This window comes from Muscardinus avellanarius, assembly GCF_963383645.1.
Source record: "Muscardinus avellanarius genome assembly, chromosome: 7".
In the NCBI taxonomy this organism is placed as follows: domain Eukaryota; kingdom Metazoa; phylum Chordata; class Mammalia; order Rodentia; family Gliridae; genus Muscardinus; species Muscardinus avellanarius.
In genome coordinates, this window is record NC_137793.1 from 1,932,594 (window position 1) to 2,003,100 (window position 70,507).

The 70,507-nt window shown below is 51.9% G+C and overlaps 1 protein-coding gene across 3 annotated transcripts; it reads left to right on the forward strand.

Annotated features, from left to right (window-relative positions):
- Positions 1–23,816: 23,816 nt before the first annotated feature.
- VDAC1 (voltage dependent anion channel 1) lies at positions 23,817–35,754 on the forward strand (the record flags this gene model as incomplete). Of its 3 annotated transcripts, XM_080698254.1 has the most annotated exons (8): positions 23,817–23,883; positions 24,955–25,004; positions 26,247–26,399; positions 26,471–26,523; positions 29,932–30,159; positions 32,808–32,958; positions 33,579–33,636; positions 35,579–35,754. In XM_080698254.1, the coding sequence occupies 8 exons, from the start codon at positions 23,817–23,819 to the stop codon at positions 35,668–35,670; spliced, it is 852 nt and encodes a 283-aa protein (XP_080554380.1). In that variant the 3' UTR covers positions 35,671–35,754. The 3 variants fall into 3 exon arrangements, with proteins under 3 accessions (XP_080554380.1, XP_080554381.1, XP_080554382.1); XM_080698255.1 differs by lacking the exon at positions 32,808–32,958 and having other exon boundaries at positions 29,932–30,157; XM_080698256.1 differs by lacking the exon at positions 29,932–30,159.
- Positions 35,755–70,507: the final 34,753 nt, after the last annotated feature.

Here is a 70,507-nt window from a genome sequence, read left to right on the forward strand (position 1 = left end):
ACTTACTGAAGTTAAAGCTTGCATTCACTTTGAGCCTGAAGGAATCAATGTTACGGATGGAGACGGACAGCCCTTGCATGTACTGACTGTCACTGTTTGATGAACACCGTCTATTTAAAACCCAGAAAAAAGAAATAAAAGATCAAAAAGATATGGTTATATGGTTGGACCGCTACCCCTCCGCTTGGGCTGAAATAGCAGGCATAGGACTGGCCAAACATGTGGCCCCAATTGTGGTAGGGCTTAAAGCCAACACCCAACCAATTCGGGTCAGACAGTAGCCTATGCCCGAGGAAGCCCAACAGGGCATAGCACCCCACATCCACAGACTGCTAGCTGCAGGAATTCTTAGACCCTGCCATTCATCTTGGAACACTCCACTCCTCCCGGTCAAGAAGCCGGGCGGATCAGATTAGAGGCCATTACAGGACTTAAGCCAAGTCAATGAAAGGGTTGAGGACATACACCCGACTGTGCCTAACCCATATACACTTTTGAGCCACCTTTCCCCATTGGTTGTTTGGTACACAATCTTAGATTTGAAGGATGTATTTTTCAGTCTCTCATTGGCTGAAATTAGTCAGCCACTATTTGCTTTTGAGTGGCAAGAAGAAAAAGGGGGGAAGGTAGGCCAGCTAACCTGGACAAGGCTCCCCCAAGGGTTTAAAAACTCCCTGACCCTTTTCAACGAGGCCCTTAGCCAGGACCTGGAGCATTTTCGACAGACTCATCCCCAGGTGACCCTGCTACAGTATGTCGATGACTTACTGTTGGTGGCGGCTACTAGAAAGGAATGCCTGAAAGCCACAGGCCAAATATTGAAAGAACTAGGGGCACTGGGATATAGGGCCAGTGCCAGGAAGGCTCAGATTTGCCACCGAACTGTCACCTATCTGGGCTACAAGCTGCAAGATGGGGCAAAATGGCTAACTGACGAAATGAAAGAAACTATCCTTCGCATCCGACTCCTACCACAGCCCGGAAGGTAAGAGAATTCCTGGGTTCCGCGGGATTTTGCTGTCTATGAATACCTAATTATGCAGAGGTGGCCTGGCCCCTATATGAAGCCACCAAAGAGGCTAAAAATTGGCAGTGGACTAAAGAGCATCAACAGGCATTCGAACACCTTAAAAGGGCCCTCCTGCAGGCGCCTGCTCTAACTCTGCCTGACCCCTTAAAGTCTTTTGTCCTATATGTGGACGAAAAAAAGGGAATAGCAAAAGGAGTATTAACCCAGCAGCTGGGACCATGGAAAAGACCAGTGGCCTACTTGTCTAAGAGACTAGATGCGGTCGCGGCAGGGTGGCCCCCTTGCCTCCGCATAATAGCAGCCATAGTGGTCCTTGTCAAGGATGCGGATAAATTGACTTTTGGACAGAACTTGCAGATCACAGCCCCACATCCGGTTGAGGGGGTCCTGAAACAGCCCCCGGGAAAATGGATGACTCACTCACTTCCAGGGACTTTTACTAGACTCTCCTAGGATCACTTTCACAGATCCGGTAAATCTGAATCCAGCCACCTTGCTGCCCACACTGGACCTACAACAGCCTTTTCATGACTGCACAGAAATCCTGTCTGAGGTCTCCCAGGTGCAAGCTGATCTGCAGGACATCCCACTGCCTAACTGTGAGTTGAACTGGTACACGGATGGCAGCAGCTTCGTGCAAAATGGAGAACGGCGGGTGGGAGCAGCAGTGGTGAGTCAAGAAGGAGAGGTGATCTGGAGCAGTGCCCGACCCCCAGGGACATCCGCCCAAAAAGCTGAACTGGTGGTGCTAGCTGAGGCTCTTGAACGAGCCAGGGGAAAGCTCGTCAACGTGTATACCGATAGCAGATATGCGTTCGGAACTATACATGTACATGGCGCCATCTACCGGGAACGAGGGTTCCGCACATCAGAGGGCAGGGAACTCAAAAACTTGGCTGAAGTACAGCGGCTACTTGTGGCTGTGAGTAAGCCTAAAGCTGTGGCTGTGATGCACATCTCAGGACATCAATCAGCAAACACCTCCGAGGTGCTTGGCAATGGGCGGTGAGCGGACGCGGAGGACAGGAGGGTGGCAGCAGAAAAAGATGTGGCTGAAGTACAGCGACTACCCGCCACTGTGAGTAAGCCAGAGGACATCATACCCGTGGCCGCAGTGAGTCTACCCCTGCCGGAGCTGCCGGCTCTGCCCCCTCAACCAAATTACTCCTCAGAAGACTTAAACTGGATAAAAAAATCACTTACAAAAAAGTGATCCAGTAGATTCAAATATGTGGCAAAGAGACTCAGAAGGAAATCCAATTCTGCCACAGGAACTAGGAAGCTTCCTCCTCACCAATCTCCACCAGATGTCTCATTTGGGCTGGAAGAAGCTTTTAAGCCTGTTCACCTCAGCACAGATCTGGTTTCCTCATCAAAGCAGAATAGCCCAACAGATAGTGGCACAATGTATAGGCTGCACATAATGAGGCCAGCACAGAAGGGAGGTCTACATACAGGTACCCGGGTACGGGGAAGGGCTCCGGGAAGAAACTGGGAGATTGACTTTACTGAGGTAAGATCAGGCAAGTTTGGATATAAATATTTACTAGTGCTAGTGGATACCTTCTCAGGGTGGGTGGAAGCTTTTCCTACAAAAAAGGAAACAAGTCAGGTGTAGCTAAAGCCTTATTAGAAGAAATAATTCCCCGACATGGGATTCCAGAAATGATAGGATCAGATAACGATCCGGCTTTTGTTAGTAAAGTTCTGCAAGGACTAGCCCGAGCAATGGGGGTTGATTGGAAATTACATTGTGAGTATAACCCCCAAAGCTCTGGGCAGGTAGAGAGAATGAATCGGACCTTAAAGGAGACCTTAACTAAATTGATAACGGAGACTGGCGGTGACTGGGTGACACTCCTTCCTTTAGCCATCTTCCGGGTTCAAAATTCTCCATATATTCATGGCCTAACTCCTTTTGAAATTATGTTTGGAGCATGTCCCCCCATCATCCAGCGTGCTTTGGCACACCCAGGGGAGAATCTGGCCCCAAATTATCTGACTATGCTGCAGGTCCTGTCTACGGTCCAGCAAACAATTTGGCCTCTGATCCAGGCCTATGGAAAAGATAACCTTCTGAGCCCAGAACATGGAATAGTCCCTGGGGATATGGTATGGGTCAAGCGGTACCAATCAAGAACTCTAGAACCAAGGTGGAAAGGACCTTATGTTGTGTTGTTTGCCACTCCTACTGCCTTGAAGGTTGATGGTACTGGACCTTGGGTGCACTATTCCCACTTGTGAAAAGCCCAGACAATCGAATGAGGAAAAATAAAGGAGTGGAACATAAGACGATACACCCCACCAACCCACTAAGGCTGCACCTCACTCGAAAGTCCCACGATGACAGCCCACCAATATCTTCTCCTCTTCTGTGGAGCCCTGATGCGTATGACCAGCACCTCAGCCGACACCAACCCACACCAACCGGTAAAACTTACATGGTTGCTGAGGAGCGGAGAGACATTCGAGGAGTGGAACTCAACTTCCTCCATTGCCCCCTCGGGACTTGGTTTCCTGACATATATTTTAACTTGGAGAAAGCACTTGGGGGATTTGATAACTTGGCTCATTCCCACAAGCCGCGAGCTCGTCAGACTATGAGAAAACATGGATTCTACGTCTGCCCAGGGTATAAAACTGGGGCCTGGAGACAGAAGTGTGGAGGAGCAGAAAGTCTATACTGTGCAACATGGGAATGTGTTGTTACTAATGATGGAGAGTCTGGTGGCAGGTGACCCCAGAATTGATAGTCATGAGTTTCGTCCACCCGTACCACAGATAGAGAGTCTGGGATGACAGTAATTTGGTTAAAATCACCTTCACTGAAAAGGCCCGGTCTGAAACTCGGTGGGTACACGGGCTATCCTGGGGCTTGACGCTTTACCAAACACCACGGCACGGTGTTGTCTTTCAGATACTCCGTAGAATGGAGCCAATCCTTGAACTCTCCCCAGTCGGCCCAAACCCAGTCCTTAGGCCAGCCCCTAAATTTAAGGGCCAGTCGGTGCCATCCCTTGAGACAAAAATTCCCCCGGTTCCCATTATAAGCATCGCCCTACAACGGTGCCTCCTACAGCGAGACCAGTGGACCCATTACGGGGAATGGTCAAGGCTATGTTCAATGCCTTAAACAACTGCGCCCCACAACTTACTGAGACCTGTTGGTTGTGTTATATGCCCACACCGCCTTTTTATGAGGCCGTGGGCATAAAGAGTTCCTTCCTCATAAGCTCTACGGCCCCCACGGGATGGAAAGCTCGACCTGCCGGGTTAACTTTAACCCGGGTGGGAGGCCAGGGCACCTGTGTAGGGACGGTCCCAAGGGATAGAAAGAGACTCTGTGCCACCACCATCTCTTCCCCTGGCTGGAACAATAACGCTTGGATACCTCCCAAGGGAGATATGTGGTGGGCATGCTCCCTCACCGGACTGATCTCACATCTCTCCAGCGCAGTTTTTAATTCCTCCAAAGAATTTTGTGTTATGGTGATAATAGTGCCCCGCATTCTTCACCATCCCGGAGAAACACTTTTCCACTATTGGAAGGAAAGAGTCCAATGGGGTGAAAGTTCCATTCGAATAAAAAGGGAGCCCATCACTACCCTCACCATCACCACCTTATTTGGCCTAGGCCTCGCGGGAACAGGAACAGGTATAGCATCACTGGTCACACAACAACAAGGGTTCTCATCTCTGAGAGCAGCTATAGACGAGGACCTGGACTGCATAGAAAAATCTATCATCTCCTTAGAAAAATCTCTGACATCTCTGTCTGAGGTAGTCCTCCAAAATCGACGGGGTTAGACTTATTATTTCTAAAAAATGGAGGGCTCTGTGCAGTCTTAGGAGAAGAGTGTTGCTTTTATGTGGATCGCACCGGAGTGGTACGAGATTCTACGTCGGTGCTAAGAAAAGGACTAGACAAACGTAAAAAAGAACACGAGTCTCAAGAGGGATGGTTCGAATCCTCGTTTAACTTCTCACCATGGCTGGTAACCCTCCTACGGCCCTTGCTGGACCCTTGGGTATCTTACTTCTGTTGTTCACGATAGGTCCATGCGTCCTTAATAAATTAATAAGCTTTGTAAAAGAGAGCATTAATACAGTTCAGCTTCTAGTCCTGAGAAAACAATTTGCTCCATTCCACTGAGAAGGATTCCTCAGTGTAAACAAGAAAAAGGGGGGAAATGTAAGAGTGCGATGCCTCAAGGCCCTTCCTTGGTTGCAAATTAAGATGTTAAGAATCGGCTCTGTTGTAGAATTGAAGACATTAGAATATAGAATTAGGGATATAGATATAACACTAGTTTGCTCATCTAATTGTTACACGTTCTGCTATTAAGAATTGTTTTAACCATTGCAAGTTTTTGCTTCCGTAACCCAGCTTGCTCACCCCTTACTTGTTGCTTATCTTACTATTAAGGATTGTCCTAAAGAACTGTTTTAAATTGTTGAGAATTGTCTTTTCCTGTCTGGGGGAACAAAGAAAGTGCTTCCCAGAGGTTGAAAACGCCTGCATAACCCGATAAGCCAACATCTGGTTTTCACATCCAAACCTATACCTTAAGGTCAGCCATCTGGCTTTTTCATCCGTACCTTGAGGTCAGCCCTGAGGTCAGCTATCTGGAGTTCAGCCTTGAGGTCAACCTATTATCTCTGCCACATCCTTGTCCATCAGTAGACAGGCTGTGAGAGCAAAACATCTGGTTTTCCCAGCCATGCCTAAAGGTCAATCTGGGGGCACATACCCTGCACAAAGGAAATAACGGCTCTCTGACAGGTTATGATGCATTTGCCCTAACGATGAACCCTAGCACCTGACAGGCCATGATGTCTGTTCATGCCCTTTTGGGCTATAAATGCAGGGTCCGAAGGGGACTCGTGGTCGAGCTCCGATCACTGACTGGCCGGCTGTGAGGCTGATTCCTCTAAAGACAGTCAGGCTCGTGAAGGAGTTTCGACCCTGATATATCAGCAATAATACTCTGTGTGATTTACGTCCTTTGGCGAGTTCTCCGTTATTTGGGGAAGGGGCGACTCTCACATTCTAACAATTTGCCTCAGCATTCTCAGTAGAGTCTCTGAGATTATAGGCGTGGTGGCAAGGTTGTTTTTTACTACACAGGCAGATTAAACAGCCCTGTCCACAGGGGCCTTGAGTCTGTTCCTGCAGCTGGGTTGCCGACCTACTGGACACGATTCCTAGCTGTCCCCAAGGTGCGCAAGCCTGGTAGAGGGGCGGCGTGCCACCCCGGTCGCATGGCTGATGCTCAGGGTCATGCATCGTCTGCTCACCGTGGGAGGCCAGGCGGTGGGCACAGCCTAGCGTGGATGGCCGATGGTGGAGAGCAAACCAGCCACCGAACCCTTACAGGTCCTGCTCTGTGCTATGAGGGAGCCAAGGCTGGGCTAAGAGTAAAGGAGCCTGCCTTTGACCTGGTGGCAGAGGAGGCCCTCTGCGGGGGCCCCAGGGAAACAGGCTCAGAGCAGGACACAGCTTTGCAGAGAGGGGCGCAGGGCGTCCGGCTGCCCCTGAGGTCTTTGTGCAGACTGAAAGAAGAAAAGGCCCCTACCTTGTGGCGGACGACCTCGTCAGGACCAAGGCCGTCCGCAGCAGCACGCGTGGACCTCGGCCCCACACACCTCACCTGTGCTTGCTCAGGGCCCAAGACACACAGCCCTACACGGTGCCCACAGACGGTGCCTGCGAGCTGGCATCCGCCTGGGCAGCAGAGCCACCCACCCCGACTCCATGTGACCTCGCCCACATTCATTTATTTATTTATTTGTGGTCTGGAATGGAACCCAGGGGCATTCTACCAAACATCATCTTACTAAGTTGCAGAGGGCCTCATTCACAGAGTGGCTGAGGCTGTCTGTGAACCACGATCCTGTCTTAGTCTCCCGCTTGCTGGTATTACGAGTGTATACCACCATGCCTGGCTTCGTCCACATTTTATGTTTGTTTATTTATTTTTGTGGTACTGGTATTGAATTTAGGGGCATTCTACATCTGAGCTACAGCCCCAGCCCTATTTTTAAAAGTTCTTTATTTTTCAAATTATTTATTTTTTCGCAGGTCTGGGGATGGCACCTAGGGATATTCTACCTCTAAGCTGCACCTCCAGCCCTATTTTTTATTCTTTATTCTGAAACTGGGTCTCAGTGAGTTGCAAAGGGCCTAAGTGTCTGTCCGCAAACCACAGTCCTCTGGTCTCAGACTCCCGAATGCTGGGATTACAAGTGTGCACCACCATATCTAGCTTTTTTTTTTTTTTTTTTTGCGGGTCTGGGGATAGAGCCCATGGACATTCTATCTCTGAGCTAGACCCCCTGCCCTATATTTCATTATTTATTTATTTATTTATGGGGTTACTTGGGGCCAGGGGCTTTCTACCTCAAGGCTCTACTCCCAGCCCTATTTTATATTTTATTTGGAAACAGGGTCTCACTAAGTAGCTGAGGCTGGCTTTGAACCTGTGCGTTCCTCCTGTCTCAACCTCCCAAGGGCGTGCGCCACCACGCCTGGCTTCGGCTTTTTTTTTTTTTTTTTTGCAGTACCTGGGATGGAGCCCAGGGCGTTAACTCAGCCCTCTTGTCTCCATGGCACAGAGCAGGACCTGTGAGGTTTCGGTGGTTGGTTTGCTCTCCATCATGGGACTTCTACACTAGACTTTAGGAATGCCATCTACTGGCACCCCCAGCCATACACACACACACACACATATATATATATATAAATTTTTTTTTTTTGCAGTACTGGGGATGGAACTCAGGGGCACTCTACCTCCAAGCTACACCCCCAGCCCTATTTTTGATTCTTTATTTTGAAACTGGGTCTCAGTGAGTTGCAAAGGGCCTAAGTAGCTGAGGCTGTCTGCGAACTGTGACCCTCCTGTCTCAGCCTTCTGAATACTGGGATGACAAGTGTGCACCAACACACCCTGCTCCTATTTTTTTATTTATTATTTTGAAACAGGGCCTCAAGCCGGGCATGGTGGCGCACGCTTGTAAGTGCTTGGGAGGCTGAGACAGGAGGACTGCACAGGTTCAAAGCCAGCCTCAGCTACTGAGTGAGGCTCTCAGCAACTTAGTGAGACCCGGTTTCCAAATAAAGTATAAAATAGGAGGAAGAAAAGCCCCTGGGCTCTACTCCTGGTACCACAAAAAAGAAAGAAAGAAAGAAAGAAAGAAAGAAAGAAAGAAAGAAAGAAGCAGGGTCTTATTGAGTTGCAAAGGGCCTCACTAAGTAGCTGAAACTGGCTGTGAACCCAGATCCTTCTGTCCCAGCTTCCCAATGCTGGGATTATAAGTGTGCACCACCATGCTCAGCTGAAACAGGGCCTTATTAAGTTGGGGAGGACCCAGCTATCCTGCCAAGTCTGGCTTGGAATCTGCGATCCTCCTGTATCCGCCTCTTAAGTACTGGAATTAGAGATGTGTATGACCAAGCCTGGTTTGACCTGTCTACCTCTTAAAAAAAAAAAAAAAAAAAAAAAAGCGACGCAGAGGCCAAGGTACCAGAAATGGGGGAATTCTTCCAGGCCAGGCATGTGGGCAGTGGATGCAAGCCAGGGGCAGAGGCAGGTCCATTCTTGCCTTCCTGGGTAAACTGCATGTGTCTAGTCCTTGGTGGGCCCCAGAGAAGGGATCCCATGGCTCTTGTAGACTCGATAATAATAATAAAAAAAGAAATAAATAAGAAAGCCGGGCATGGTGACACACGCTTGTAATCCCAGCGTTTGGAGGCTGAGACAGGAGGATTGCAGTTCATGGACAGCCTCAGCTACTTAGGCCCTCTGCAAGTCAGTGAGACCCTGTTTCAATATAAAGAATAAAAATAGGGCTGGGGGTGTAGCTTGGAGGTAGAATGAGCCTGGGTTCCACCCCCAGTACTACAAAATAAATAAATAAATAAATAAATAAATAAATATATATATATATATATATATATATATATATGAAAAAAAAGTTTTTTCTTTCTTTCGTCCTTTCTCAGGAATCAGAACATGGTTAGCAATGGAGAAAACTTCTCAGCTCAGAGGTCTCTGGTAGGAATCCATCCACATCCTCTCCAGAACCTCAGAGGTACCTGTGGAGACCAGACAGAGAACTGAATTTGCCAGGCAATAGGTTCAACGTCTGGATTGTTTTTCTTTTTTGTGCTGGGGATGGAACCCAGGGGCCTTCTACCTCTGAGCTACACCCCCCTGCCCCATTTTTTATTCTTTTATTTTGAAACAGGGTCTCACTGAGTTGCAAAGGGCCTCACTAAGTAGCTGAGGCTGTCCCTGAACCTGGGTCCTCCTGTCTCAGCCTCCCAAATGCTGGGATGACAAGCGTGCCCACCACACTCGGCTCAAGGGTCTCCCTAAATTGCTGAAGGTCTTGCTAAGTTGATGAGGCTGGTCTCAGACCTGGAACCTTCTGTCTCAGCCGCCCAAACACTGGGATTGCAGCCACGCACCACCCTGCCTGGCTTGACCCAGGCCTTTTAATGTTTCAATTGTGACAGGGTCTCACTAAGTTGCTCAGATGGCCTGAACTTATTTCTGACACCACACCTAACAAGTTTGTTTGTTTGTTTGTTTTTTTTAACTAGGGATTGAACCCAGGGGCATTCTACCTTTGAGCTACACCTCCAGCCCTATATTTTCTTTTTTGAAACAGTCTCACTGCTCCCTGGGGCTGTGATCTTCCTGTCTCAGCCTCCCAAGTACTAGGATTACAGACTGGCGCCAACAACCTGGGCTCACAGTTAGCAAAAATGGGGAGTGCTTGGTTAACTGCCATTAACACTGTAACACAAAGATTTCCTCAAAGGAAGTCTTTGTAACCTTCTTTCCTTTAAGTTGCAAACGCTCCAGAAAGGGCCTGTGCTTCCTCCCTGCTGGGGGAGCCAGGCTGTCCCCCCCCTCCAGTCTCCAGACCGCATTTCCCCACTGCGCAATTACTGTGAGCGCAGGTTCCCAGCAGGAGGTCAGAAGGGCAGGGTCGGTTTATGATTATTATGTGGCCTAATTGCCTTCCAGAGGATTCTATCGGGTTACAAAGCTTCTCCCAAACCACCTCATTTGGCTTCCTTTTATAAAGAAAGCAATTACATCCCTATTAAAGAATAAGGAAGCCGGGTGGGGGTGGCCCAGGCTTGTAATCCACGTCGAGACCAGAGGATTACGGCTTGCGGACTGCCTCAACTACTTAGTGAGGCCTTGTTTCAAAATAAAAAATAGCGATGGGGATATAGCTCAGTGGTAGAATTCCCGAGCGCGCGGGGATCCGGGTCCTGGGGGGCCAGCGGGGGGTGGGGGGCAGAAGGCCCTGGGCCGGTTCCCAGGTTCAGGGGAGCTCTCTCCAGTTTAAGGTGGTGCTGAAGGGCCTTGGACGTTTGCTCCCAGCATTACAGCCGGCCAGCATTGACCCAGGGAGGCCAGCACTGACCCGGGGACGCGAGCCAGGCTCCTGGACCCCTCGTCTCCCCCCCCTCCTCAACAGCTCGCTCTGCCTGCCAGGCCTCGGAGTACTTGCTGCGGGTGGGGAGTGCGAGGCTGCAGAGCTTGGAGGCCCCAGAAACGAGTGGGGGCTATCTATTTTATTTTGCTCCCTGCAACTTTCCCCATTCTGAGCTGGGGATCACACTAAGGCCTTAAGCTTGCTAGGCAAAATCCTCTCCCTACATACCCACCGCGCCGCGCCCGGGGGCTTGGGAGGGTTTCCCTGACATCCTGAGGTCCGAGCAGCCCACCTTCCGGGGTCCTGGGCGTCCCGCGCGCTCCCAGCGCTGTGACCCCCAGCACCCTGCCCCGGGGGAGCACCGCCTTCCCGGCGCATCCGCCGCCTCTGTCCAGCAACCTGCTCTGAGGGCCTCTGACCGCGACTTCAGCCACCGCCGGCGCCGAGCGAGTGTGCCCTCTGTAACCCGGCTCCTCCTCCACGGGCCCTAGGAGCGTGTGCGGGTCCCAGGCCAGGTGTGCAGAGCCTCCACCCACCCACCCATCCATCCACCCACCCACCCATCCATCCACCCATCTATCCACCCATCCACCCACCTACCCACCCACCCATCTATCCATCCACCCACCTATCCACCTATCCACCCACCCATCCACCTATCCACCCATCATGAATCCTCAAGCGGCTTCGGGCAGACCTGGGCTGGCCGGGGGACACCCGTGGCGCCCGGAGCCCCCGGCCCAGGCCTGCGGGGAGGGGCCCGGGCACGCTCACAGCGCAGCCCGGAGGGCCGGGGCGGGCGGGGAGGTCTCGGCTGCCGCGGGGCTGCGGGGCTGCGGGGCTGCGGGGCGCGCTCGGCTCCCGGTCAGCTCCGGGCGGTGCGCGTCCCCGCGTCCCGCGTCCCGGGTCCCGCGCACGCACGCACGCACGCGCGGCTCGGCGGGCGGGCGGGGCGCGCACAGGGGCGGGTCCACGCCGCCCTCCGCCCTCCGCCCTCCGTCTCCGCCCGCCGCCGCCGTCCGCTCCCTCCGCAGCCCGCGTCGCCGCCGCCGCCGAGGTAGGCGCAGGGCCGGGCGGGGCCGCCCGATCGCGGCCGGGACCCCCGGGGGCGGGCGGGGCGCGGCCCGGGGGCGGGCGGGCCTGGCGGGGGTCGGGGCGGGCGGGGGTCCGGGGCGGGGTCGGGGACCCCCCGGCGCCCCCGGGCCTGGACGCGGTCCGCGCGGGGCCCTGGCCCACGCCGCCGCCGCCGCGGTGCGCCCGGAGGCCGCCGAGCCCCGGCCCGCAGCCCGGCCCCCGCCCCGGCCCCGCGTGCCCCGGCGCCTCCCCGGCGGGCGGGCGGCGCAGCGTCCACCTAGGCCGCGGGGCCCGGCTTCCCCCCCGGCCTGGGAGGGCCCCGAGGCTCATTCATTGCGGGGACGGGGCGTTCAGGAAACCAGCTCCCAGCCGGACCTCAGGTCTTAGGCCCTCAGTCCCCGGTGATTCGTCCAAGGTCACCGGGCCGGGAGAGCCCCAGCCTCGGCGTTCTTGTCTGTGCAATGGGGGCAGCTGCATCCCGCCCGCGCCTTCGCGGGGTTTTGGGGAAGATTCCAGGGAGTTGATTAGCCAGGCGCGGCGGGAGCGCTGCGGGCCACGGCGGCCCTCCGCGGAAACCTGACACTTACCCTTGAGACCTCGGACGGTGGAGCCCATCCCCCGCAGGCCAGCGCTCCACGTGGTGGTCGGGAAGGCAGGCAGGCCCGGCAGCTCCTGTGATTTTCAACATTGTTGCTGTATTATCGGCAGGAATTTATATACGGGGCATCAATTAACCTTTAGTAATTCATGAAAAAATCCTGTCGGTTGACAATCGGCAAGGTCAGACTGGGGCGGGGGTACGTTTGCCTGTGTAAAGGCTGAGGTCGCCTCCCTTCGTGGGATGGGACTGGGAACGGCCTGCCCCAAGGGCTGATAAGCCCCTGGCCGGGCCTGGCCTGCCTTCCCTCTCCACGAGCGCCCGGCTGGCCGAGGCCCGGAGGCTTCCCCTTCGAGGTCTGAGATGGGGCTGCGTGGTGCAGAGTAGGCCTTTGAGAAGGGTCTGTGGGCATATGTGCACTCTTTGTACCACCTTTATCGACAGAGGTTAGTTTCACGGCGCTAGCACGTAGCATGTAGGAGGTGCCGTTATGTATTGGTGGAATTATTGAATGGGTGGATGGCTTAATTACAGGGGCTGTCCGCAGGGCCCAGGCTAGAGCCCCTTTGAAAGCCCTGTCTCCCCGAAAGTCACACACATTCGAAAAACTATAATGGTGTCTGCAGCCCTGGAGTAGCAAGAGGCAGAAACAGTTTTCTGTCTCGGAATAGTTGCTTTAAACCCTTGGTCTTCCTTCCAGGACTTTCCACGTCCCCTGGGAACTTGTTGAACTGGTGTTTCTGGGCTTGGAGGTAGGGTGCCATGGGTGAATGGGATTCCACCCGAGGCCTTGGGCCTAGCACCTCGGCCCTCTCGGGGGTGGGTGGGTTGGCATCTCGTGGAGTTGTCTTGAGAAAGGTGCCGGCTGGCAGAGTCAGTGCTGACAGTTGATCACTTTATTTCTAGAATGGGGCTACAGGCAAGGGCTATTTGTAGCACAGAAAGCGGGCTCGGGGACCACAGCGTGAGGAGGTGGCGTGGGCGTCTGGCCCTGCTGGACGCGAGTCCCGTGTGGACTCTGAACTTTAAGGGCCCGTCCTCCCCTCCCCTGCCAGGAGGACGCTGCGGAGGCTCAGGGCCACTTTGCCGTGATAGAATGCCCCGTGGCGTTGTGTCTTGGGTGGCAGTGCCTGGGAGCTGGCCCAAGCCAGGAGGGGCAGCCCCCTTGTACTCCCAGGGTCTGTGGCCTTGGGCTCCCCGGACCCCTGTGGTCGCCACTGAGGAGCCGTGAGCACGGGATCCTCCTCGCCGGGCCTGGGCACAGTCCTCAGTTTACTGTGTACTTGCCTGGATGGAGGTGAGGGGGAATCTAAGCGCGTTTTACCCAGAACTGGGCTGGAAAGAGACCCAAGAGCATCTTGGCCGCACGACACTGGTCCGACCTGAGCTGTAGCGTTTAATACAGCTTAAGTCGTGTGCTTGTGTTTCAGTTTCTCTGCTACACAGGCGTGGTTGTCACTGTTACGGGCAGACTTACTGAGGACCTGCCCAGCACCCTCCTGAGGGTGTAGGGTGTGTTCTGTGACTGAGTCCCCCACCTTGCAAGCCCTGGGAGAGAGGTTCCGTGGTTTCCATTTCAGCGGTCGGGAGGCAGGCCGGGTGTCACAGGTGGGCAAGGTGGCGTTGGGATTCAGGTCTGCCCTGGCGGTTCACGCTGCTGCGCACACTGCCGTCTCCGCTCCAAGGGCCATGTTGAGGAGCTAATAGACACCGGTGCTTTTTCAAAAGTCGGAATTGGAGCGGGGCAGTGACGCACACCCGTAATCCCAGCTACTTGGGAGGCTGAAACAGGAAGATCCCAAGTTCTCCAGGCCGGCCTGGGCGTCTTAGTGAGACTGGCCCAAGATAGAAATTACAGTCTTTACTGTTTCTCTTGTTCTCTCGTTCAGTGGTGGAACGCCCTGGGTTCAGTCCCCCATACCACAAAAACTAACAGCCACAACACAGAGCCCCAGTAGAGCAGAAATTGCTGGGCTGACGGGAGATGCTCTTTTGCAGGGATGGAGCGTGCTTGCCCGGGGCTGGGTGTAGGCCAGCCTGCAGTGGACGGTGGTCAGTGGAGTACCCCTGTGTGGCAGGACGGAGGTGCTGGTGGCTATTGGAAGGGGCCTGTTTTCCCTGGGATGGGGTGGCGGTCATCCTTCCAGGAGCTGGCCAGACAGTGTTCAGCTGAACAATACCTCTTTATGGACAGGAAGAACTCTGGACCCTGTGGTTGTGGGTGACTTTTTGGCGCCGGGCTCAGCGGCCGCTATTATAATAAGGAATATACAAAACGAAAATCCATCATAGAATAAGGCTCTGTGTCCGTGCTTGCCGTGGGCCAGCCGTGATCCCGAGGGCTTAGTAATAACAAACCAATGCTTTGCACACTCCCGCTGAGCCAGGAGCTCTTCAGGGTGGTGGAGCTGCTGAGGTGCAGAGGTCGACCCGCCCAAGGTCACATGCTTAGAGAGTGGGGAGAGGGAATGAGACATAGGTTTTTTTCACCTGTCCCAGGCGCCATCTCTGTTAGCCCCAGGGGTGCAAGCCAGGCAGCCAGGCTGCAGTGAGCTCGAGGTGCCTGTGATCAGGCGGAGCCCCTGCTGTGCCGGGACCCTGGCCCGGTGCTGCCCTCCAGCCCCGGCCTTCGCTGCCCTGGTCAGTTACCTTCTCCTGAGTCTCATGGAAGGCACAGCTTCCAGGGTATTTTAAAATAGAAGCAGGGGTGGGGTGGGGGAGGGACTGTTGTGGCTGTCCTGGGAACACAACCCAGAGCACAGCACCAGGACTCATCTGCCTTGCCAGCATCTGGGAGCAGGGACTGTACCCTGGACGGCCTTTGCGGGGGGCCAGAGTGCCGGCGTGTGCGTGCAGTGCGCATGCGCCTCCGAGTGCCTCTTGCCTCCCGTGTGCTGACCGGCAGAGTTGGCCTCGGGCCTCACCTCTGCTAGAAAGTGCTGCCTCCTGGTCCCCAGGGTTGGGCCAGGTGCTTCTGCCCAGATGTAACCCTGGCTGGTCTGATGCTGCTTCTGTAGGCCGGCGCTTGCCCTGGTGAAGCCCCTGGATAGTGTTGGGGACACAGCGCAGCCAGTCCTGGATGGATCCTCTCTTCCTGGGGAATCCTAACCTGGTTGGGGCTAATGGTCATGTTGATTTTTTTTTTTTTTTTTTTAGTACTGGAGATGGAACCGGGTGCATTCTACCTCTGGGTTACATCTCCAGCCCTATTGTTTTTATTCTTTATTTTGAAACAGGGACTCATTGAGTTGCAGAGGGCCTCACTAAGTAGTAGCTGAGACTATCCGCGAACCTCTTGTCTCAGCCTCCCAAATGCTGGGATTATAAGCACGTGCCCCCACACCTGATGGTTATATATATATATATATATATATATATATATATATATGAGCTACACCCCCAGCCCTGTTTTTCAGTTTTTTATTTATATATTTTTGAGGGTCTGGGGATGAAATCCAGAGGCATTTGACCTCTGAGCTACACCCCAGCCCTATTTTTCAGCCCTTTATTATTTTTTATTTATTTTTTTTGCGGGTCTGGGGATGGAACCCAGAGTCATTCTACCTCCGAGCTATACCCCGGCTCTGTTTTTTATTCTTTATTGTGAAACAGCGTATCACTAAGTAGCTGAGACCGTTTTGAACCATGATCTTCCGTCCTCCTGTCTCCGCCTCTTGAATGATGGGATTACAAGCGTGGCCATCACGCCTGGGCTGTCCAGTTGATTTTGTGTGTGTGTGTGGTACTGGGGGTGGAATCCAGGGGCTTTCTACTCCCGGGCTATACTCCCAGACCTATTTTATACATTATTTGGAAACAGGGTCTCACTAAGTTGCCGAGAGCCTCACTAAGTAGCTGAGGCTGGCTTCGAACCTGCGCGATCCTCCTGCCTCAGCCTCCCAAGCGCTGGAACTACAGACGTGCGCATCAAGTTGAGTTTGATGGCCGTGTTGGGCTGTGCGTTAGCAGGCCTCAGGCACATACTTCCCCGGGGCAGTCTAAGGGGTTAACAGAGGGCTCCTTTGCAGAGTTGTGGGCAGGAGTGGGTACCTGATGGACGGATCCCTGGACCTGTTTAACCCCCTGGTCCACAGGGGAGGGACAGCCAGGAAAACAGAGATCTGAGCTTGGGAGGGGGCTCCCCACAGGACTGTGAAGCAGCCATGGGCCCCAGAGGCCTGGCGGGGAGGGGGCCTGGGGACAAGCACCCATCGCACAGTGCCTGAGCCCTCACCTTCTGCGTGGACCGCCCACTGGCTGCAGCCAGCCCTAAATGTGTGGGTGACAGTCCTTCACGATGGGTTCTGAGACGCTCAGGGTGGAGAGGAGAGAGGGTCTGGAGGGGCAGAGATGGGCCGCACAGCTGGCTGCTCCCCACCACTCTTCACTGAGCCACTCTCCCTGTGCCGGGCACTGCCGGTGCTCCAGCTGTGCTCCCCATACATGGGCCCATTGGCAGCCCATTGGGTAGATGAGCAGACTGAGGCCCTGGGACTGAAGTGTCTTACCCAAGGCCACGGAGCCTGTGGAGTTCAGCGGAGGGGCCATCTGATCGAGGCCGGGGCCTGTCGCCCTCCGTGCACCCCTGCCAAGCTCAGAGCCCCCTGCGGGCACCTGGGGGCCGTGCACGGTGGTGCCTGGTCCTTGGGTCTAGTCTGTGCCACCCTTGGCAGTGATGCATCAGCCCGCTGGGCGTGCCCCCCCCCCCGCTGTGCCTGGGTGAGCTTTGGGGCCCCTAGCCACCACGCTCCCGCTCCAGAGAGCAAGGCCCTCTGCGTGAGTCCTGGCCTGCGAGCCGGTGTGTCAGAATGGGGTTCAGGCCGGCGCCCCTGTAGGAGTGAGCCTGTTTTCTCCGCAGCATCTGGGGGCCACCCTGCCTGTCCGGGGAGGGAGTGAGGGACAGGAGTGTCACCTGTGCACCCGAGGAGGGGCTCCTGAACCCTGAGACTGGTCAGCCGCTGGTGGCCGCCTGGGAGTGGAACGCGCCCGGCGGCCTTGTGCGGTAGCCCTGCCCCTTAGTGTAGGTTGAATCTGTTCTGGAACTGGTGTCTAGATGTTCCTTCTGGTATCTCTACTTGTAGAGACCTGTTGTAACAATGATCAATGTACACAAGTGATTCAAGTAATGAATTAGAATAATGAAAATCCTCTGAACTTCATGCCCCCCCTTGGGGAGCAGCCCCGGGGGTGACCTTGGTGAGCCTCCTCCTCATGGTGTCTTCCCACCTATCTACAGCTGGACAGATGTGTGTGGAAAAAAGGCTTGTCTCTAATTACGTGCACGAAATTTTCTTTGACTTGCTTTTCTTTACCCTTCGGCTATATCATAGATAGCTTTCTATGCTACCACATATTAATCTTTTTATGGTAATGGGGATTGCACCTAGGGGAGTTCTGGGTCCGAGCTACCCCCTCAGCCCTATTTTTTCTTCTTTATTTTGAAACTGGGTCTCACTGGGTTGCAGAGGGCCTCACTAAGTAGCTGAGGCTGTCCCTGAACTGCGATCCTCCTGTGTTAGCCTCCCCAGTGCTGGGATGACAAGCGTGCGCCACCACGCCTGGCTTTGAGCCCTTTAAAAATTTTTTTTCTCCAGTACTGGGGATTGAACCCAGAGGCATTCTACTACCAAGCTCTACCTTCAGCACTATTTTATTCTTCCTTTCTTTCTTTTATTTTTTATTTTTTGTGGTACTGGGGGTGGAACCCAGGGGCTTTTCTACCTCTGGGCTATACTCCCAGACCTATTTTATATTTGAAAAGAGAGTCTCAATAAGTAGCTGGCTGGTTGCGAACCTGCAACTCTCCAGTCTCAGCCTCTCAAGTGTGTGTGGGGGGATTACAAGTTTTAGCCACCATGCCCGGCTCTTATTCTTAATTTATTTTTTTTTTGGTGGTACTGGGGTTCCTGGAAGCCCTTCTACCTCTGGGCTACACTCCCAGACCTACTTTTACATTTTTGTTTGGAAACAGGGTCTCCTAAGCCAGCGCGTGCGGCTGGCTTCGAACTGTGCAATCCTCCTGTCTCTGCCTCCCAAGCACGGGGATTACAAGCGTGCGCCACCACGCCCGGCTTATTCTTTATTTTGAAACAGGGTTTTACTAAGTTGTGGAGGGCCAGTAGCTGAGGCTGTCCATGAAACTGCGATCCTCCTGTTTTAGCCTCCCAAGTACTGGGATTACATGCGTGCACCACCACATCTGACTTACTATTATTATTATTATTTTGGTATTGAAAGTAGAGCCCAGAGCCATTCTACCTCTGAGGTACACACTCAGCCCTGTTTTATTTTATTTTTTTTATTTGGAAACAGGGTCTCACTAAGTTGCAGAGGGCCTCACTAAGTTGCTGAGGCTGGCTGTGAACCTGTGATCTTCCTGTCCCAGCCTCCCAAGTACTGGGATTATAGGCGAGTGCCACAATGCCTGGGTTTTGCTTCATTAAGTTTTTGATGACCACGTGGTGCTCTTTAGTTTTTAGGTACTTTAACTTTTTTTTTGTACTCAAACCTGTGATCCTCCTGTCTCAGCCTCCCAGCGGACGTGCATCACCTTGTCCGCCCAGCTCAAGTACCTCTTTGTACTTTTGCTTTACTGCCGATGGACGGGTGGACGGGTGGACGGGTGGGCGATGGATGGGCGATGTTAGGTTGCCTCTGGGTTTTGTGTTAGAGAGAATGCTGCGTGTGCGTCCTTGTGCACACATCTCTGGCTGCCTTGGGTAATACTGCGGGGTGGTTCCAGGAGTGCGCTTGTCATTGGGTTAGTGCTGGCGTAACTGCCTTCTGAAGAAAGCGTGCCTGCAGTGCACTTGGTGTGGCAGGAGCGACTGTCTTCCAGAACTTCCCCAGTCACCTTACAGTTGTGTCGATCCTTGGTTAAGTCAGCTTCCAAGCACAGAGGTGCCATCTTGCCACAGTGGTCCAAGTGCTTAGAAACCACGTGGGTGGGGGGCCCTGTGGGGGCGCGGGCTGGGAATCCCAGCTTCAGGAGGCTGAGACAGGAGGAGCGCGGCTTGTGGCCAGCCTCGGCTACTTGGTCACACACACACACACACACACACACACACACACACACACACACGGTTTTGGGGCCAGAAGCAGTCAGCTTGACTTTGAGGACTTTGAGGGCCCTGGGTCTCCTCAGCTCAAAGCCAGGATTGGGTCTGGGCAGCAGGTTCCCTGCCCTGGAGCCCTTAATTTCTGGTTACATTGGAACTTTCTTAGTCTCTCCTGTCAGATACTAAGTTTCTACCTGTATCCTTGTTACAGTAATATATATATATATACACACACACACACATATATACATATATATAGTATATACAGTATACAATATATATACATACAGTATATACATATACATGTACATACAGTATATACATATACAATATATACATATATATTGCATATGTATACACACACACACATATTTTTTTTTCTTTTGAAGTAGGCCTCACTCGGTCACTCAGGCTGGCCTCTAAATTCTGGGCTCTACTGGTCTCATCTTCCCAAGTAGCTGGGACTACACGTGGGCATTAGCATGCCTGGCTTACACAGGCACTTGGCCGTTTGCTTGTTTACCCATTAGACATACACGTATACAGACCATTGGACATAAACTTAAGCTGCGTGTGCCAGGCATAAGTTAGGCACGCAGCGGTTCCCTAGTTTGGTAGGTTTGTGCCTGCCGGCTCTGTGGTGCTTTCAGTTCAGGGTGTGGTTTGGGTAGGTGTGAGTGCTGGGGCACTGATGAGTCAGGGAGGCTGGGCCCCCCAAGATGGGGGTTATGTAAGCGTGTTGTGCCGGCCACGCGGGTGATACATTATCCCTGCCCTCTGGAGCTCCCAGTATGGCTGGATTTACGTCCCTTAGTTGGAGAGGAGCTTGCATAATTTGTACAAGGTCAGCCAGAGGAGGTCTGGGTACGTAGGAACCTGGGGCTCCTGGCTCCTGGGGTCTTCCTTGACTTAAGAGGCTGCGGGCAGGTTGGTCTCCCCGGCCCCACCCACCCCCTAAGCCTCGACCTAGGGCGACGCCCTGATTCCTGATTCTCCACTGCGCAGACCCGTGCCTGGAGCTGACCTGGTGGGAGGGGCTGGCAGGGGCTCAGTGGGGAGCCATGGGCTTCCTGCCCCCAGGCCTGGCCTGAGGAATGCCGGGCACACCATGGGGTGCACCTGGGCTGTTTAGTTGTCAGCACCGGGAGAGGCAGCCTGCCTCGGCCCTTTCCTTCATCCTGTCCACCAGGTCAGCATCGAGTGGTGCACAGGCACACAGAACGTTCTGCCAGAGGGGAAGCTCCAGGCCCAGGGGCCCGGCCTTTACTGAAGGACCAGCCTTCCGTGTTCTCCGGGGGTGCTCCCTCCCCCAGTGCCACGAGCAGGCGCAACTACAGCTGCTGGCTCCCTGTGTGTCACCTGCAAAGCGCTGTGTGGGGGAGCACTGCCAGAGTGGGGAGCACGCCTTCTCAGCATTGAGACCCTTACCTAGGTGTAAGGGTCTCTTATCTGGGAGTGGAGCACCCTCACCTGACTGTGCAGCACGTAAATCTTGGTGGGAGCACCCTTATCTGTGGGTGGAATACCCCTATCTGGAAGTGGGCCACTCTTATCTGGGAGTGGAGCACCCTTATCTGTGGGTGGAGCACCCTTACTGGGGAGTGGTGTACTCTTATCTGTGTGTGGAGCACCCTTATCTGTGTGTGGAGCACTCTTACCTGGGAGTAGAGCACCCTTGTGTGTGGAGCGCTCCTGCCTGAGTGTGGGGCCCTAGAACGGGGGTGGTTATGTTCCATTTTCTGTGGTTAGGGAGATAGAGAAGGGATATCTCTCTCTCTCTCTCTCTCTCTCTCTCTCTCTCTCTCTCTCTCTCTCACACACACACACACACACACACACACACACACACACACACACGGTGGTTGACTGAGGAGAGAGTGTGACACTTGGTGGTGTTTGGGTTGCCTGGCGGATGCTCTTACGTGCAGCTGGGACCCGGTGGGCCTCAGGGAGGGGGCCGCAGCCCGGGGCTCCCCGTCCCTGGCTGGTAAGCTCCTTAGTTGCACTGTGCTGTGGGCTGGTGTTCGCTGCGCGTGGGGTGAGTCTTGACAGGTGGCTCTGCCTGCTGGGTTTTGGGGATTAGCGGTGGGAGCGGGCATTTCAGGTACATTAGGTGATGGGCGCTCTGTCCTTTGCCTGAGGGGACCGGTCCAGATGTGAGGGCCGGGATGTCTGAGAGGTGGGTGCTGGAGCGTCCTTCTAGGCCTGGGAGGAGGAGTGGGGAGGTGCTGGGGGCTCAGCAGACCTCAGTGGTGGTGCTGGCTGCAGCTCCTCTGCCCGGAGTGGCTGGGGAGACAGCCCGAGAGAGGCGCTCTGTCCAGCGATGGCCTGTAACTGGCAAGGATGGAGAATGTTCTGGGTCCTTTGCCAGGATGTTCTGCAGATCTGCTTGGGGCCAAGTTTCCTTATTCTGGGAGGGCTGCTGAGGCCCTGCCTAGAGGCCCTGCCGTTAAGCGGGAGGTTTATCTCGGCGGATGGTTTCCTGGCTGCCCCTGGTGGCTGTGCCTGCTGGGTTCCTTAGGGAGGACAGAGCAAGGGTTGAGGGCTGCTAGCCTGAGCGTGCCAGTGTGGCAGCCCAGGCTGGGTCACCGCTGCCTGCTCTCGGCCTGACTGAGACCCGAATGGGGCTCGCCCGCCGTGGCCGTCCCAGCCTGCTCAGGCGCGCATATCGAGAGCAGGAGCCCAAACAGGAAGGGGGTCCCAGGGAAACGGGCACTGCCAGCAGAGCCCCTGGCAAGCGGAGGCCAGCCGTGGCTTCCTGACAGCGCCATGGAGGTTACATGCTGTCTCTCGCGCCGTGTCTGTTCCCGCAGCTTCTCCGCAGTCTTTGAAGGGAGGGCCATGGTCTGGAACATGGCTTCTAGTCTGACGTTTCCCTGGGATTGATCGATCAGTCTCTCCCTTCTGGTGGTCCTGGGGATTGGCCCAGAGGCATTCCACTCTGAGCTACACCTCGGCCTCCTTTGTCCTGTCCTTATTTTGGAGCAGGGCCTCACTAAGTTGCAGAGGCTGGCCAGGAGCCTGCGGTCCTGTCTCAGCCTCCACCACGCGTGGCCGCGGGAGCTCTGGAAGCCCCTCTGCAGTGCTCTCCCACCCACCAGAAGCATGCCGTGACTGTGTCTATTGGTGCGAGCACAGCTGGATGTAGTGTCAGGTGGAGCATGCACAGATTCGGTTTGGTAATTTACGTATGCCCTACTTTTAGGTTATCAGAACTGCCCTGCTGGTTAACTGGACTGATTTTCCCAGGGATGGGGGAGGCTCAGGGACGGGTTTTCTTGTGCATGACCTCTCTTCCTGGACGAGCCCTCAGCGTGGATTAGGATTTTAATTCTGTGTATGTAGCTTGTCAGAGCAAAGCCTGCCCGGGATGTGTTGCTGTCTGCAAGGCAGAGGCTATTTGAGTTACTCTCCTGGACACTTAGGTGTTTAATATTGGTTGACCATGTGTGTGTGTGTGTGTGTGTGTGTGTGTGTGTGTGTGCATGTGTGTGTGCGTGTGTGTGTTGGGGTTCAAACCCAGAACCTCACATACGGTAAGCAAGTGTTCTGTTACTGAGCTACAGTGTCAGTTTCCCTCAGTTGGTTTTTATTTTTTATTTGTTTTTATTTATTTTTGTGGTACTAGAGATGGAACTCAGGGGCATTCTACCTCCGAGCTACACCCTCAGCCCTATTTTTTATTCTTTATTTTGAATCAGGGTCTTACCGAATTGCAGAGGGCCTCACTAAGTAGCTGAGGCTGTCCTAGAACCTGTGACCCTCCGGTGTCAGCCTCTCAAGTGCTGGGATTACGAGTGTGCACCGCCATGCCTGGAGGTCCAGAGAGCTGATTTTTATTCAGTCCATTTACTATACTAGGAACTGACATTTTGTAAGATACATTTTATTGGCGAGAGTCCTGAAAATCAGTAAAGTAGCTGGCTCTTGGGAACATGTCTTTTATTTCCTTCCTTATTTATTTTGGCCAGACCAGGGATGGAACCAGGTCCCCAAGCACGCTAGGCAAGCCCTGTACTACTGAGTTACACACTCAGCTGGGAATAAGGCTTTTTTTTTTTTTGCAGTATTGGGGATGGAACCCAGGAGCAGTCTACCTCCAACCAACACCCTAAGCCTGATTTTTTATTCTTTATTTTGAAACAGGGTCTCACTGAGTTGCAAAGGGCCTCACTAAGTAGCCGAGTCTGTCCTTGAACCATGATTTTCCTGTCTCAGCCTCCTGAATGCTGGGATTACAAGCATGTGCCACCACGCCTGGCTCGGGAATATGTCTTTGATAGTTAATTCATTTGGCAAAAATGTCCCGAGCCCCATGCTTCCAGCCTGTGCTTGGGCCCAGCGGTGCCCAGGAGAAGAGTTAAGTTTAAAGTCAGGCTGATGCGTCCTCTGACAAAGACTTACCAGTGTCTCAACTCAGACCTCCACGTGAAGGACAAGGCCGCACAGGCTCCCCTGCCCGGCCAGGAGGAGGTGCCCGGGAGCCTTGCTGCTGGATGTTCTTATTGGCTGTTAGTTGCACTTCATGATTTTTACTGATGGTAAGCTAATTTCCACAATTGCCGACGCGCTTATTGTGGTGGTTTTTGTATTGTAGAAGATGGCCATACCTCCCACCTACGTCGACCTCGGCAAGTCCGCCAGGGACGTCTTCACCAAGGGCTATGGTGAGTGTGGTCGTGCGGGAGGCGGGGTCGCTCAGCTCCCAGGGCATCGGGGAGATGACCACCTCCTGCCCTGGCTGGGGCGGCTTGGCCGTGCGCGCAGGGCCGGCTTGGGCGTTGCTGTGGACAGGTGGCCCCGCTTGTTTTTCTCCTGCAAGCCGGCATGGAGCGGCTGCGTGTCTGCTCACTGCTGCGGTGGAGTCTGGCTCCGAAATTTAGCCTGGCGTGCCCGTGAGGCCCGAGGCCTCGTCCCTGCCAGGCGTTGAGCGCTTCTCAGACCGGGCTGGGAGCGTGGGTGGAGCGGCTGGGCCTGCCCGCCTGTGCCAGGGCTCCATGGCGGCCCTCAGGTGCAGCCGGCTTCCCCTTTCTATCTTTTGGTATTGGAGGCTGAACCCCCCAGTACCAAGGTTACACCTCCAGACCTTTGTATTTATTTTGAAACAGAGTCTTGCTATGTTGCTTAGGCTGGCCTCTCCTCTGTAGTCCTGCCTCCACTGCCCAAATGCTGGGGTCACAGGTGTGCACCACCGTGCCCGGCTTGCAGTGTGTTTCTTTTAGAAAGCTGGTCGTGGAGGCACACCGGTAATCCCAGTACTTGGGAGGCAGAGACAGGAGGATTGCAGATTTGAGGCCAGCCTCAGCTACTTAGTGAGGCCCTTTGCAACTCAGTGAGAGCCTGTTTCAAAATAAAGAATAAAAAATCAAGCAGGGAGCCGGGCGTGGTGGCGCACGCTTGTCATCCCCGCGCTTGGGAGGCGGAGACGGGAGGATCGTGCAGGTTCAAAGCCAGCCGTGCTGGCTTAGGAGACCCTGTTTCCAAATAAAAAAATATAAAGTAGGTCTGGGAGTGTAGCCCGGAGGTAGAAGGGCTTCCAGGAACCCCAGTACCACACAAAAAAATGGGTTGGGGTGTCGCTCAGAGGTAGAATGCCCCTGGGTTCCATCCCCAATACCCCCCCAACAAGAAAGCATCTCCAAACGTCTGTGCCGTTTTCAAACAGCTGCGCTCAGGGCAGAGCCCCTGGCCCCGGCGTAGTTGTCTAGCATGTTCATGGCTGTCTTCTTTCTCTCTAGGATTTGGCTTAATAAAACTGGATTTGAAAACAAAGTCTGAGAATGGATTGGTACGTCGTCCGATCCCCGGGGCTGGGCATCCGTTGTTGGTCAACAGGAAACGCCATATCCCGGCTGGCCAAGCCAGGCACACTTTCTTGGGGAGTCACATCTCTGTGTGTGGGTGGCCCGGGGAACCATGCGGAAGCACCCAGGGCAGCAGCTGATAGCCCTCGTGGGACATGGCGGTGGCCTGCCTCAGGGCGGTCGCCCCCACCCCCTTTCTGTGCTGGGTACGGAGCCCAGGGCCTCCAGTGTGCCAGGCAGGTGCTCTGTCCCCGAGCTACGCCAGCCCCTCCCTCGTATTTCCTCTTCTAAAATTGACCTGTGCTTAATGTCACGTAGTTATTAAAGCACATCTTAGGCCAGGTGTGGAGGTGCACGCTTGTAATCTCAGGACTTGGGAGGCTGAGACAGGAGGAGCACAGGTTTGAGAACAGCCTCAGCAAGTAGTGAGACTCAGCAACCTAGTGAGATCTTTTTCCTTTTTTTTGGTGGTGCTGGGGGTGGAACCCAGGGGCTTTCTACCTCCGGGCTATACTCCCAGACCTATTTTATATTTTATTTGGAAACAGGGTCTCACTAAGCTGCTGAGAGCCTCACTAAGTAGCTGAGTCTGGCTTCGAACCTGTGCAATCCTTCTGTCTCACCCTTCCAAGCACAGGGATTACAAGCGTGCGCCATCACGCCCGGTGAGACCTTTTTCAAAATAAGAGGGAAGCTGGGCGTGGTAGCGCCCGCTTGTAATCCCAGTACTTGGGAGGCCGAGACAGGAGGATCATAGGTTCAAATCCAGCCTGAGGTACTTAGGCCCTCCGTAACTTAGTGAGACCCTGGTTCAAAATAAAGAATAAAAAATAGGGCTGGAGGTGTAGCTCAGAGGTAGAATGCCCCCTGGGTACCATCTCCAGTACTGCAAAACTCAATAAATAAATAAATAGATAGATAGTATGTCTATGAGTGTAGCTTGGAGGTAGAATGCCCCTGGGTTCCATTCTCAGTACTGAAAAAAAAAAAGAAGAGGAAGAAAGATGGGGTTGAATTCCTGCTGTCAAGTACAGCGCCTCTTCTGTGTATGAGACGCAGGGAGGGCGTGCCTCCTGTCCAGACAGTCCTGCCCAGACTGTGTCCTGAGTCCCCGCCAGCTGCCTCTCCGGCAGGCCCCGCAGCGCAGGTGCTCTTGGGTGCGCTGGCCGGCACCGCGAGGCCGGGCCGGGCGGGCCTGGCTGCCAGTCACGCTCCCTCCTCTGCAGGAGTTCACGAGCTCCGGCTCGGCCAACACCGAGACCACCAAGGTGACGGGCAGCCTGGAGACCAAGTACAGGTGGACCGAGTACGGCCTGACATTCACGGAGAAGTGGAACACGGACAACACGCTGGGCACGGAGATCACCGTGGAAGACCAGGTGAGCCCGCGCCCCGCCGCCCCGAGCCCCGCCGCCGCCTCGGCCTAAACCTGTGTTGCTTTCCTCCTCAGCTGGCCCGCGGCTTGAAGCTCACCTTCGACTCCTCCTTCTCACCCAACACCGGGTGAGTCTCGGCTCTGGCCCAGAGGGCTCTCTGGGGTGCGGAGGGTTTGGGGTGGGGCTGTCGTTGGCTAAGACCTAGGATTCATTTTTATTTGTTGCGGTCCTAGGGTTGGAACCCAGGGACATTCTAACTCTGAGCTACACCCCCAGCCCTATTTTTTATTCTTTATTTCTAAATTTATTTTTATTTATTTATCTTTGTGTGTGGTCCTGAGGATGGAACCCAGGGGCCTTCTACCTCTGGACTATACCCCTGACTTATTTTACTTTTTATTTGGAAGCAGAGTCTCACTAAGTTGCTGAGAGCCTCACTAAGTAGCTGAGGGTTTGAACCTACGTGATCCTCCCGCCTCAGCCTCCCAGGTACTGGGATTACAAGTGTGCGTTGCCATGCCCGGTTAGTCTTTATTTTTGAAACAGGGTCTCACTGAGTTGCAAAGGGCCTCACTAAAAGTAGCTGAGGCTGGCTTTGAACCTGCACAGTCAGTCTCAGCCTCCCGAGTGCTGGGATCACAAGCGTGCCCACCACGCCCAGCTTCCCGGGTACTTTTCCAAGCGGCTAGGAGGAACTGTCTTCTTCTGGAAAATACTCAAATTTCCCCCACTCTGAACGGGTCTCCTAAGCCGGGGCGAGGTGGTTCTGCACACTAAGGATGGGACAGGGACTTGTACTGACTTTCAGATTTTCATGTTTTAGTTTAACACTCGTGGCAAATGGGTATGTAAAACCTTCCTCTACGCAGGGCATGGGTGGAGCACGTGTGTAACCCTAGCTATTTGGGAGACGGGGCGAGGCTGGCGGGTTGAAGGCCAGCCTGGCAACTTAGTGAGACTATCTCAAAATAAAAAAATAAAAGAGGTTGGAGGTGTAGCTCAGGGGTAGAGTGCCCGTGGGTTCAGTCCTACCATCCCCATCTGTGTGTGTGTGGGCACGACACAGGATTGAGCTCCGAGGGGTTCTACCTCCGAGCCACACCCCCCAGTCCTATTTTTTTTCTGTTTTGAAACAGGGTCTTGTAGGTTAATGAGAGTCGCATTAGTAAGAACTTGCTGGGGCTCCTCCAAGCCGCGCCCTCCTGTCAGCCTCCTGGTCACAAGTGCGACACCACAGCTGCCTCTCCTTCTGTTTTTTTTTTTTTTGCAATACTGGGGATGGAGCCCAGGGACATTCTACCTCTGAGCTACACCCCCAGCCCTATTTTTTCTTCTTTAAATTTGAAGCAGGGTCTCTCTAAGTTGCAGAGACCTCACTGCGAGCGCTGAGGCTGGCGGCAAACCTGCGATCTCCTGGTCTCAGCCTCCCACGTGCTGGGATGACAAGTGTGCGCCACCACGCCCGGCTTCTCCATCATCTTTTTTTTCTTTTTTCTTTGTGGTCCTGGGGATGGAGCCCAGGGGCATTCTACCTCCGAGCGACACTGTCCCCCAGTCCTATTTTTATTCTTTTTTTTTTTTTTTTTTTTTGGTGGCACTGGGGGTGGAACCCAGAGACTTTCTACCTCCGGATTATACTCCCAGACCCATTTTATATTTTATTTGGAAACAGGGTCTCACTAAGTTGCTGAGAGCCTCACTAAGTAGCTGAGGCTGGCTTCGAACCTGCGCGATCCTCCTGTCTCAGCCTCCCAAGCCCGGGGATTACAAGTGTGTACCACCACGCCCGGCTTATTTTTATTCTTTATTTTGGAACAGAGGGCCTCACTAAGTAGTAGCTGAGGCTGCCCGCGAACCTGGTTCTTCCTGTCTCAGCCTCCCAAATGCTGGGGTCACAAGCGTGCGCCACCATGCCTGCCTTCTCCATCATCTTTTAGTGTACATTTCATTATGAATTTCGTGGGTTTTTTTTTGTCGTTCCATATTTTCTTGCCTCTCCTTGTTTTTTCCTCTCCCAACAAATGGTTATTAGGAGAGTCTGTTAGTCCAGAAGTTGTGCTGGTGTTGGTGATCAGAAGCAACAGGGTAGAGACGGATTTCCCTTTCTTTCTTTCTTTCTTTCTTTCTTTCTTTCTTTCTTTCTTTCTTTCTTTCTTTCTTTGCGGCACTGGGGATGGAACCCAGGGGCATATTACCTGCGGGCTACACCCTCACCCCTATTTTTTATTATTTATTTTAAAACTGGGTCTCACTGAATTGCAAAGGTCCTCACTAAATAGCTGAGACTGTACGAAAACCGGAATCCTCCTGTTTCAGCCTTCCAAGTGCTGGGATTACAAGCGACACCCCCAGTCCTAGTAATTTGAGAGGCTGAGACAGGAGGATCACAGCCTTGGCTACTTAGCGAGACCCTGTTTCCAAATAAGAAATAAAATCAGGCTAGGGTATAACATGGAGATAGAATGTCTCTGGTTCAATCCCTAGTACCACCAAAAAAAAAAAAAATTGAATGATTGCTGGGTGCAGTGGTGCGTGCCTATAATCCCCGTACTTGAGAGGCCGAGACAGGAAGATCGTAGGTTTGTGGCCAGCTTCAGTTACTTAGTGAGACCCTGTTTCAAAATAAATAGTAAAGAGCTGGGCGTGGTGGTGCACGCTTGTAATCCCTGCGCTTGGGAGGCCGAGACAGGAGGATCGCACAGGTTCAAAGCCAGCCTCAGCTCCTTAGTGAGGTTCCAAACAAATTATAAAATAGGTCTGGGAGTATAGCCCGGAGGTAGAAAAACCCCTGGGTTCCACCCCCAGTACCACCAAAAAAAAAAAAAAAAAAAAAAAGCAAAATAAATAGTAAAATAGGATGGGGCTGTATCTCAGAGGTAGAATCCCTTTGGGTTCCACCCCCAGTACCACAAGGAAAACACAAAGGCTTTCCTGCCCTTCCTTGAGGGACGCCATTTCTGGAAGAACAGGCAGCGGAGGTGCTGGCCTGCTCCTAGGCTCAACTGTGACCTGTGGCTTCCAGCCCTGCGACCTCAGGGCCCCGGTTCCAGCTCAGCATCCCACTCTCTGAATGTCCATTCCGTGGAGTCTCATGAACCGGGCTTGGAGAGCCACCTTACTCTTGTGTACTTCGAAGGGTTCTAGTACCTGTTTTTCTCTGTATTGGGCAAGCCATGCCCTCTTTCTTCTACACGTCTGGATGACCGCAAAGGTGTACCCGATTCACAGCCACACGGTGGCGCCCGCCCACCCAGTGCCCTGTAGGCTCCTCAGGGTGGAATGGGAAGAGGGCCTCTCGGGTCGGGCCCTCCCGCTGCACTCTGGTTATCACGGCCTTCCTTCAGACTGGCTTCCCGGGGAAGGGAGGCTGCGCCCCGCCCATGGTGACAGCCGCTACTCAGGAAGGGGCTAGGGCCCTGACTTCACCCCCCACCCCCTATTAAAATTGGGATTGAAAGAAATTTGCATTTCTTGGCACAGTGGTACCAAGGTGAGTTAGCTTCTGATTTGAATACTTTTATTTTTTCTTCCCTAGGAAAAAAAATGCTAAAATCAAGACAGGGTACAAGCGGGAGCACATTAACCTGGGCTGCGACGTGGACTTTGACATCGCCGGCCCCTCCATCCGGGGTGCCCTGGTGCTGGGCTATGAGGGCTGGCTGGCCGGCTACCAGATGAATTTTGAGACTGCCAAGTCGCGAGTGACCCAGAGCAACTTTGCGGTTGGCTACAAGACTGATGAGTTCCAGCTTCACACTAATGTGTAAGAGTGTGTGTGTGTGTGTGTATGTGTGTGTGTGTGTGTGTGTGGTTCCAGTGTGTGATGGGGGAGTAGGGGTCTCCCTCCCTCCCTCCCTCCTCCTGCAAGGGGCATTCTACTTCCAAGCCACACCCCCAACCATTTTTTGTGTGTGTGGTGCTGGGGATTGAACCCAAGGGCATTTGACCTCTGAGCTACACCCTCAGCCCTATTTTTTATTCTTTATTTTGAAACGGGGTCTCACTGAGTTGCAGAGGGCTTCACTAAGTAGCCGAGGCTGTCTGCGAACTGCGATCCTCAGGTGTCAGCCTCTCGAATGCTGGGATTATAAGCGTGTGTCACCACGCCTGGCTTTAATTCTTTTGTCTTGAAACTGGGTCCTGCTAAGTTGCTGAGAGCCTCACTAAGCAGCTGAGGCTTTTCTCCAACCTGCGATCCTCCTGTCTCAGCCTCCCAAATGCTGGGATTACAAGCGTGCGCCACCACGCCCGGCTCCAGCTCAGTGTGTGTTGCCACGCTGTGAGTTTGTGGGCATCCTTTGAGCCAAGAGGCCTGCCTGCATTTCCTGCTCCCAGCTGCCCATTTGTTCCTGTGAACAGGAGTCACCGCCACAGGACTGACGCGCCTCGGCAGGACGTGGTGTCAGTCCACAAGGGCGTCTGTCCCTGGTTTGAGGTTTTCTGGGCCAGGGAGGTCCTTCCTGTTTAGGTAACTGGATGTGTTCGGGGCGGGGGAGACTCGGCTGTCTTTGTCGGGTGATGCCCGAGGTCCCCCTTGGTCCCGGCCTGACCAGGTGGGGTGCAGCGGACAAGGCAGGAGATGGTTACCTCAGCCACATACAGGGTTTTCCACACGGTGGAGCTCTCTGTTTTATTTGTGCAGTCATCTATTTAGTTATTTATTTAGCAGTACTAGGGATTGGACTTAGGGGCACTCTCGACTGCTGCAATTTATTTTATTTTATTTTTGGTACTGGGGATTGAGCCCAGAGGCATTCTACCTCTACGCTACACTCCCAGCCCTATTTTATTATTTACTTATTTATTTATTTTTGTTTTCCTGCGGTGCTGGGGATTGAGCCTTAGAGGCATTTACGTCCAAGGTATACCCCCAGCCTGATTTTATTCCTTATTTGGGAACAGGGTCTCACTAGGTTGCGGAGAGCCTCGCTAAGTTGCTGAGGCTGGCTTTGAGCCTGCGAGCCTCCTGTCTCAGCCTCCTAAGTGCTGGGATTATGTGTCGTGGTGCCTGCTCCAGCCCTTTTTATCTTGAGGGAGGGTCTCTTGCTCAGTGTCCCAGGCTGTGCTTGAACTCAGCGTCCTCCCGCAACAGCCCCAGGTCGCTTGGAGCGCAGGCGTGCCGCCGCGCGCATTACAGCCCATCACCTACTGGGCAGTGCGTGATGGGAAGGGGCAACAGGCGAAGTTGAGAGCACACGTTACAGTCAGACCCGCAGCCGAAGGAGAGGACCACACACATCAGCCATAAACACGCTCTTGTAGGCAGGCGCGGTGAGGGATGAACCTGGGCCCTGGGCCCGGAGCAGCTTCAGCAAGTCCACTTCTTTCCACTAGGGGGCACTACAGAAGTGTCAGTGTGTCCGCCCCCCCCCCCAACTGGGGATGGAACCCAGGGCCATTCTACCTCCAAGCTACGCCCCCAGCTCTATTTTTTTTTTATTCTTTCTTTTTCTTTTCTTTCATTTTTTTTTTTTTTTTTTGTGGTACTGGGGGTGGAACCCAGAGGCTTTCTACCTCTGGGCTATACTCCCAGACCTTTTTTATATTTTATTTGGAAACAGGGTCTCACTAAGTTGCTGGAAGCCTCACTGAGTAGCTGAGGCTGGCTTCGAACCTGTGCGATCCTCCTGTCTCAGCCTCCCAAGCGCAGGGATTACAAGTGTGCGCCACCACACCCGGCTTTATTTATTTCTTTTTTGTGGTACTGGGGTTCTTGGAAACACGGGCTACCCTCCCAGACCTATTTTTATATATTTTTGGAACAGGATCTCTTAAGCCAGCACGGCTGGCTTTGAACCTGCGCAATCCTCCTGTCTCCGCCTCCCAAGCGCGGGGATTACAAGCATGCGCCACCATGCCTGGCTCTTTATTTTTATTGATTTATTTAATTTTGCTGGTACTGGGGGGTGGAACCCAGGGGCTTTCTACCTCCGGGCTATACTCCCAGACCTTTTTATTTTTTTGGAAACAGGGTCTCACTAAGTTGCTGAGAGCCTCACTAAGTAGCTGAGGCTGGCTTCAAACCCGTGCGATCCTCCTGTCTCAGCCTCCCCAGCGCGGGGATGACAAGCGTGCGCACCACGCCCAGCAGCAGCTTCTATTTTAAAGGCCATTTGGCAGCAAGCTCCCGGTTCTTTGCAGCCGTAGCGGTTGACGGGCTGCCTTTGGGTGTTCCGAGTGGTGGTCAAAACCGCCTTTACCTTCTGAGCCTTCTTGACTCTGAGTCTTTCTCCTTATCAGTCTCCCTGTAATTTCAGACCGGTTCTGTGAAGTTGGCCAGTGCGCGTCCTCCCATCCAGTGGTGGGCTCTGGGCGTCTGTAGCATCCCTGTCTTCTGGTTGATGTGGACGGGTCTCCCTGGGCTCCCTCCGCCCTCGCCAGCCTGACATTGGTACTGTGCTTTTTTGGTAGGAACGACGGAACAGAGTTTGGTGGCTCCATTTACCAGAAGGTGAACAAGAAGTTGGAGACGGCTGTCAATCTCGCCTGGACAGCAGGGAACAGCAATACCCGCTTCGGAATCGCAGCCAAGTACCAGATCGACCCCGACGCCTGCTTCTCGGTGGGTGCCCGGGCCACACCTCTCCCGTGGCCGGCGTCGGTGCCCGGGCTTCTGATTAGAGATTCTCACTGGGATAATAGCTGTACTTACTGGAGTGCCACACCTGTGTGGAGCCTTTGACATACGGATTATCCCATTTAAGAAAGATACTTTTTTGTGTGTGTGTGGCACTGGGGATTGAACCCAGGACTGTTGTACCTTCAAGCCATAGCCCCCAGCCCTAATTTTTATTCTTTATTTTGAAACAAAGTCTCACTAAGTTGCAGAGGGTCTCACTATGTAGCGGAGGCTGGCCGCAAATCTGTGATCCTCCTATCTCAGCCTCCCAAGTACTGGGATTACATGCATGTGCCACCACGCCCGGCTCTTATAAGCTTTTTTATTTTTTTGCGGGTCTGGGGATAGAACCTAGGGGTATTCTACCTCTGAGCTACATCCCCTGCCCTATTTTTTTATTCTTTATTTTGAAACAGCGTCTCACTGAGTTGCAAAGGGCCCAGCTTTGTACTTTGTTTTTGAAGCCCAGAGTTGGTTGCATAAAAGTCTTTTATTCATTTTAGAGGTGGGAGTGTGAAACCTAAATGTTTTTAGCTGGTCTTATCATTTTATTTTCTGTCTAGGCCAAAGTGAACAACTCCAGCCTGATTGGTTTAGGATACACTCAGACCCTAAAGCCAGGTATGTGTGACTTCTGTCTGAGACCCTAAACTGTGGCTTCTGTTCTTCAAAACTGTGGTGGCTGTTTGTTGATCTGTGCTACTGCGTATAAAATGCCTATGTAGGACATCATAAGTGAGTGTATTTGGTGTTTTATAGTTAAATGTTTTATTTTCATTTTTTTGTTGAACTGGGGACTTGAACCCAGGGGCATTCTACCTCTGAGCTACAACTTCAGCCCTATTTTATTTTTAACCTAAAACAGGATCTCACTATGTTGATGAGAGTCCCACTCCTTGCTGAGGCTGTCCTCAAACCTGCGATTCTCCTGTCTCAGCCTCTAAAGTACTGGGGTTACAGGTGCACGCCACAATGCCTGGCTAATTAAATGTTTCTAAGGGAGTTGAAAGGTCATTATAAAACATTTGGAAAGGCTGGGTTGGGTGTGGAAGCGCACGCTGCATGGACAGCCTCAGCTATTTAGTGAGGCCCTCCACAACCCAGTGAGACTTTGTTTCAGAAATATAGAAATACAGCTGGGCGCGGTGGCGCACGCTTGTCATCCCCACGCTTGGGAAGCAGAGACAGGAGGATCGCGCAGGTTCGAAGCCAGCCGCGCGCGCTGGCTTAGGAGACCCTGTTTCCAAATAAAAATGTAAAAATAGGTCTGGGAGTGTAGCCCGGAGGTAGAAAGGCTTCCAGGAACCCCAGTACCAACAAAAAAAAAAAAAAAAGAAATACGGTGGGTATGATGGCGCACGCTTGTAATCCAGTGCTTGGGAGGCTGAGACAGGAGGATCGCACAGGTTAGAAGCCAGGCTCAACTACTTGGTGAGGCTCTCAGCAATTTAGTGAGACCCTGTTTCCAAATAAATATGAAATAGGTCTGGGAGTATAGCCCGGAGGTAGAAAGCCTCTGGGTTCCACCCCCAGTACCACACACACACACACCACTAAAAAAATAAGGCTGGGGTGTAGCTTGGAGGTAGAATGCTTCTGGGTTCCACCCCCAGTACCGCAAAAACAAAAAACAACATGTAGAGAATATGAAAACTGATAAATAGGAGGGAAAAGGCCAAGGCTGATGTTTATTAGTTTGGGTTATTTTCTACTGCTCTGTTTTTCTTTTTCTTTTTCTTTTTTGGTGGTACTCGGGGTGGAACCCAGGGGCCTTCTACCTCCGGGCTACACTCCCAGACCTATTTTATCTTTTATTTGGAAACAGGGTCTCTTAAGCCAGCTGAGGCTGGCTTCGAACCTGCGCGATCCTCCTGTCTCCGCCTCTCAAGTGCGGGGATGACAAGCGTGCCCACCGCGCCCGGCTGTTCTGTTTTTCAAGTGTGTGCCTATTGCTTCCAGCTGATTCTGTAGCCAGTAAATCATCCCTATTGTGAAAGACAAAAAATAGGAAAGGTGGTTTGCAGGTTTCCTCTGCTCACCGGCTAGGCCGGGCCATGTGTGAGGGCTCGGGAGAGAGCATCACCTTGCAGCCCGGGAAGCCCAAGATAACCTGGCGCGGGAACCTCGCTACTCACAGGACAGTCAGTCCGTGGAGTCTAAGATTGCGAGCCACTCCTGGGAAAGTCCGTTTGTTCTGTGCGTGCGTGCGTGTGCGCGCGTGTGCATGCTTACATGCGTGTGTGTGCACCCTATGAAGGGGAACAGAAGCCCTCATTCTGAATCGGGCTTTCCTCTCAAGGGACAGCTGCTGAGGACGCTCACTGCGCGGTGACAGGAGCAGGCCTACGGGAGATGAGCGGGAGGGGGAGCGGGCTTCAGAAGTGATCTGGGCGGCTCTCTGGTCTGCAGACTGAGAGCTGCGGGTGGGTGGTGGGGTGTCCCAGCCCCTGGAGGCCAGGCAGTTCGCCTCTGCGGATGGCGCCTGCGACAGGTCCTGGATTCGGCGTTAACCTTTCTTTTCTTTCCCTCGTCCCTCTCTCCTCTCTCTGGCGTCCCTGCCCAGGTATCAAGCTGACCCTGTCAGCGCTGCTGGACGGCAAGAATGTCAACGCGGGCGGCCACAAGCTCGGCCTAGGCCTGGAGTTTCAAGCATAGGCGGATACCGTACAATCGTTCATTTTAAACTATTTTGCAGCATAGCTACCTTCGAAATTTTAGTGTACCTTTTAATGTCGTATGTCCGGGATGCAAGAATTGCTAAAAATCATGTTAGACCTCCAGGTTAAAAAGGATTCAGCTTTAAGGCTTTGCCACGTCAGAGGTACAGAAGAAACCCGATCCCAAAAACGGTCCTCTCAACTGTAGACGTGGGCGAGGGGACTTGGTGACCCCTCCAGAGATACCAGGTTCCTTTTTTTTATTCTCGAAATGGCTGCAGGCGGAAGCTGATAACGCATAGGCACTTTGTGAATCTGTACTGAGTAAATGAATGAATTCGTGACTGCCTGAAAACGGACCCTTGGTTCCCCAACCCTCACGGGCGAGAAGCTCCTGGTTGGTGGCGTGCGCAGACTCATCCGGAAGGGACTTTTTTAGACAGATCTTCGCGACCTGTTTCCACCCAGGCCCGCCATCCCCTCCAGTGCCACGAGTAGCCCGCAGGCGCGGTGGCTGTCTCCTTTGTGCCATTCTGGGCTGGAGAGGGTGGGCGTGAGGAGGCCAGTAATTCAGGTCGCAGTTCCTTCTTGTCCGGTGTTCCGCCCTTCCGTCCTTGCACCAGCGTGCGAAGCGGCTTCCAGGAGCTCCAGCCCCGCTGGAGAGTCTGCGTGATCGTAGGCACGCGGTGACGACGCTGGGAATCTAAATTGGATTTCTATTGTATTCTCACTCAGTTTATTTCTTAGCAGTTTAATGGGTACATTTTAGAGTCTTCCATTTTGTGCAGAATTAGACCCTCCCCTTCAAATGCTGTAATTAACATCACTTAAAATAAAACTTGAATAAAATATTGAAACCTCTTCCTTCTGTTGTCTTTATTCATAAAAATGTAAGTGAACAGAGCATTTCTTTAAATTTGCTATTTGTTAGGCCGGGTGTGGTGGCGCACGCTTGTGGAGGCTGAGACAGGAGGATCTCAGTTTGTGGCCAGCCTCGGCTACTTAGGCCCTCTGCAACTTACTGAGGCCCGGTTTCAAAATAAAGAACAAAAAATAGGGCTGGGGGTGTAGCTCAGAGGTAGAATGCCCCTGAACCACACACACACAGAAGAGCTACCTGTCCCCTCGCCTTCGTCTGTGCTTGTGTGTGTTACATATTACTAGTTTTACATATTACTATTTTTACATATTACTAGTTTTCTCTTGCTCACCATGTGAATGTAATCCCCCAAACAAACTCATTTCTGTTACAGTTGTGCCCTTCAGAAGCCCAGGCAGGCCAGGTGTTTAGGTGCATGCCTCCCAGTGCTTGGGAGGCTAAGACAGGAGGATCGCAGGTTTGAGGACAGCCTTGAGCTTAGACCCTGTTTCAAAAAGAAAATAAAACAGGTTTGGGGGTGTGGCTCCGAGGTAGGACACCCCTGGGCTCCAGCCGCAGTAACAGGAAGCCGCTCAGGCAGGGGTGGGCTCTGTTCTGCTTCTCACTTGCTTGAAATAGGGCATCAGCCATTCAACCACTCTGTTCTCAGGAAGAGGCTTGGGTCCTCTTCCAGGCCCAGGCCCACACGTCTAGCACAGAACTCACTTTTGGGGGTTGTTAGAGGGTGAGGGTGTGTGTGTGTGTGTGTGTGTGTGTGTCTAGGGATTGAACCCAGGGGTCTTCTACCTCTATACCCCCAGCACCGTTTTATTTTTTTGTGGTACTGGGGACAGAACCTAGGGACATTGCACCTCTGAGCTATACCTTGTGCCCTATTTTTTATTCCTTATTTTGAAACAGGGTCTCACTGAGTTGCTGAGAGCCTCACTCAGTAGCTGAGGCTGGCTTCGAACCTGTGCGATCCTCCTGTCTCAGCCTCCCAAGCACTGGGATTACAAGCGTGCGCCACCACGCCCGGCTTAGGAGTAATGAATTCTATATTGTACATTATTCCACTTCAACAAACATGAACAGTCCCCACTGCCTGGTTTTTGAAGAGTTTCTTGGGTGCATTATAATCGCATCATAATGTGTTTAGAGGGATCGGACGTGAGCGCGCAGCCCTGACTTCTCCCGGGCTCCCGTCCCTCTCCTCCCCAGGACTCACTCTGATCGCCCTGGCGCCTGTCTGCACATAGCGTCCACTGCAGCGTCTCCTTTAAGCCTCCCCCCCCACCGCCTCCCTGCCCTTACACTGCCCCTTGATTAGGTTTTTAGGCAGGATTCTGTTTTGTTTTGGGATGCTTGTAACATTGGAAACAGCTATCAGTTTTACTTTCAGCATGTGTAACATTACCCAAAACTGTAGGCCTCTTTGTCATACTGTCTTCATCAGGTTGTCGTAATAACTTGCTGTTACTAAATGAAGGTGTAAAACTAGCCATCCAGCGGGCGTGGTGGTTCACTCTTGGAATCCGAGCATTTGGGAGGCTGAGACAGGAGGATCCGGGTTCGCAGCCAGCCTCAGCTACTTAGGCCATTTGTAACTCCGTGAGACCCTGTTTCAAAATAAGGAATAAAAGCCGGGCATGGTAGCGCATGCTTTGTAATTCCTGCGCTTGGGAGGCGGGGACAGGAGGATTGCGCAGGTTCGGAGCCCCTCGCTGGCTTAAGAGACCCTGTTTCAAAAAAAAAAAAATTAAAATAGGTCTGGGAGTGTAGCCTGGTGGTAGAAAGGCTTCCAGGAACCCCAGTACCACCAAAAAAAAAAAAAAAAAAAAAAGGAATAAAAAACAGGGCTGGGGGTGTCACTCAGAGGTAGAATGCCCCTGGGTTCCAGCCCCAGCACCGCAAAAAGAAACAAACAAAAACCATCCATCCTTCTCCCTTCCGTGGATTGAACCCAGTGCATTCTATTTTTAAGCCAAACTCTCAGCCCTATTTTATTTTCTATTTTGAAAGAGGGTCTTAGCTGGGTGTGGTGGCGCACGTTTGTAATCCCAGCATTTGGGAGGCTGAGACAGGAGGATCGCGGTTCGTGGACAGCCTCAGCTACTTAGGCCCTCTGCAACTCAGTGAGACCCGGTTTCAAAATAAAGAATAAAAAATAGGGCAGGGGGTGTAGCTCAGAGGTCAAATGCCCCAGGGTTCCATCACCAGACCCGCAAAAAAAAAAAAAAAAAAAAAAAAAAAAAAAAAAAGAAGAAAGAAAGAAGGTCTTGCTCTGCTCCCAAGGGGATCCTCACTAAGCAGCCAAGAATGGCCTCAACCTCTGATCCTCCTGTGTCAAGCTCCCTAGTACTGGGATTACAAGGGCGTGCCACCACGCCTGGCGGAGTATTTAGAATTTGTCCAGATATTCTGGCACATGGTGGCTGCTGGATATATCCAGTCAGGTGCCGGGTACAGTATTAACTATTTTGAAATGTATAAAGGGCCCTCTGAGTATGAATTCATAATACCTCACCTGGTAGGAAGAATCTGTTCTCAGGACAAATGTGTGTTCAGTACAGGAACAAGTCCTTGTACGTCTGAAGCAATTTCCAAATGAGGAGAAGCTGGGGTGGAGGGCTTTTTGTTTTGTATGGGGTGGGGGTTGGACCCACAGACATTCCCACGCCGAGAGGGCCTGACTGGGATACTTGATGGGTGTTTTCTGAAAGCCTCTGGGGCCGCCCGGGAGGACTGCGCTCTGGGTGGCTTGCGAGGCTCGCGGCAAGCCACCATTCTGCCTCTGTGGGCTGGGGGGGCTTTGGGGAACAGCGGGTGAATGGCTCCTCGGTTTTCCCGACACAGGCTCTGTGTGTCTGAGCTCTCTGGGCCGGATAAATGCTATGGGAAGAGCGGGCCCAGAACACTGGCCCTTCTCTGTGGAGGCGGCCCAGCTGTCCGGGGGCAGCAGCAGCCCTCCCAGGGAGTCACAGACAGTGCTGAGATCCCAGCCACAAGCGGTGTCTTTATGTCACTTTGCAGACTTTCATGAAAACAGGACTTTATGAGTTGAAGCTGGTAGCGAGCTGCTTATTAAGGAAACATTCCAGAACATACCATGGCCACAGCCCTGCCGAGGCCCGAGGGAGCTTCCTGGGGGTTTCAAGATGGGTGTTTTGTCTCAGCGCCCCCCCCCTGCTGCTGAGGATGGACCCCAGGAGCACTCTACCTCCGAGCGACACCCCCAGCCCGATTTTTTATTCTGTATTTTGAAGCGGCCTCAGTGAGTTGCAAAGGGCCTCCCTAAGTAGCGGAGGCTGCCTGCAAACCGGGATCCTCCTGCTGGGATCGCAAGTGTGCTCAGAAAGGACACTGTTGACGTCTGCTTTCCTTCCCTGTTCGGAGGGGGAGGCTCCCTTCTGCGACCAGCTTATATTACTTTTTGTTTTTATTAATTTGTTTTTTTGCGGGTCGGGATGGAATCCAGGGCACTGGGCCTCCGAGCTGCACCCCCAGCCCGATTTTTCTTCTTCATCTGGAAACGGCCTCGCTGGGCAGCCGAGGCTGGCGCGGCCGGAGCCCGGGTCCCGGCCCCCGGGGTCTTCCCTCAGCCACCGGCGCTTCCGGTGACGTCAGCGCGGGCCGCCGCGGGCGTGACGTCACGACGCAGCCCTAGCGACCGCGCAGGCTCGGCCGATCCGCCATGGCCGCCGCGGCGCAGGGCGGGACGCGGGCCCGGGCGGCCCCGGGGGCCCGGGCGCGGCCGCTGGTCCTGGCGCTGCTGCTCGCGTCCGCCATTCCGTCTGGTGACTGCGGGGCGCGGCGCGGCGGGCGGGCGCGGCCGGGGCAGTGGGGCGAGGGCCGGCCGGAGCCGCCGGGGCCGGGGTGCGCCCGCGGGCTGCGAGGTCGGGCGCGGGGAGAGGGGCGTAAACACGCTGCTGATCGAGGCTGGGGGCGGCGCGCGCCTGTGCTCCAGGACTCGGGAGGCTGAGGCGGGGGTCTCAGGTTGGGGACCAGCCTCAGCAATTTAGTGAGACCCTGAGCAACCCAGCAGGACCCTGTCTCAAGAGAATAAAGAGGGATGGGGGTAGCCCGGAGGCAGAATGCTCCCGTGTTCAGCCCTCGGTATAAAAGCAGACGGCCGCACACGCACACACCCACACCCCTTAGAGTGTTCCGGCAGCATCCTGTTTGAGTACTCCCATTTTTTTTCAGTCCAAGACACAATCCTTTTCTCCCCATATCTTTTTTGAGTTTTCAGATGAAAAATAAGTGTGCGAACTGGGAGAGTTTTCTCCCTTGCTGCGGGGGAAGCCCAGCCATACCTCTTTATGCTACAGCGCTGGGGGTGCGCACTTGACTCTGCCACCCTGAAGGCAGGAAGAGGGGCGCCTGCCCAGAGGCGAGCGAGCCCGAGAGGAAGGACCGCGGGCGATTTCACAGGCCTTTCCTCTTTAGAGGATGCACGGAGGATTGCCCTGCTTGGCTTGTAAAGGACTTTACCGGCATAAATGTTTGGATCACTTAATCACCTAAGAAGTGACAGGGAGATATTTTTGTTTCCTGCCGGAATGGTAAAGAAGGAGGTGACAGGTTGGGTCCTCTCTTCCCCCCGGGACTTTTGTCTCCTTTGCGACCTCCGACTCAGTTTCAGCGTTACAGCATGTATCTTTGGAAACTAGTTTCAGAAGTGACTTTTTCTCCTAAGAGATGGTGGAAAATCTTGCGTCGAGGGCAGGTGGGGGAGGGGGCGCGTGAAGGGGAGTGAGTATTAAGGTGTCCGTTTGTCCCTCTTGCTTTTATTTTTTGTTTATTTTATTGCAGTACTGGGGGTGGAACCCAGGGACATTCTACCTCTGAGCAGCCCCCTCCCCGTTTTTTGTTCTTTCTTCTGAAACAGGGTCTCACTGAGTTGTGAAGGGCCAAGACTCCGGAATGCTGGGATTACAAGCTGGGATTACAAGCGGAAAGCTTATTTTTTGTTTTGTAACAGTTTCGCTAGTTTGTTGAGAATGTTGCTACTTGTTGAGGCTGGTCTTAACCTGTAACTCTCCTATCTCAGCCTCCTGATGCTGAGATCACAGGTGTGCGGCAACCTGCCAGGCTCGTTTCTGCAGTTTTGGGAGTCTTCTCTAACGGATAGTAAAGCCTTGGGGGAGGCATTTTCCACTCGGTGTGACTCTCTGGAGAGTCCTCCAGATTGCTGCGTGTCAGTAGCCGTCCTTTCTGTTGCTGAGTAGTACTCCACGGTGTGGGGTGCCGTTCCCTGACTGTCCTTGTGGAGAAGGATGTCTGGGTTGTTTCCAGCGAGGGCAATATGAGTAAAGCTGCTGTCAGCCTCAGTGTACATCCGTATGTGAGCATACGTCTTCATTTTTCTGGGGGAGGCGCCCAGGACACATCCTGGGTCCTGTGGAGTTGCTGCCAGGTGTTTTTCTGGAGCGGCTGTGCTGTGGCAGCACGCAGCCGCGGGGGTCTGTTCTCCGCCTCTCCAGCGTTTGGGCTCCCTCACCTTCTCTGCTCATTTCCCTCCGGCGAGATCTTCTGTGCGGCTTTGCCATCCGCACTTCCTCTTTGGCGGACCGGTTTCGCGTCTTGCCTGTTTTCTGCCTGGATTGCTGGCTTTTTGACTTTTGAGGTTGAGGGTCCTTTATATATTCTAGAAACAAGCTCTTAGTTGGCTGTGGGCTTACAAATGTGTGTTCCCTCTTGGCAGCATGTCATCTATCCTTGCAGGAGGGTCTTTCATGGGCTGTGTGTGTGTGTGTGTGTGTCCTCCTATCTCAGCCTCCCAGGTACCGGGGTTGGCCATGTGCCCCTGGCCCAGCCAAACGTTTTTATTTTTTTTGTGGTATTGGGGACGCGTTCCCAGGCCTTGCACATGGTGGGCAAGTGCGCCACGGCACTGGACCACATCCACAGGCCTTCTATTTAGTGTTGAGATGGGTCTTGCCGAGTTGACCAGGTTGGCCTCACACCTTGGTCCTCTTGCCCCATCCTCCCGAGTAGCTGGCTTATAGGTGTATAGGTGTGGCCAGCAGAGCTGGGCCTGGTGTCCACCCTCTGTTGATGTCTGATGATTGCACTTTTCCTGGACATTTTTGCCCGAGGCTCCGAGCCCGGTCCTCTTTAAACTGTCTTTGAGTTGATTTCGTTAACACTGGCAGTGGCGCATTGCCACCATGGAGGGGCGGGCATCTCGGTCCTCCCCTGCTCTTGGCGGAGGCCCCTTGTTGCCTGGGTGGGGCGGGGCTCCTGCCCCTCCTGCGGCGCCCACATGGTGGTGGCGCTTCTGACTCTTGGTGCTGGTTGCAGACGTGGCCTCCTCTGTCTCTGACGCCAGCCCCTGGGGTAAGGTGCTGGTCTTTGCTCCAATGTGGGTGCACCGTTGCCTGGAAGGGTGGGCCCGGCTGCTGGCCATGAGGAGGGCCCACCCCGCCCGGCCGAACGCCGGGCTCTCGCTTAGCCGGTGAAGCTGGCACGGGCTTCCTCGGAGGTGTTTGCGTGGTAGAGTGGCCAGTGCCCACGGTTTTTCTCCCTTGCTGTATTTAGTGGTTCTTGATGTGGGGAGTGGGGAAAGTACACCTGTCTTCCTGGAAGCCAGTGAGAGTTTTTTTCCCTTTGGTACTAGGGATTAGAGGCATTTTACCTCCAAGCTGTATCCCTAGCCATTTTTTTTATTACTTATTTTTTGTGATACTGGGGATTGAACCCAGGGGGTTCTCCCTGCAAGCCACACCACCCTATTTTCTTTATTTTGAAACAGGGTCTCACTAAGTTGCTGAGAGCGTCAGTCAGGAGCTGAGGCTGGCGGTGTACCTGGGGTCCTCCTGTCTCAGCCTCTCAAGTACTGGAATTACAAGCGTGCGCCATCGTGCCTGGCTCTAGTTTTTAATTTTGAAAGGGTCTTGCTAAGTAGCTGAGGCTGGCCACAAACCTGCGATCCTCCTGTCTCAGCCTCCTAAGTGCCCGCAAGAGTTCATTTTGGGAGTGTTAATGTGAACATCTGAAATCCGACAGGAGCTGCCCGAGGCAGTGGACTGCACCCAAAACAAGCAAATAATAAGTTAGAAATACTGCTCAGTTTCAGTGAGGATTCCTCTCTTGAACCTGCCTCTGTCGATTCTTCTTAGTACGTAGGGTTGCTTATGTGCATCATCTTATCTTTACTTGAGGAAAGCACGCTGAGGAGGCGGCAGTATAGGGAGTAAGACGTTGCGTGCGTTAGAATGCGCCCCCATCTGGGTCGCCTTCCCCAGTCTTTGTAAATACTTTTTTTTTTTTTTTTTTTGCAGGTCTGGGGGTGGAACCCAGGGGCATTCTACCTCAGAGGTACACCCCCCGCCCTATTTTTTATTCTTTATTTTGAAACAAGGTCTCACTGAGTTGCAAAGGGCCTCATTAAGTAGCTGGGGCTGTCCACAAACTATGATCTTCCTGTCTCAGCCTCCTGAATGCTGGGATGACAAGTCTGGCTTGCTCTGTGTGTGTGTGTGGTGCTGAGGATTGAACCCAAGGGCATTGACCTCTGAGCCACACCCCCAACCCTTTTTAAAATTTTTTGTTTTGAAATGGGGTCTTGCTAGGTTGTTGAGAGCCTCACTAGATTGCTGAGGCTGTCCTTGAACCTGTGATCCTCCTGTCTCAGCCACCCAAGTACTGGGATTACAGGCGTGCACCACCGCACCTGGCTGGTAAATATTTGTTTTTCTGGTGGTGGGGGGCTCACGCTCATGGTGTCCCACACCCTGGGCAAGCACGCCACCATTGTATGCCTGTGCCGCTCCCCAGTCCTCAGGATTGCCTTGCTTCTCTTGGCTCTCAGGTTCTACCTTTTGTCCTTTAGTACCTGTCCATTTCTTCTCCTCTTGGTATTTTTTTGTTTTTTGGTACTTGGGGGTGGAATCCAGGGGCTTTTCTACCCCCGGGCTATACTCCCAGACCCCCCCTTTTTTTTCTTCTTTCGGGTCTGGGGATGGAACCCAGAGGCATTTGACCTCCGAGCTACACCCCCTGCCCAATTTTTTATTCTTTATTTTGAAACAGAGTCTCACTGAGTTGCACAGAGCCTCACTAAGTAGCTGAGGCTGTCCATGAACCGCGATTCTCCAGTCTCAGCCTCTCAAATGCTGGGATTACAAGTGTGCTCCACCACGTCCGGCTCTCCCAGACCTATTTTATACTTTATTTGGAAACAGGGTCTCACTAAGTTGCTGAGAGCCTCACCAAGTAGCTGAGGCTAGCTTCGAACCTGTGTGATCCTCTTGTCTTAGCTTCCCAAGTCTGGGATTACAAGGGTCTGCTACCATGCCCAGCTTCCTATTGGTATTTATTTGTTTGTTTGTTTGTTTATTTATTTATTTATTTATTTATTTATTTATATATGGTACTGGAGATGGAACCCAGGGGCTTTTCTACCTCTGGGCTATATTCCCAGACCTATTTTATATTTTATTTGGAAACAGGATCTCACTAAGTTCAAACCTGTGCAATCCTCCTTTCTCAGCCTTCCAAGCCTGGGATTACAAGCGTGTGCCACCATGCCTGGCCCTGTTGGTATTTTAAACTTGGAGGAAGGAGTCCTCCAGTCCAACTGTTACTGCTTTTCTGAGTTAGCTTGTGTTCAGTGTCTTTTCTTGTGATCTGCCTGAGCTGCGGTCACCACGTCTCTCTCCGTGCTGGGGACGGGGTGGGGCCCGACCTTCCCCCATGGGAGCGGCAGTAGCTCTGTGCTGGGCAGGTCCTGGTCTGAAGAGCAGTTGTTGCCTGCTGTTAGATCACTGCGGAGCAAAGTGCTGGCTGCAGGCTCTTGACTCTCAGTACTAGCTTAGCCAAGAAATGCTTAATGAAAAATCAAGGTGAATGTGCTGTGGCCTGGGTAGAGATGGAGCTGGAAGTTTCAGGGGAGTGCCTTGTCATTTATTTCAGCATTATCAGATGACAATCCACGGGCGGCGGCGAGTCCAGCTGTACATAACCCAGATGTTTCTGCTTCAAACACCAGTGCTTTGGCACTTGACAGCGCAACCAGACCTTCCACGTCCCAGATCAGGACCACTGTCCCTCCCTCGGCCAGCACAGGGAGGAGCGGAGGTGCTCCCGCACCCCCCCAGCGCCCCCCTACCACCGCCCCGCCGCCCGAGGACCCGGGCATGGAGGAGGAGGACCTCCTCGTGCTGAATGGCTCTCCGTCCACAGTCAGGGACGCGCTGGACACCGGGGACTACGGGGAGTCCGACTACGACTGGACCACCGGGCCCAGGGGCCAGGAGGCCGCGGGGACCCTGGGGGCAGGCCGGGGTTCCCTGGAGGCGGAGCAGGCGGCGCAGCCCTTCGGGGGCCCGGCCTCGGGCGGAGCGGGGGAAGACAGCCACTTCTTCTTTCATCTCGTCGTGTTTGCTGTTTGCATCGCCCTCGTCTATGTCATGTACCACAACAAAAGGAAGGTAGGCGGCCATCGTCCGGCCATCGTCCAGCCCCAGTGCGGCGCTTCTCAGTCGACCCCTCGCGCTCCTCCCTCGTGGTACTGGGGATGGAGCCTGCTCTACCTCTGAGCTACACCCCAGTCCTGTTTTGTTTTTATTTTGAAACAGGGTTCCACTAGGTTGATGAGAGTCTCACTACTGGCTGAGGCTGTCCTCAAACCTGTGATCCTCCTTTCTCAGCTTCCCAAGCACTGGGATCACAGGCATGCGCCACCATGCCTGGCGTTTTCAGTCATACTTCTTTTCAGAATTTTCTCGTTAGATTTAAGTGATGGTAAAATATTGAGAGATCTAATCAGTTTATGAATCTGTGTTGGATTTTAACAAATTTCAGACAGAATGGTTAACTATGTGCTTCTTAAAAAAGAATGAGTCCAACTGGGCGTGGTGGCACATGCTTGTAATCCCTGTGCTTGGGAGGCGGAGACAGGAGGATCACGCAGGTTCGAAGTCAGGCTCGCTGGCTTAGGAGACCCTGTTTCCAAATAAAAACATAAAATAGGTCTGGGAGTGTAGCCTGGAGGTAGAAGGGCTTCCAGGAACCCCAGTACCACCAAAAAAAAAAAAAAAAAAAAGTCAAAATGCTTCTTTTTTTTTCTTGGTACTGAGGATTGAACCCAGGGGCAGTCTGCCACTGAATTATACTCTCAGCCCTTTTTTAATTTGAGGCAGGCTCTCCCTAAGTCTTCCAGGCTGACGTTGAATTTGTGACTACCCTGTGACCTTCAGAGTGCTGGGGTTATAGGCACGTGACACCACACCCAACTTCCAATTACTTTTTCTTTTGAAGATTTAAAGAAGTTTATTAAAAAGATAGAAATACAGAAGACAGTTACAGCCTCATGTTAAGGGTAACATGAGGGGGTGCTTTGAACGAAATCACCCTCCAATTACTTCTTAATCAACAAAACCAAAGGCCAGTTTTTTTTTTTTTTTGTGGTACTGGGATGGAACCCAGGAGCCTTCTACCTCCGGGCTACACTCCCAGACCTATTTTTTATATTTTATTCGGAAACAGGGTCTCTTAAGCCAGTGAGGCTGGCTTCGAACCTGCGCAATCCTCCTGTTTCTATCTCCCAAGCGTGGGGATTACAAGCGTGCGCCACCACGTCCGGCAGGCCAGTTTTTTTTTTTTTTAAATTAAAAAAAGATTTTATATTGTGGTAGAAAAGTTACTAAAATGGAAGGTCATGTGTCCAGGCAACTGCTTTTGAAGAAAAGGTTGTAAGTAGTAGCTTGCTTAGTGATTCCCTGCAAACATTAACTGCTACATTTCAACTCTGTAAGCCCACCTGCCTGCTTCCGCCTCTGTTCTGTAAGATGTGAGAGCTCAGTGGAGCTGGGCGGGTTTACAGGAGCTGTCCTGACTTCTGCCCGCTGGTGTAAGAAACTCCTCTTCTCCAGCCTAATTGGTGTTGGGTCAGTTATTTTAGAGAATAATTAAGATAAATTAAGATACTGCAGCAGTACCAAGTGCCTATGGCAGTGGAGTATCTCCGGCTGGACCAGAACATGAATGAGGCATGCCTTCTCTGAAGATTACCAATGATTATATTTTGTATTTTTTATTATTTTATTATTTCTTTATTTTTTGGTGGTACTGGGGTTCCTGGAAGCCCTTCTACCTCCGGGCTACATTCCCAGACCTATTTTTACATTTTTACTTGGAAACAGGGTCTCCTAAGCCAACGCGCGCGGCTGGCTTCGAACCTGCGCGATCCTCCTGTCTCTGCCTCCCAAGCACGGGGATTACAAGCGTGCCCACCGCGCCTGGCATGATGATTATATTTTTTAAAGCACTGTGACTTGGGCTTGCTCACTGTGTGATTTTATTTGCTTGACTTTCTGTATGATGTTGTGCAGATCTTTGCCATAGGCAGTTGGTATTTGTTGCAACAGTACCTTAATTTAGCATTGCTAGGTCAGTGGGAATACTTGGGGAATGTTGATATCTTTGTCCTTATTAAGCATTGAACTTATTTTGTGATAACTTTTTTGGTTATAAAAGTATTACCAAGCCCAGCATGGTGGCACATGCTTGTCATCCTAGCATTTGGGAGGCTGAGACAGGAGGATCACAGCCTCAGCTACTTTGTAACTCAGTGAGACCCTGTTTCAAAATAAGGAATGAAAAATAGGGCTGAGGGTGTAGCTCGAAGGTAGAATGCCCGGGTTCCATCCCCAGTACTATTATTTTATAAATAAATAAATAAATAAATAAATAAATGAAAAGAAAATTTAAGCTACTACCCAAGGAATATTATTAACATTTTAGTGTAGTTCTGGTCTATAAGTATGTATAATTCATACTTATATGTGTATGTTATGATTCGTTTATTTATTTATTTTTGTACTGGGCATTGAATCCAGGGGTATTCCAGCTCTGAGCTATACCCCCAACCCTTTTTTATTCTTTTTATTTTTTTGGTACTGGGGATGGAACCCAGGAGCATTCTGCCTCTGAGCTACACCCCCAGGCCTATTTTTTATTCTTTATTTTGAAACAGGGTCTCACTTAAGTTGCAGAGGGCTTCACTAAGTAGCTGAAGTTGGCCGCGAACCTGCAATCTTCCCGTGTCAGTCTCCCAAGTACTGGGATTACTTTTTTTTTTTTCTTGGTGGTACTGGAGTTGGAACCCAGGGGCATTCTACCTCTGAGCTACACCCCCAGGCCTATTTTTTTATTCTTTATTTTGAAACAGGGTCTCACTGAGTTACGAAGGGCCTCACTAAGTAGCTGAGGCTGTCTGTGAACCGTGATCGTCCAGTCTCTGCCTCCTGAATACTGTGATTTCAAGTGTGCGCCACCACGCCTGGCTATGATTTTCTAATGAATGTTACCCCATAAGGAGTTTTATATCTTCTTGCCTACTAGATCATGAGCATTTTCCATAACATTAATAGTCTTTAAAAATACGGCTTTTGTGTAATTGACTCGGCTGTTTCCTACTGGACCTGTAGATGGTCTCCACGTCAGGTTCAGAGGTGATGCTGTGATGGGCACTCTGTGGTGACGCCGTGCCCCGGGTCTGGTCCTGGGACCTGGGACCCGTCAAACAGTGGGCGTCTGGGCTCCATCCCGGGCTCCCACAAGATCCTGAAGTGAGCCCGGGACCAAGCCTTCCGTCTCCACTTCTGTGTGCATCACATGGAGAAACGGACCTGTTTACGACAGCGAAAGCAAAATTGCTTTTTGTTGTCAGATTTAATTTTTGTGTTTGGGAACTTTTTGCCAGTTTTTAATTTTTTGTGTCTTGTAACCTTGTACAATGTCTGAATGGTTTTGTTTTATTCCAGATTTTCCTCCTTGTTCAGAGCAGGAAGTGGCGCGATGGCCTTTGTTCCAAAACAGTGGAGTATCATCGGCTGGACCAGAACGTGAATGAGGCCATGCCTTCTCTGAAGATTACCAATGATTATATCTTTTAAAGCACTGTGCCGGGCGTGCTCACTGTGTGATTTTATTGCTTGACTTTCTGTATGATGCTGTGCAGATCTTTGCCACAGGCGGTTGGTACTTAATCGAGAGGCAGCTCTCTCCTGCCTTGGTGCTTTGGAATTAAACGTCACAAACAAGAAGCATATAATTTTTTAATCTACACTTTTAGAGCTGAATTCAGTCACGTGTGTGAAATGTGAGTTAAACGTTACATTCACACAGGTAGCTTGCACTGCTTCCCACTCATGGGACTTCTGGAAGTATGGCTACTTTTAAAAGATCCAGAACTTGTGACGGCATTCTAACATATGTATTACTGCCCACTTAGATTCACCTTCTGCCACCTAAATAATGTTTTTAATACTTTTTTTTGTGGTCCCACACTGCAGTGTACAAGCATACACGTGATGATGCTTTGCATTTAAGGAATATTTTTTTCCTCTCAAGAAAATTGCTTTGGTGTTTTTAGGCAGTTAACACAGTTTAAGATGATGGTACTGCACAGTCTAACCAGGATTGTTGGGAGTATATTAACCGTGCCTAGGAATTCTGGCCAGAGACTGCGGTTTTCAGTGGACGTAGGTAAGATTATATAGCTAACCAGTTTGGGCTTGAATTGCTAAATTAAATTGAGGATAGAAACTGGTAAAATAAGCTGGGTGTGATGGCACGTGCCTTTAATTCCAGTACTTGGGAGGTTGAGATGGGAAGATTGCAGGCGCAAGGTCAGCCTCAGCAGCTTCGTGAGGCACTCAGCAACTTAGACCCTAACTCAAAATGAAAAATGAATTAAAAAAATTTTACATGCCCTTGGGGCATGTAGCTTAGAGGTGGAATGCCCCTGGGTTCAATCCCCAGTAACACACACACACACACACACACACACACACACACACACACACGGGAACTGGTAAAATAATTACAAGAACAGTTACTTTTAGTTGGCAATTGATTGTAGTACAGTTTCCTCCAAGCTTCCTAGCAGTGGGCAGAGTTTAAAATATCAGGTTTGTTTACTTTGCTTATTATTGTCTCGTAAGTCTAAATAAATCTTAGGGCCATTATCACTCAGATAATATTGATGTAGGTCTTTCAAATGAAAAGTAAACTTGAGTGAAGTTGTTTGCTATGTACAGGATGTCTGTGTACAATAACCTTTGACTCCCCTGGACTTGTTTATTTTCTTGTTTGTTTTTTACAGCAACTGGAAGTTACTTACTGTATTTCATTTAAGTCTGTTTTTCCCTTATGAAGACTTGATCAGTCTGTAAGTGTGTGAGCTAGACCGTGCCTGACTTACAAGTGTCACTGCAGCTTTTAGTAAAGGGCCTGTCGCCGAGCCCTGGCCAGGCGAGCAGGGTCCCCGCGTGCAGGGCCGCACGTGCCTCTGCGGGAGCAAGCACAATGAGATACTCAGCTGTCTTCTGCAGTCGTTTTCATATCTGAAATTGTATTATTTAATATTTTGAATAAGATTTTAAAAAATAAACGGCAAAGACATACCTGCCTGCGTTGACAAGTGTGCTTTGTTCCAGAGGCCTGTGGCGGAGGCGAGCGCAGGGCGTGAGGAAGGGGCCCTGCCCGGCGCCCTCGGCCTCCGTCTGGCTCTCAGAGGCCGTCAAGTTTCTAAAATCCTTGTGGGCGGTGTCCAGCACCCTGGCTCCTGGAGTCTGGGCGGCCCGCGGCCCGGCTTCTGGGTGCTTGCTGGCCCGCAGGCTTTGCCGCCCGGCTCCAGGGCTGCTGTTAAGCAGCCCTGGACTCCGGAGCGCCGACTGCGCACTGCCTAAAGTACTGCCAGAGTCCTGCGGGCTGCTGGTCCAGGGCCAAGGCCCCACTTGCACCCGCGCGCCGGCGCGTCTCACCACGGCGGGACGTGCCCCTTCTCCCACGCTCGCGTCCTGGAGGGACCAGGCCCTGCCGTTCACACAGTCAGCTCCCTTTTAGCTCACGTCTGTCTCAAAAGGAATGCGTCAGGCAGAAACAGATGTTTTGAATTCATGGGGCAGCAGGCGTGTCCTGACCGGGGTTTCTTGATCTTGTCCTGTGCACTGTTAACAAGACAGTGTATCGTGGCACCCACAATTTAGGGGACTTTCCAGCTTTTCTGTGGGTCAGATGATGGACACCGTGATCAGCCTAAGGATCTGGCAGATGGCCAGACCACCATCCACCAGTGTGTGGTCCCCACTGATGTCTTCCTCAACCTCCATGCCTGCCCTTTGCCAAATTCATTTGTTTATTTATATTTATTTACTTTTTGCAATACTGGGGATGGAACCCCGGGGCATTCGACCTTCAAGCTACACTCCCAGCCCAATTTTTTTTTTTTGTTTGGTGGTACTGGGGATGGAACCCTTCTACCTCTGGGCTACACTCCCAGACCTATTTTATATTTTATTTGGAAACAGGGTCTCTTAAGCCAGCGAGGCTGGCTTCGAACCTGCGCGATCCTCCTGTCTCTGCCTCCCCAAGCGTGGGGATTACAAGCCTGCGCCACCACGCCCAGCATCCCAGCCCTATTTTTTATTCTTTATTTTGAAACAGTTGCACTGAGTTGTGGAAGGCCTAAGTAGCCGAGGCTGTCTTCGAGCCAGGACCCTCTGGTCTCAGCCTCCCAAATGCTGGGATTACAAGCGTGCGCCAACCACGCCTGGCTCTGGCTCTATTTTTTTCTTTATTTTGAAACGGTTGTACTGAGTTGCGGAGGGCCTAAGTAGCCAAGGCTGGTCAAATTTCCTTCAGAAGAAGAGCCTTGATGCTGGGTGCGGTGTGCAGCCTCTAATCCCAGTACGTGAGAGGCAGAGACAGGAGAGTCGCAGGTTTGAGGTCAGTCTCAGCAACAGCGAATCCTCGGCAATTAATGAGACCTTGCTTTAAAATAAGAAATAGAGTAAGGCTGGCGCCGGAGCCAGCCGGCAAGAGTACGGGTTCTGAAGTGAGGCATGAGGATGGAGAATTTTAAATTCTAACGTGGGGGAGCTGCCAGCCTACTCTCTCTACTGGTCGACCCCTGTTCATGGGTCGACGACTACGCCTGGGTCAGTATTTTCTATCGCGCCGACACTCCTGGCCAACGCAGCTTCTGGGTCAATCTCGTCTTTATTGCGCCGACCTTGTTTTTCCAGAGGTATTTCTACACAGCTACAGGTCAATCAACATTCTCGTGCTACCACCACCAGAATACAATACAGACCAATACAAAACACATATTACAGATAGGCCTATCAGTACCCTCGTCATCACCACCTGATCCTCTCTCAGACCTCTTTGAACTTTCCAAAACCCCAAACCTCATTGACTCTGGGCGAAGGACAGTCAGCTGAGTCAGAGACACCGATCCAGGGGAAGGCCTTAATGGCTCCCAACAGGCTGGGAGTGTGGCTTGGAGGCAGAATGGCCCTGGGTTCAATTCCAAGAACCAAAAGCCACGAATCCCCACAGTGCATCTCTGTGGAGGTGGCCACATTCTCCCCTGAAAGTGTACTTCTTGCTTTCCTAAATAAATCTCGTCTGTCTGGCTGGCGCGTGCTGGAATCCTTCCCCAAGGATCCTGCCGGTGCTGAGTCGTCCTCTGTCCCCACTGGACCTGCTCTGCACTCGTCACCAACCAGCCCTCGTCCCGAGGCTGGGGGCCGCTGTCCAGCGGCTTGGGGGGCCGGAGTGTGGCTCAGCAAGAGCTCTGCCCGTGAGCGCTCAGCCCACCTTTCTTCCAGCTCCTTTCTAAAGACTCTTCGCCTTGTTCGCTATGGATGCAAGATAGAAGGAAGGAGGCTTGACAGAAAGGGGAAAGAAACTCGACCGCGAAGCTCTGCGCCGCGCGGCTCCCAGCCTGTGCCCTCGGGCCGAGCTGAGTGCCCAGATGATGCGAGCCTCCACACAGCGCTAGTTCACAGCGAGTCCTGTTTAGACCAAGCCAAGGGCGCATGGTCTTGGGTACTTAAGGCATGCGTCCAAATAGCTGTTGACTGGATGACATCAACCCAGGGCCCCTCAGAGAACTAGACCTCCATCGCCCATCCCACCCCATGGCTAAGAATTGAGCTCACCGGGCTGACGACCCCACACACTCGCAGCTCGCTGTTGATAGTTTCCTTTAAACAGAAGAGCTCGAGACCCCAAAGGGTGGCGCGCGCTCCAGTGTCCGAACCCTTCTCCCTTGCAGTATCCTGTTTGGTTTCTGCTTTCCTAAGTGAACCAACCTTCCTTCCTTCCTGGGGATGGGAAACCAGATGTGCTCTACCTCTGAGCTATATCCCCAGTCCTTTTTATTTCATTAAAATTTTTTTTTGTGTGTGTGTGGTACTGGGGTTCCTGGAAGCCCTTCTACCTCTGGGCTACACCCCCAGACCTATTTTATACTTTTTTAAAAATTTTTGGAAACAGGGTCTGTTAAGCCAGCGAGGCTGGCTTCGAACCAGTGTGATCCTCCTGTCTCCGCCTCCCAAGTACAGGGATTACAAGCGTGCGTCACCACGCCTGGCTCATTTTTTAATTTTGAAACAAGGCTCATTAAGTTACCACATGCTGGCCTTGAGCTTGTGATCCTCCAGTCCCAGCCTCCCAAGTACTGGGATTACCAGTGTGCGCCACCACGCCCGGCAGCATTCTTAAATGAGTATTTGCGTCTCTTTTGATGCACCTTAAGAGTCTTTTCTGTGGCATAAGCAAAAACCCTGCGGCCCTGGGGCTGCCTTTCTGCCGCCTTGGGGTTCCCTTGAGGCACAGAGTTGGCTAGAGCTGGGTCACCCCGAGCCATCCAGGCCTGCGTGGCACCGCGAGGTAACCGATGGGCTTCTCTGGAGCCTCCCAATCCTGTACTCTGTTCTCTATCCTCGTCCTTTCCCTGAGACAAGGCCAAAGGGCCTTTCCCACCATCCCTGGAGGTTCTAAGCACAGACAGCAGAGTTAATGGGACCTGGTTGCTTTTAGGCTTCACAGAATGCCGAGCCTTTCCCTGGGAGCGAGGACAGGTGAGGCTCAGGCTGCAGAGGGTCACTCTCCGGTGCCCACGTTCTGCCCTACCTGTGCTTTATTGTTGTTGTTGTTGTTATTATTATTATTATTATTTTATTATTTTGTGGTACTGGGGGTGAAACCCAGGGGCCTTCTACCTCCGGGCTATACTCCCAGACCTATTTTATACTTTATTTGGAAACAGGGTCTCACTAAGTTGCTGAGAGCCTCACTCAGTAGCTGAGGCTGGCTTTGAACCTGCGCGATCCTCCTGTCTCAGCCTCCCAAGCATGGGGATTACAAGCGTGCGCCACCACGCCCGGCTTTTCTTTATTATTTTTGTACTGGGGATCGAACCCAGGGCCACTTAACCTCTGAGCTACACCCAGTTCTTTTTATTTTGAAACACGGTTTTGCTAAACTGCTCAGGGTCTTGCTAAGTTCCTAAGGCGGCCTGGAACCTGAGATCCTCCTGTCTCAGCCTCCCAAGTACTGGAATTACAGGTGTGCACCGCCACACCTGGGTTCTATTGCTTTAAAAGTGACACACCAGCCCGGCATGGTGGTGCATGCTTGTGATCCCATCACCTGGGAGCTGAGACAGGAGGATAGCAGTTCTGTGGTCAACCTTAGCAACTTAATGAGACCCTGTTTCAAAATAAAAAATGCTGGGATGTAGCTTGGAAGTAGAATGCTACTGGGTTCAATCCCCAATACAAGGGAAAAAAAAAAAATAAAAAGACACAGCTGTGCTCTTTTAGGCAGGCCCTGCTGCATTGCTGGGAGGACAGAGTGGGTCTAGATGGCGCTGTCTCCACACTATGGTGTTCTCCGGAGGAGAAGAAAAGTTAACCACAGAGAAGTTTGATGAGGCTAAGAACTGCATTTTATTTATTTCACATGGCAGAGGAAATTGGACTCACTCTGACAGCAGTTAACACTCAGCAAGGGCCGACTATAAGCCCTGCCCTCTTATGTGTGAGCGCACGCACCAACCCCTAAGGTAGTTACTGTTTTCAACCCTATTGTACAGACGAGAAAACAGAGCGGAGAGAATTTTATCAACTTGCCAAGGGTGTGGCTGGCAGAAGGCTGCGGTTGGATTTAAGACCCGCTTTGGTTCCACATTTCCTGTTTGGTGTAGAACATGGGGCAGTTAGGAAGAGGTAGGAAGGAAAGATACCCAAACCTCCTCTACCTTGGGTATATTCTAACACTTGGGTATATTCTCTTTTTAGCCAGGCATGGTGGCGCACGCTTGTAATCCCAGCACTTTGGAGGCTGAGACAGGAGGATCATGGTTAGCAGACAGCCTCAGCTACCTAGTGAGGCCCTTTGCAACTGAGGGAGACCCTGTTTCAAAATAAAGAATAAAAAATAGGACTAAGCCCAGGCATGACGGCGCACGCTTGTAATCCCCGCGCTTGGGAGGCTGGAGGCTCGCACAGGTTCGAAGCCAGCCTCAGCTACTTAGGCCCTCAGCAACTCAGTGAGACCCTGTTTCAAAATAAAGAATAAAAAATAGGGCAAGGGGTGTAGCTCGGAGGTAGAATGCCCCTGGGTTCAGTCCCTAGTACTGAAAAAAGAGAGAGAGAGAGAGAGAGAGAAAAGTCCCTCTAAGCCTCACGTAGACAAGGCGGCCTCCAAGGTACATCCCCGGCCTTTTTATTTGTTTGTTGAGGTGGGGTCCCTGGGTGTGGCCTTGGGGGCTGATTAGAGTCCTCCCTTGTTTTCTCTTCCTCTTCCTGCCTCTGGGATGCTGTGTGCGTTCTTACTGCTTCTCACCGCCAAGCCCCGAGCTCTGCGGATGTAACCTGGCCCATCATGGACTGAAGCCCTGAGATCTTCAGAACAGTGAGCAGATAATCTCCTTCCCCTCATTGTGGTGGTCAGGTGTTGTGGATTACAGCTGAGATTGAGACACACCCTTCTGCACTGCTTTGTGATTTACCACCCAGATGTCCTTAACTGCCACCGTCAGTATGGATGGCAATTCAGACCATTCACCCTACAGTATGCATCATGTACTTTAGTGAGTGTTCATTCAACATGATTGTGAGATTCATTATGTTAGCTCAGTGGCTGGCTGGAGTTCATGGATTTTCTTTGCTGTATTGTATCATAAAAATATATTGCAATATGCTTAACGCCGGGTGTGGTGGCGCACGCTTGTAATCCCCGCGCTTGGGAGGCAGAGACAGGAGGATCGCGCAAGTTCGAAGCTAGCCCTGCGCGCTGGGTTAGGAGACCCTGTTAGCAAATAAAAATGCAAAAATAGGTCTGGGAGTGTAGCCCGGAGGTAGAAGGGCTTCCAGGAACCCCAGTACCACCAAAAAAAAAAAAAATATATATATATATTGCAATATGCTTATCTATTCAACTGTTGATGGCTATTGGAGTTGTTTCTAGTTTCAAGCAACTATGGAGGATACGGTTAGAAATACTCTCTCTTGCCAGGCGTGGTGGCACACGCTTGTAATCCCCACGCTTGGGAGGCGGAGTCAGGAGGATCACACAGGTTTGAAGCCAGCGTGATGGCTTAAGAGACCCTGTTTCCAAAAATAAAAAAGTATAAAATAGGTCTGGGAGTGTAGCCCAGAGGCAGAAGGGCTTCCAGGAACCCCAGTACCACCAAAAAATAAAATAAAATAAAAAATACTCTCTCATCTCTGTCGCTTGCCGGGAGCTTTGCATTTCTAGCAGGTGTGTACCGAGGAGCGGAATTGCCGGATGTGTACATTCCACTTGAATAGCTAATGCCAACAACTTCCCAAAATGCTTGAATTGACTTGGAGCAGTGTGCAGAGCGCCTGTTGTTCTGAAGGGAATAACGCCTCGCTAACGCTTGGCGTGCGTAGTGTTCTCATTTCAGCTATTCTGGTGGCTGGATGGTGGTGTCGCGCTGTGGCTCGACTTTGCCTTCTTTGGTGATTAATCACACTGATTTCTTTATGCTTATTGGACATTTGGATGCCTGCTTTGTGGATGCTTAACTCTCCAGCTTACTGTTCTAAAGAGATGTCTGTCTTAGTCATCTCTCCTCCTTCCTCTCCTCCTCTTCCTCCTCTTCCTTCCCAGGGCCTTCTACTTTTGAGTTTTTTAATTTTTAAAAAATTTGAAACAGAGTATTGCTAAGTTGCTGAGGATGGACTGCAGCCTGCATCCTCCTGTCTCAGCCTCCCATGCGCTGGGGTTACAGGTGTGCGCCATCGCACCAGCTTCACTGCGGTTTTGATTTGTGTTTCCATTATGACTAAGGATAATGAGTGCGTGAGTTGAGGGGCTACTTACATATCTTGGGATAAATGTCTATTTGAGTTCTTTGCCCATATTTTTTTTTTCAGTACCGGGGATGGAAACCAGGGGCATTCTACCTCCGAACTACCCCCCCAGCTCTATTTTTTTATTCTTTATTTTGAAACAGGGTCTCAGTGAGTTGCAAAGGGCCTCACTAAGTAGTAGCTGAGGCTGGACTCAAACTGCGATCCTCCTGTCTCAGCCTCCCAAATGCTGGGATTACAAGCGTGTGCCACCACACCTAGCTTCCTTTGTCCATTTTTAAACTGAATTGTTTGTTTGACTTTTTTTTTGTGGCACTGGGGATTGTGCCAGGGGCATTCTACCTTCAGGATACACCCCCAGCTCTATTTTATTTTTATTTTGAAACGGGGTCCTGCTACGTTGATGAGTCTCACTACTTGCTGAGGCCGTCCTTGATCCTGTGATTCTTCTGTCTCACAAGTACTGGGATTCCAAGAGTGAGCCACCATGCTTGGCTTGCTTGTTTGACTTTCAGGAGTTATTTGTTACTGTAGATCTCAATCGGCCGCCGGATCGACGAGGTGTTAGCCAAGGAGCCCAAGAGAAGCAGCATCCTAGGGGACCTGGCCCTTGTGTGACGGGATCTGAGAAGTCCCAGGACCTGCTGTCTCAGAGCTGGGGGCAGAATTCAGTCCTAGTCCAAAGTCCTGAGGGGCGAGGAGCAAATGGTGTGGGTCCTGGTCTAGAGCCGAGGGTAGGGCAGGGTGATGAGGTGCAGGATGCGGTGTGCTCCGGTCTGCCCAAGGCCTGAGAACCAGGATCACTGTCTGATGTCTGAGAGGGACAATGCCGGGGAGGCCGACCTCTTTCTCATGCAGCTGCCGCCTGGTGAGCACTGGGCCCCTTCCTGCACTGGGCCGATCCGTCCAGAGTGCCTGCTGACCCTCCCACCGCTGTCTGCACAGCTTTCGTCTCTCTGGCACCTTCCCTCCCAGCGTCCAGCTGCCTCAGCCGGCTGAACCTCTCCTCTCTGTGTTCTCAGCTCTGATGCAACACCCTACCCTGTTTGGACTCCAGCTCTTCCAAACATAATCGGGAAACTATCCCCAAGCAGAGAGCCTGGTGCCGGGTGGTTGTGCAGGGCCCTCGCCAGGGCCCCTCTGTCAGGGAGCTCTGTTCTGCACGGCCTTGCTCTTCCTGCCTGCAGACCTGCTGTGTGTACAGAATCATATATACATGACTGTACATACGTTGTATGTACATGGCATTGTATGTACGCTATGAATATATATGTGTATATCTCTTCTACTTTTTTTTTGGTACTGGGGATTGAACTCAGGAGCATTCTGCCTCCAAGTTACATCCCTATTTTATATCTTATTTGGAAACGGGGTCTCACTAGGTTGCTGGGAACCTCACTAAGTTGCCGAGACTGGCTTTGAACCTGCGATCCTCCTGTCTCAGCCTCCCAAATACTGAGATTGTAAGTGTGCGCCACCCATACCTGGCTTGCCCCGGCCCTTTTAATTTTTTTGTTTCAGTAGGTTGCTGAAATTCTCAGATTGCTGAAGCTGTCCTTAAACCTGCAATCCTCCTGTCTCAGTCCCACGCACTGGGATTACAGGTGTGTGCCATCATGCCCAATTTATATCTTCTATTTTTATAATTGTTTATGGTGGGTAGACTAGACCAGCATCAGCTACTACTTCATCATAGTTAGAGGCAAAAATCCCTCTTTTTCTTGATAAAACACAGCACTCATTACAGAGATTGTGGGGCGGGCAGCAGGCAGAGCTGGCTGCTGCCTGGCTCCGTGCCCATCAGGGCTCAGTGAGCAAACAGGTAAAGAACTCCTGAGGCTCTGCCAGTGCCTAGGTGTGAGTGTGTGTGTGTGTGTGTGTGTGTGTGTGTGTGTGTCTGGGGATGGAGCCCTGGGGCATTCGACCTCCGAGCACCACCCCCTGCCCTATTTTTTATTCTTTATTTTGAAACAGGGTCTCACTGAGTTGCAGAGGGCCTCACTAAGTAGCTGAGACTGTCCGCGAACCACGATCCTCCTGTCTCAGCCTCCCGAATGCTGGGATTACAAGCGTGCGCCACCATGCCCGGCTCTAGGTGTGAGGTCTTGCAGCCCCCGTGCTCAGCATGTCCCAGACCCAGGGACTTGCACACGTGCACTGGTGGCAAGGTGATTTTGGATCCTGGAAGTCGTTCGCCCTATTTTGCCCACAAATAGTGTTCACTCATTAAAAATCCGGTCCTGCCTGTTACAGCCTGCGCTGTGCAGAGGAAGTGAGGGCAGCCTGGGCCCTGCACGGGGTGAGATGGAGCCCTCTCAAAGCTCTACGGGGCTCTTTGTTGCTGACAGTCATTACCACAAGGGCCAGACTTGGTCCTGGGCCCGCAGGCAGGAGAACAGTGCTCACACAAGGGGCGTCTGTGAGCCCATCGGGAAGGAGGCTCAGCCAAGTCAAACACCAGCGGAGAAGCCACTCCCAGGTGCTGCGCCTACAAAGGAATGCGGAGCTTGGCGCTGGGCTGCTCAGCAGTGTTCATGCCCAGGGAGGCCCAGCCCGGCCACGCCCTGCGCCCGGTCAGGGATGCAGGGCAGAGAAGCATTCTTCAGGAACTGGATGCTCAGCCGGCCTGGTGGCACACGCCAGTGATCCCAGTACTTGGTGACTGAGACAGGAGGGTCGCAGGTTCGTGGCCAGCCTCAGAAACTTACTGAGACACTGTTCCAAGTAAAAAATAAAAAGTGTGTGTGTGTGTGTAGCTTAGAGCTTGAGTGCCCCGGGTTCAACTCTCAATACTAAAAAAGAAAAACCACAAAACACGCTGCTTGCTGGGTGTGGTGTCGCATGCCCGTAACCCGGTACTTGGGAAGCTGCGATGGGAGGATTGCAGGATCCAGGCCAACCTCGGTGACTGAGTGAGACTCAAAAAAAAGAAAAACACAAAGGCTGGGGTGTCGCTCAGAGGCAGAGCACCACTGGGTTCAATCCCTAGTTCAAGACCAACAGTAACAACAAAACAACAAACAAACAAATAAAGTAAAAAGAGAACGTGGGGTGCAGGTGCCGCTGGGGTTAAACCTCGGCTCCAGAGAAAACTGAGGAAAAGGCTGTAAAGAGCTCATTCTGTCTTCCTTTGAGGAAAAGAACATATGCCCAACCTCCTTGGGGCAGGGATCTGCGGGTGTTATTTGGGAGCCTAAGCTTTCAGGAGGCCTCGCTGGCCCCCGTACGCTCGGCGTGGTCCCTCTGTGAGCACAGGCCTCGTTGGGTTTCCACACTGAAGATGTGAATGAGCTCGGGCCTTTTTATTTATTTATTTATTCATTTGTTTATTTATTTGTGCAGTACTGGGGATTGAACCCAGGGGCATTCTATCCCCGAGATACAGTCCCAGCCCTATTTTTTATTCTTTTTTCTTTTTCTTCAGTACTGGGGATGGAACCCAGGGTCATTTGTACCTCTGAGATACATTCCCAGCCTTATTTCATATTATTTTATTTTTATTTCTAATTTTTGCGGGTCTGGGGATGGAACCCAGGTGGTATTTGACCTCCCAGCTACACCTTCTGCCCCATTTTTTATTCTTTATTTTGAAACAGGGTCTCACTAAGTTGCGGAGGGCCTCACTGAGTAGCTGAGGCTGTCCGTGAACCACAATCCTCCGGTCTCATCCTCCCGAATGCTGGGATTACAAGCGTGAGCCACCACGCCTGGCTCCCTTATTCTTTTTTTTTGAAACAGCATCTTACTAAGTTCTAGAGAGCCTCACTAAGTAGCCGAGGCTGGCCGCAAACCGCATTCCTCCTGTCTCAGCCTCCCAAGTACTGGGATGACAAGTGTGTGCCGCCATGGTTGGCAAGCTCGGCCTTTTAGAGGGCCGAGGACACCTGCTCTTCCCCTCCTGTCTTCTCTCCAGAGGCAGAGGTCTGCACATGAGCGGGTCCACCCTCACTGGGGGTAGGGGTGGCCCTCTGGACTCTGAGCCTGGGTTACTCCAGGCTGGCTGCCCTGGCCCTCAGGCAGTGGCAGGGACACAGGGGTAGTTCTGTTTTTAGTGCCCCAACCCTGCTCGGGAGCACGGGGATTGTTGGCCTGGGCGAACACTGAGGGGCCTGTGTTTTGTTTTTGGGCGAGTGAACCTCACACCCCCTCCAAGTCCCAGTGTTTTCTGTGAAAATCTCATTTCTGTTGAAGGGAGGTCTTCACAAGGCCTGATGATTGTTGGACTCCAGAGAGAAGATTCCAGAGTAGTCTAGAGACCCAGAGTCCCGGTTCCCGTGATGCGCGCTGGGCTTCCTTTGGTTAGTTTAACAAACACGCCTCGGGCTCCCTTTCTTTCTGTGAGCCCTCCCTCTGGCTTTGCCCTGCAGGAAGAAGAGCAGGCTGCTGTCTAGTTGCTGGGTTCTCTTGGACACATCAGTGGGGAAAGCCTCCCCCACTGATGAGGCTCGGTGCCTGCCAGGACCGTGCGCGGGACCTCCCACTGACCCTGGTCCTCGGTGCCCCTCGCCGTCCTCCATTCCCCCCTGGGTCAGGGCGATGCTGGTCACGTGTGCGCTGCCGCCCGCAGCAGGCTTAGGCTTCTGAGGAAACAGACTTTTTTTTGCAGGAAAGAAAAAAAGTTTATGATCTAATAACCAGAATGAAGTATGATGGCCAGTCGTAGTGTCACTCACTTGTCACCCAGCTGCTTGGGAGGCTGAGGCAGGAGGACGGCAAGCTGAGGCCATCCCGGGCAGCTCAGTGAAACTGTCTCAAAATAAAGATCTGAAGCGGGGTGTGGTGGCGCACGCTTGTCATCCCAGCATTTGGGAGGCTGAGACCGGAGGATCGTGGTTCACAGACAGCCTCAGCTACTTAGTGAGGCCCTCTGCAACTCAGTGAGACCCGGTTTCAAAATAAAGAATAAAAAATAAGGCCTGGGGGTGGAGCTCAGAGGTAGAATGCCCTTGGGCTCCATCCCCAGACCCGCCCCCCCCCAAAAAAAAAAGATCTTGGAAAGCCCTTGCTTAGCATTTGCCATGGGTCCAATTCCTGGTACTGAAAAAACAAAAGAAAACAACAACAAAACAACAACAAAAAACAACCCCCCCAAAGGCCCAAAACAAAACAAAAACCACCCCCAAAACCCCAAACAACAACAAAACAAGATTAAATGTATGGATTTTAAAGTATGAGAGAACAAGGCTAGAAAATGTATCATGGAGCTGGGCATGGTGGCGCACACCTATAATCCTAGTATTTGGGAGGCTAAGACAGGAAGTTCACGGCCAGCCTCAGCTATTTCATGAGACCCTCCTTAACTTTGTGAGACCTTGTTTCAAAATAAAGAATGAAAAATAGGGCTGGGGATGTAGCTCAGAGGTAGAATGCCCCTGGTTTCAATCCCCAGTACCGGGAAAAAAAAAAATCATAGAAAACGTCGTCTAAGTTGACCTATGTGGACACTGGTGTGCTTGGAACAGGACTACTGAACGGGAGGCCAGAGCCTGCCAAGAAGCTTGGAAAGCAGAGGAAGCCTCCCGGGCATCACAGGCGGAGCCGTGATCTTCCTGGCGATGGCGTTCCAGGCCACCTCGTCTCTCTCTCGGCGGAGCAGGCGTGAACAGCCAGGGACAGAATACTGTTCTGTTCATCCACTGGGTTGGACAAAGCGAAGGGACCGCTCTGTCTGCTCACCAGAGAGGGAGGGCGCTGAGGCTCAGAGAGGGCTTCCAGGAGGGACAGGGCAGGGCCAGAGAGGCGGCTTCATAGTTCACTCCTGATGAGAGAAAGAGGGTGGGAGGGAACACACAAAGGTGTCAACCAGGCAGCCACATGTATCCAAAGCTTTCTGATGGACCAGTTTTTCTATTTTCTTTTTTTTTGGGCACTGAGGACTGAATTCAGGGGCCTCCTACCTCTGAGCTATACCCCCCAGCTTATTTATGATTTTATTTTTGCAGTACTGGAGATTGAACTCAGGAGCATCGTACCTCTGAGCTCCACCCTGCTCTGTTTTCTTTTAGTTTGAAGCAGTCTCACTCAGTTGCTGAGCCTCACTAAGTTGCTGAGGCTGGCCCTGAGCCTGCGATCCTCCAGTCTCATCCTCCCAAGGGCTGGGATGACAAGTGTGCGCCACCACGCCTGGCTTGGGGCAGCTTTTGGAAAGAGGACTGTCCCGCTGTGTAACCTGCTCTGAGCCCGAGGAGTCTCTTCCCTCCCTTCCCGCCCTCCCCGCCCAGGGAGAGGAGGTTTTGTGTAATTGGCCCTTGAGACATTACTGTAATCGCCTGGTGGCCTCCTTCAGCTTGTTTTTAATTACAAGGTCTACTGCATTGTTAGATTATTAACACTCATAGTTACTTACCGTGGCTGTTTCTTATCTGGATGGAAATGAAAACAGCAAGTTTGTGGTGGCTCACTTGACGTTCTGGTCTGCGACAGCTGAAATGGGGCTGAGTCAGATCCGCAAAGGCCAGGCTGGTTGGAGACCCAGCAAAGAACTCCCGCAGACACGTGCTTGCTCAGGGCGGCGGGGCTGGCGGGAGCTCTTCTGCAGAGCGGGAGGTGGCCTTCAGGTCAGGACAGGTCACAAGTAGCCGCTTCCCCTCCCACTGGGCAGAGCCCCTGTGCATCCCTGGGCTGGGCAGAGCTACACCCCCTGCCCAATTTTTTATTCTTTATTTTGAAACAGGGTCTCACTAAGTTGCTGAGGGCCTCACTAAGTAGCTGAGGCTGTCTGTGAACCGCGATCCTCCAGTCTTAGCCTCCCGAATGCGTGTGCCACCGCACCTGGCCCAAGGGCACTCTTAAGCACTGTTTGAATCCGGTGAAGCCCGCAGTGCCTCTGGGTTGACGCCGCAGGTGCCGTGCCACCTTCTGACCAGCAGGGGGCATCGTGACTACACCATGGAGGGACCAGCGCACCGTGCAGGGTAAGGGAGGCTGAGGAGTGTCTGCAGATCCCGAAGGATGCTGCTGGAGCCTGAGAGTGAGCCCAGGCCCCCACAGCCATTGGCCCTGGGGTCCATCAGTCCCTCCCCAGTCACCCTGTGTCCAGTCCCGGGCCTTTTGGCCCCCCAGGGCCAAGGCAGGCGTGTACTTGGAGGTCTAGCCTGGCTCAGCCTGGGATGCTGACTCCACGGCCCGACCCGGCAGCTTGCGTCCTTAGGGAGTCCACACCAGGAGCCACTTGGCAGGAAGCTGGGATTCGGGCGCGCTGGCCCCAGATGTGTTTTGTGTATTAGGCGGCGGGCGCTGCTGTTAGAGACCGAGTGGCCATCTGGGATGCTGGGTTCTCTAGACGAGTTCCCCTGGTGGCTGGAGCGTCCAGCCTGCGGCCTACATCTTGGGGCTGTGCCCAGTGTGCTTTTTTGTGTGTGTGTGTGTGTGTGTGTGTGTGTGTGTGTGTTACTAAGGATGGAACCCAGGGGCATTCTACCACTGAGCTAAACTTCCAGCCACTTTTATTTATTATTTATTTTTTTTCCAATCAATTTTTTTTATTGGTGCACTGTATTCATACATCATAATGGGATAAAAAAAAACTTTTGTAGACATACATGCACATATTGTCCAGTTAGCCCCTACCCGATCCCCACCCTGTTCCCTCCCCATCCCTCCTTCCCATGCTTGGCTTAGTGGTTGACATCTAGTATTATAGCAATTTATCCAAAATTAACAATGATAATCTCACATAACAGTTTCATTTGTCTGATACCAAGCTTTTGATGACTTAAAGATAACATTTCAATATTTCTTTTTGCTTTCTTACCAGAGAATATTTTTTTCTTTTTTTTTTTTTAGGTGAAACTATCATACATTTATTTGTTTTTCAGAAAAAATCTATCCTAATATGGACTATGGACTCTAGATACCCAAAATGATCTCGAAAAAGAATATAAAGCTACAATATTTGAAACAGTGGAGTACTGTCATAAAGGCAGATATATAAACCATTGGAGTTAAATAAAAGCCTAGAGATAAATTCTTCCATATACTGTCAAGTTATTTTTGACAAGGTTTCCACGAACATTTGGTGGAAGAAATAATAATCTCTTAACTAAATATTGTTGAAAAATAATAATTACATGAAAAAGAATAAAATTGTACCCTTACCTAACACCATATACAAACATTAACTCAAAATAGATAAAAGACCTAAATATAAATCTTAAGATTATAAACTTTTAGAAGAAAATCTGGGTCATAAAACCTCACAGCATTGAAATTGGCAGTGATTTCTTGGATATGATTTCAATGGCACAGGCAACAGAAGGGTAAACAAACTCCCTAAAAAATAAAAAAAATTGTATATCCAAAGACAGTGTAAACAGAGTTAAAAGTTACTGATAGAATGGGATAAAATATTTCCAAATGCTATATCTGAAGGTATATTAATATTCCAACTAGAAATCCTAAAAATTAGCAACAATACAAGCAAACAATACAATTTAGAGATAGGTAAAAGACTAACATAAGTAATGAATCTCCACAGATAACCAATCTTAGTTGTCTGTTGGATGGAAAATCTTGTTTCTCTGGTTCTGGTGTGTGTTACCTATTTCTTCTTTGTAGTTAATCTCTTTGAGTATTTTCTCTAGCGCTGGTTTTGAAGACATAAATTCCTTCAGTTTCTGTTTGTCATGGAAGCTTTTTATTTCCCCATATAATTTGATAGAAAGTTTTGCTGGGTAGGAAATTTTTGGCTGGAAGTTGTTTTCTTTCAGAGTTTGGAATATGTTACTCCAAGCCCTTCTGGCTCTCATGACTTGGTTTGGGAAGTCTGGAGTGATTCTAATTGGTTTGCCTCTGAATGTCACTTGGCCCTTTGTTTTTGTTGCCTTTAAGATTCTCTGCTTGGCTTCCACATTGGTCATTTTGACAATTATGTGGCGTGGGGATCCTCTTCTCCCATCCTGTCTAAAGGGAGTTCTATAAGTTTCCTGGACCTGTGTATCGACCTCTTGCTCTATGTTTGGAAAATTTTCTGCTATTACTTCCTTGAAGAGATTGTTGATCCCTTTGGTTTCACCTTCTTTTCCCTCCTCTATTCCAATTAGTCTTAGGTTAGCTCCTTAAAATGGGCCCATATTTCTTCAATGTCAGATTCCTGCTGTCGGACTTTTTTTCTAAATTAGAAACTATGCGTTCATTTTTGGAGTGATCATCTTCTAGGAGTGAGATTCTATTCTCCATGTGGTCTAATCGGTTGTTTGTAATTTGAATTGAGGCCTTTACTTCATTAATTGCATCCTTTATCTCTCTTTGGCTCTCTCTGAATTCTTTTTGAAACACTTCTATTATTTCTACAGTTATTTTCCTGATTTGATCTTCTAGAAATCTCTGAATTTCTGTTTTATCGGGTTCTGATGTTGTGGGGTTGTGGGCATTCATTGCTCCATTGTTATTCCTCTTTCCCATGATTTTGGAAGTTTGTGCCTTCTCTGGGTTCTTCCCTAGGTCACTATGACTTCACTTAAGGTGCTGTGGATCTCGAGTCTGTGGTATCTCAGTCCCCACTACTCCTTTACTGGGTTGTATCACAGAGTCTCAGACCCAGGGAGTCAATAGAGGCTGCTTTAGACCATAGGGGGTGCCAGGTTGGGCGTTCTCCTATGGTGTGATATCTCTGCCACCGCCACTCCCCCACTGGGTCAAGTCCCTGGGAGTCAGTACTGGGATTTCTTCTCTAGGCACCACAATTTGACTCACAGTTGTTGAGTCAAGCAGCAGATGGAGCTGTCGTGCACTCGGTGAATTTGCTGCTGCTGCCGCCGGTGACAATATGGTGCCGCTGCTACGCCCTTGGCTGTGAGGCTGGCGTATTTCTTCTCTGGTTTTGAGCTCCGCTCTGAGTCCCTGAAGGGTGTGCTGAGCCCGGCCCCTGGGAGCTTTACACGCTCCCTGCGCTGAAAAATCTACCGAATTCCTCAAGGCTGATCCGCAGCGGCTCACCTCGGCTCGCTGTCCGCCTCTCCTCTCTGGAGCCTGGTGGGCTGTTGAGTGCATTGGTCTGGTGCTGTCCGGTGAGCTCACTGCTGCCGTCGGCAGTATGGTGCTGCTGCTGTGTCCTCGGGCGTGAGGCCGGCGTGTCTCCTCTGTGGCTCTGAGCTCCATTCTGAGTCCCCCTCCTCTCTGGAGCCTGGTCCAGCCCCTTTTATTTTGAAACAGAACCTTGTTAAGTTGGCCAGGCTGGTCTTGAACCTATGATCCTCCTGTTTCAGCCTCCTAAGTCTTGGGATTAAAGACATGCACCACTGTGCCTGAATGAGAGTTATCTTCATTATTTATTTATTTATTTATTTATTTATATTTATTTTTTTTGCGGATGGAACCCAGTGGCAATCTACCTCTGAGCTACACCTCTGGCCAGATATTTTTAATTCATTTTTTGGAAACAGGGTCTCACTGAGTTGCAAAGGGCCTCACTAAGTAGCTGAGGCTGGTTGTGAACAGCGATCCTCCTGTCTCAGCCTCCCAAATACTGGAGTTACAAGCGTGCGCCACCACGCCCGGCTAGTTTTCGTCTTTTGAATTGCTAATACCTATGCAGGACACATTGATTTAAGCAGTACCAGGGGTACGGTGACGGTGACGGTGACGGCCAAGTCTGCCCTCGTCCTGTCCTCCTGCTCCTGCGCCCCAGGAACCACTGCAGTGTGTTTCTTGTGTATTCACGCACACACACTCAAAGATGCATCTGTGAGGGTGTTGCAAAGGGACTTCTGAGCTGGTTGTTATCTGAGCCTAAGTCTAGCAAGGGGGGTCTACGGAAGGCCACTGATGGCTTTGATGCAGCCAGAGGGGCTGGGGGGTCTGTTGTCTGACATACACGGGGAGACTCCAGAAGGGAGGCACCCTGGGTAGATGGGGGGGAGAGGGAGAGAGAGAGAGAGGGAGAGAGATGTTTCTCATAGGACAGACATGAGCCACTAGGGACTGAGCCTCACCTGCCCAGCAGGAGAAGGTCACCCCAAAGACAGATGGGCTCCCAGATCCCAAGGTCCAGGGAGGAGCTGGAGGAAGGTCAGTCTGATGCTCCAGGTTGGGGTCTCCACCACATCCCAAAAGCACTTCATCAGGAGGTTAAGTTTGGAGAAATCCGCTGAGCCCAGAGGAAGGCCGGCCGATGAAGTGGTTACAGTCGCCATGCGTCCTTCCTCCCTCCCTCCGCACTGCTCGGTGTGGTGACCACAGCGCTCTCCACCAAGAGGCCGTGCAGTGCTAGCGACTTTATCTTGGTGCCCAAGAATGAATTTGACGGGCAGTGCTCTACAAGGTGACTTGGTCTATATGACATGGGAGCCAGACCCGGGGCCTGAGCCGAGCTTGAGTGATCACAGTGGACTCGCGACTCTTGCCCAGTTTTGCAGCCACAAGACAGTCATGCTGGAACCTCACGCTGCAAGGAATTCCTTGGCCCTCACAAGGAAGCCTGCCACAGATCTGCCAGAGAGACATGCCACGGCCCTCGCTGGGGCCCTGGCTGGCTGGTCTGAGCACCCAGGATACAGGTAGCCCTTCAGAGGCTACTTGTCTCTGGGTTCTCATTTTGGCTAACTCCAGGGGCCCCCAGTGGCACTGGAGTCTGCCAAACAGAAGGTTGATGGTGGCCAGGTGATAAATGGAATCTGGGTCACCAGGCGTCATGGCGCACGCTTGTAATCCTCACACTTGGGAGGTGGAGACAGGAGGATCACGCCTCACTGGCTTAAGAGACCCTGTTTCCAAATAAAAAGATATAAACTAGGTCTGGGAGTATAGCCCGGAGGTAGAAGGCCCCTGGCTTCCACCCCCAGTACCACACACACATACACACACACAAAAAAAAAAAAAAAGGAAAAAAAAAAAAGAAAGAAAAACGGAAAAAGAAATTTGGGTCAAACCTCATCTACAACCCACTCGGTGACATTTTCTTAGGTCCTAGATGCATGATTGGAGGAGACCTATCTGCAGTTAGCTAAACCTGAAGTTGGACATGGCGCAAGCCTGGGATCACAGTACTTGGGAGGCTGAGACAGTGGGGTTGCAGGTTTGAGGCCAGCTTCAGAAACTTAGTGAGGTCCTCTGCAACTTAGTGAGATCCTGCCTCAAAATAAAAGAAGAAAGTAGGGTTGGGGGTGTAGTCAGAGAGAAAATGCCTGTGGGCCCCATCCCCAGTATCAAAAACAAAAACAAAATAAAAAACACCCTTCACATCAGCTCCTGACTGTGGATTCAGAACTATTATATATATAATTTCCCTTTCTTATAGGAGTGGTGAGCCAACACCAGTACTGCTTTCTGGGCAGAGAAGGGAGGGAGGATTTCAGAGATTAGTATCAAAAAGACAGAGGTGGTGGCTCCTAACTTCCCAGCCCACTTACTGTTTCTATCTGGTCTCTGCAGGAGGTGGGCGGCTCTTGGAAAACGACAATAGATTATCACAAACCCCAGAGAGAGCTGGTGACTCCAGTCGCAGCCGCTGCCCTGGCTGCATGTCCTTACTGGAACAATCCAGCGCGGCTCGAGGACCTGGTTGGTCTGCGGGGTTTTAGTGTCACCAGCACCTTTGCTTTTAGCTGCGGGGCACACTGCGGGTCTGCCCGGGCTGCTGCCGTCTTGCCTGCTGCTGGCCGTGGCATGGACATCCAGGTGGTCTTAGCGTTGAGCAGAACACCGGCGATCTGCTGCCCCGACGGCAGCGTGCCGACCGACCCAACAAGTGGGGCGCACTTGGTGTCTCGGAAGTCCGAGCAAGGCTCTCTGTCGGAGGGTGGAGATACACCCCGTGAAAGGTCTTCCAAGATTTTGGGACCCCCATGGTTTGGAGAGTTTGGGGGCTTTTCATCCTAAGTTGAAGAAAA